Genomic DNA, 58,551 nt, shown 5'->3' with positions numbered 1-58,551 from the left:
TTCTGGTATCCCTCTTGTGACCACTTAACTACTGTTACTCACTTTAAAAATAAATACAGACACTAGGGGAAAGAATCTTAATAGAAGCACAATATGTTCATGTTAATATAAGTACATATTAACTCTAGTCTTCCCAGTGCAAGAGAAAACTATCTGAAAATCAGGCTGCAGAGACTGGATAAACCTACCCTATTCTCCCTGATATCCTGTAAGCAACTAAAATTCATGCCTACAATCTGAATTCATGATCTAGGGTGTCCTGCAGCATGGAGTTGTTCAGTGCCTGCAGGAACCACAGAAAAAGAACAGGGGGGCAAAGAAACCTGACTAAATAAATCCTTCATAGGCAAGCCCCTGTTAATTGTAAAGGAACATATTGTTTGCATGTGGAATTTGGGGCATTCAAGGATATTATGCTGTGTAAAAAACCATTCCACCACTGTGCTCCCAACGCTGAGATAATTCAGTATCTGTTGGTGGCATTGTACCTCGACAGACAAGAGCAGTAATTATCCTACCCAAAAGAGGGCAGCAGTTAAACTTCTATGGCATAGTTTGTATTATATTCAGAAATGCTTTTTAGCAGTGACAAATGTTGTTTCAAGTAGCTCAATGACTGGGAATTGTGCCAGACCCTAACAGTAGAAGATGTTATTTTATTGATATTTCTCAAAAGGAAGTCAAGCTTGATTATGCATGTTGACACTCAGAAAATGCAAAATAACATTTAAATTCATAATAAAGGGACGAGGACACTTTATGTAAGAGTGAGGATGTTAATCACGTAATTTAAGTCAGTCATTGAGCTGCAAAGTGAATTTCAATGTATTAGTAAAGAGCAGACAAACACCAAGATCTGCAATCTATTTTGGAAAGTTTCCTCCCTGCCCCTTGAGCTCCAGCTGCTGTCACTGGGTTTGGCCTGTCTGTGCTGCACCACAACTTGTCCTTATCAGGGAACCACAAAGTTACTCCTAAGCCCACTGATCCGCACTGTTTTCTTTTTCTTGCTGGTTACAGCCATGCTTCATTTTCCCTGCTGGTTCTCAGCTGTTAGAAAAGGGGATTTTGTCTTCCAGATAAACTGCTTTCCATCTTATTTATTGGTCCTTCTTTTTCTGCTGCTGAGACTTCCACCCTCTGGCCAGAGGAGCCTGCAGCATCTCCTTGCCATCCTTGGCCCAGAGCCCCAGATTCCCCCAGGATGGAAGGAGCCCTGCAGGTCTCTAGTCCAACCTCCTGTGCTGAACTCAGACCAGGCAGTGTAAGGTCGCTTCAAGGTGTCTTACAGCTAAGGTAGATCAGGAACCAGAGCCGGAATGTGCTGGAAGCAATTTACTCTGCTTTGGCAAAACCACTTATTAAATCAGCTGATTCCCAAACCAGCTGTTAAAAACCCCTCCAAGCTATCACCACACAGAGCAATTAGAATTTTGCAGCTTGCCAACAAGTTTCTCACCTTGTGCAGGAGATCTTGAAGTAGGCTCAATTTAATAGAGGCCAAACACAAGAGTAAAGCAGTGCAGAGAGACACTGCCATCATGGTTGTTCAGCAGACTACCTCTGGTAGGTTGCCTCCAACCTCCAACCTGCCTGAATTTCTTCATTTCACTGTGACTTTGAGCAATAGGCTTCAAGGTCATGACTGTATTAATTACCAAGGCCAAGTGCAAGGCTGCTGGGAATATGGAGTTGGCTTTGGCTAGGGAGCTACAGAAGGAAGGGATTGGTCTCGATTGTCACACCTGTGTGGAATTTGATTTCAGTCAAATAACACCATTTGATTTGTGTCAAAGAAGGCCCTTCCATCAAACAGCACCAGTTTGGGGGAATATGAAATATGGAGGCATCTCAGAATATTTTCTCCTGTGGGCATCATGTGCTGTGCTCAGCCTCACACCTGCCAGGCACCTGATGTGCTGTGCTTAGCTGTGACAGTAGAGACACAGGCTTGGCTATCACCCATGGGTGGCTGCACGTCCCATATTGTGTCCTCCTGTAGTGGTGAGATGACAAATCTCCTGGGCCATGACTGTCCCCACTGCTGAGCTACCCACTGCCCTGCATTAGGCTGTCCCAACTAGCGGGGACACAAAAACTTCCCTGGGGAATGGGACACTAGTCCCAACCAGTATGGGCACAAACCCATGGGTACACTTGCCTTCAGGAGTAGTAATTGCTCCCTAGTCCTCTTCTGTCAGAAAAGGTATAGCCCTTTTTCTGAAGTCATGCCCTTGCAACATGCTTGCTCCTGCTGCTCTGCTTGTGGCCTCAGGTTAAATGACCCAACACTGTCAACCCTGAAATGGTTTCACATTACTATGTCTTGTCATCTACACAACCTCTCACTGGGAAAGATGCAAAGCACATCTGGGCTATGGTTCATTTTGAGAACAACAATAGCAAAACAATCTGCATTGCTGCAAACATGCAGCCACTTGGGACACCAGTTCCAGCAACCACTGTTGCCCTGACTTCATCACAAAAGAAACTAATACTTACAAATCAGCAAACCACAGCATTTCAGTGAAGTAAAGAAAACTGTTGTGTGCAGTGGTGTCAATCCCTCAGCTACGGGTCTGGGTAAATAAGCCTTTGCTTGTCTCATGGTCTGTCTCTCAGCATGTGACACCCACCACCACCACCAAAGATGGTACAGGCACCAGCACAGTGCATCACAACCTCAGTACCGCTCCTGCCGTGGATCCTGCTCCTAGCCCTGGCTGAGATATGGATTAAATGTAAAAAGAGGACAAGAATATTGATGACATCAGAGTTACATGAGAGATGAGGTTGTCAATTAAGTTAATTTTAGTTACAGATATTAGTTGGATTTGTTTGACCTCTTTTGTTATATTTAGAGCTAGTTTAAGTTGGCAGGTCCTGCTATGTGGGAAATTGAATGTTAAAAAAAATCCTTCGGGCCTAAATTAGAATGCACAGTTGGAAATTTCCAAGAAATTATATTTCCAAAATCTTTCTGGAAACTTCAAAATGACATAGTAACAGCAGTTTATTTTAATGTTTATAATTTTGAATAGAGTGTGTTATACACAATATAAGCCCTTGGCCTTTTTATTACATTTTTTGCTTAGATTTCTTTGGAAACAAAATATTTTTATCATTTTTTGGATACATGATTGTGAATGCACTGGTAAGTTCCCTCCAAATATTTCCATTTTGTCAAACCAATAGTTTCCTATGAGAAGTGTTTTCTTTGGAAAAAAACCCCCACTAAGGATTTGCAGTTGCCTCTTTCTTCCCAGTGACTTGGTCTTCGGCAACACATACAGAGTTCCCTGAGGGAAACAGCCTGTCCCCACCCGATCCCTGGGAACAGAAAGACAACTTTCTTCTGGGAGATACTTTTATTTAGATAGTTCCTCCAGAATTGAGCATTTGGGGGGCAGAGCAGTGACATGTGTCAGTGTTACAGTCAGTGTTACAGTCTTACTGCACCGTGGGGACAGGGAACACATTGAGAAGATGGATATTGAAAAGGCATTATTACACTCCCTGGTGACGTGCCATGGGTGCCCCACAAGGCTCACAGCAGACCATCGTCATCCCTACCAGTGCTCTGCCTTTTATCTGGCACTTCCATCTGTGAAAAGGCATCTGGTCTCTGGTAGTCACCTCTTTTACCTATGGCTATGTGGGGGCACATTTTCTGAAAAGGGCTCCTTTAGGTGAAACTTTTGTTCTGGCTGTGCACGGCTCCGTTCAGTGGTGGGCAAAGGCTGGGGCACAGCCAAGGTTGTTATGTGCCCCAACATCTCAACAGCTTCAGAATCCTTCATACAGCCCTTTAGCTCCACTTTCTTTCAAGATCTTTTGGCTGGGCACTGTCTCTCCATGCATTCCTGCAGCTACGGTACAGTGCTCAAGGGTGGTATGAGGCTTCTGATGCCAAGAACAACAACAACAGAATCCCCACTACCAGGCTCTGAAGGGCTTGGAGAGCAGCAGATCTGGCTGGTGACAGTCATCTCCTGTTCTGGTCTGCCTCAGGCCCTTGTGCTTGGGGAGGATGTGTCATCCCCGGAGGCTTTTCCTGGACAAAGTGCTGGCTGACCATACCCGGCGCTGGCTGAGAGCCTACAGCGAGTGGGAGGTCGGCCTGCAGATCTCCAGAGGTCCCTGCCAACCGGCATTTCTATGGTCCTATTGTTTTTTCACCCCTGGCCCCATCCAAAGCAGATCCAGCTGTAAAGCCAGCCTTGATACCCACTGCTGTTCCTGTCACTCCCTGTTCTGCTTGGTTATCTGCAGTCTTCCCAGTTTCCACCCAATTGAACTCCTTCTTTAAAAAAACCCTCCTTTTCTTGGAATTTCATCATAACATCAAGTTAAAACATGCTCTACACAGGTGCTTTTGAAGCTGTTATCTTGTAAATCAGTTCTGAATTGTGACCTTTCTTATCTGTTGAATTTCATGCCTGGAAAATCAAACCAAAAAACCTCTTACCAGTCCTTCAGTGTTGAGGTAAACCCAAATATGTACATAGCTGGAGAACATACCTGTGTCAGTATGGACAGCTGAGCCTTTCATAATGCTTATGTGCCAATGAACATTTTTGCCCCGTGCCGAGGTCCCAGTAGTAAAGTTAGACACATAAAATGTAAATGTCTGTTCCCTTCTTTCCTTTCTGATGGTTGTATTATTCAGCATGATCAGGTCTTTTTTTAGTGAAATTAACTACTCTGAAATTGGCATCAGACCAATGAACGCCACAGGCAGTTACTGAGCTGAGCTTACTGCTGCTATTAAGGTCAAGAATGACCAATGCTATGGAAAGCAGTTGCCAGGAAGACACAGTAACTCATCAGACCACGAGGCCACCACAGTGAGAGGCTGAAGAGAGGCCACCCTCAGGAGTAGTGATTTCATTTTCAGACTTTGCATTACTAAAGATAAGCCATCAGACTTACCACGTTACTGGCAAGTGACCTGCAGATCCTTCTCCTTTCGAGCTCAAGTTTCCCATTTTGGCCATAAAAAGCTATCAGTGCCCCTTTTGGAAAGGAGCAGAGTTGTTGTGCAGCTCTGAAGAAAGGAAGAAAAAACCCCTCACCTAGAGCTGCCCAACAGCATAAAAGTAGGAGAAAAAAGGCACTATTAATTATGACAAGCATATTTATGGGACAGCTGATGTGGCCTTCAGAAGCACAGCCAGTTTAGGGGAAAAACTTTCCATCTGTGGCAAGTACTTCATGGCACATGGTGAGCTCCTTTGTGGCATTTGGCTGGCCAAACCAGCAGCATTGTGGTGAGCTATTGCTCAGTTTCTTTTAAAGCAGCCTGGGGATGGAGGTGGTGTGGGAGCTGGGTGGCAATACAGCCTCTTTCCTCCCTGTACAGCGTGACCCAAAGCTGTGGGTCTGGCTCACTGCATGAGCACATGTGCAGGCTCCCTGCTGAGAAGGGTGATGTGTGCTCCCAACAAGTGCAAGACAAACAGGACGTGCCCGACACGAATGCTCTCGCCCCCGCGTGCACCTCCAAGGAGCAACCACTGCGCACTGCAGCAAGGCTGGACCATCTCTAAACTCTTTTTCCTGGCTGCCGCTCATGATCTAACAGAATCAACTATTTCCCCTTGCTCATGTGTACCCCTTCTGCATCCAATTCCCTGTTTTCTTATACATCCATCAAAGGGGCCAAGTAGCTGGGGCTTTCCTGGGTCATGGGATCCCAGGACCAAGACCAGGAGATAAGGTGTGCCTAAACTCTTATTTATTGAGCCTCACTGAAATTTAACAAATACCCAAGATCACAGAAGGCTGCTTCATGAAGACCCATTTTCTTCACATATCTAAAAATTAATAGATGCTGGCTCAGGTATTTTTCATCTCACAGAACTGAAGTAAAGGCACCTTCCAAACCACAAGAGCTGCAAGTCAGCGCATCCATCAGTTTGTTCAAATTTCTGTTGTTCATGTCACCAGGCTCCAGTTTCTTCTGCAGGGCCTGGAGCTACTGTTGCATTTGCAGGTGACCCCAGCTTTACAGATCAGATCCTCCATTTGTTTAGGTAAGATGGAGCCCAGGACTCGGTTTTAACAAATGCTGCTCACTGCTCATTCACTGCTCAGAACAGAAACCCAAGGAAGGCACAACTTCCATGCTCTTGCTGCAGCAGATTTCTCTGCCAGGAAAAACAGTTTTACACTTTTTTTTGTGTGTGTGTTTTAATGGTAGCTATTTCTACATTATCTATTCTTAAGATTATTTCCTGTGGGAAAGATGTAATATTTTTAATTCCAATAATAATTTTAGCAACAGTTGCCATTTTCTGCCAATGTTTCTGCATTTTGGGATAGGACCAAATTATACGTTCTAAATTCTGCTTCTTGTTACAGTTTCTCTAGGAAAGCTTTTAAGGCAGTTATTTCATACCTCAAAAATTACAGGGAAAAGAATTTTCTTATGCTCATGAGACCAGTTTTCCATCCAGTTCCAGGCTATCGCCTGTTTCCTGCATAGTTAACCTCATTCTTCCATTTCCATTTAAAAGTCAAATGCTTCTCTCTCTCATTTAGCTTTCATGTTGTTCACACTAGGCACTTGGTTATAACTTCCACTGCCAGTTCTTTTGCATCCAATTAGGAATAATTTGCTTACCAAGAATTGTGGCTGCTGCTCGGCAAATCTGGCCACACTGAAGAGTACAGATATTAAAGGCCTTCAGTGGCCCCTTTCTGTTCCTGTGCCCCTGGCACCCCTGCTTTATAAAGTTTTCATTCTGGAAGCAGCAATTTCTTGTAAGTTCTGAGGCAATTATTCACACTTTTGTACACACAATAAGTAGTGTTACTGTGCGTACATGTCTTTGCTGAAACCCAAGAATGAAATTCCGGTCTTCCCAAGATCAGCAGCGGGTTCAACCTTAGTAAAGTCAAGATTATGTCTCAAATGTCACCCGTGACCTTAATCAAGAACACTACTTCAAAATTAATAAACCCCTTGCTTGCAGTCAAGAAGAAATACATCTGGGCTTTTTTGTTTGTTTTGGGGTTTTTTTTGAGGAAGAGGGCTTTTTAAGACAAACACTGAATTTATATAACCTCTGAAAAGAAGATACCTGATGTTTTTGCAGGAAGTTCAGCAGAACCAAGAATGCTTGGCACCAATCTCAATATATGGCATGTTGTTTACTTGTCCAAATTTCCTAATATTTATTCCCAAGTTTCTGTTTGCATCTGAAATGTCTGCAAAGGATGTGAGCCTTCTAGAGACAGTGCCTAATAAACTCAAAAGATTTTTTTTTCAAATCAGTTCTTCGGTAGGTGAAATGGAAGTTGGCTTTTGTTCCTTGCAGCATAGATTCTAAATGACTAACACATGCATTGTGGAAGCACCCATTTCCTTCTGGGCTAGTTTCTCTTGTTTTGCTTAGTTGCAAAAATTCTGTATTTGCAGGTGAATTATTTACAGTTTAGAAATAAATCAGAGGCAACAGCCAGAGGGGGCAAGCAAGGGTTGCAGCTGCCCTGGAAGCACCACCACTACACAGAAAGTGACTGTGTTGAATATTATGCCACCTGTTGACCTGGTCACACCACAGCAAGTTTTTCTGGAATCCTGCTCCTTATTCTTAAGGGCCACGAGGACAGAAGAAATTGTCTGAAGGTACTCAGAGATTCCATATCAAATGCTACACGAGAGATGAGATTTGGATCTCATGTTTGTAGCTCAAACCCATCACTAACATTACAAAAACAAACCCATTAAAACTTCTGCCTTAAAAGAGGCAGAAAAAGTTATCTGTTTCAAGAACACATAACACATTTTAGATTTTGATCCAGATTTTTAATAAATTGTGCCAGTAGAAGCTTTCAAAGGCAATGATATATCAATAAATAACAGTTAAATTGAGTTCCTGAGAAAGAACCTACCACATGAAAGAATGTCAGATAGATGTAAATAACAAAAAATGGCATTACTATATAAAAAAGCAGTAATACTGAATCTTACATGAACTGTCACAACACAAGCACTGCATACCTCAGAACATTCCTTTCATACAAATGTAAACAAATACACAATCATTTTTGTTTAGTTCAGGCTGATGAATTCATATGTTGTTGCTTAGACATCTAAACAATGGATAGGATAGGATATGCTAAAACATTAAGGAATAATATGTGGAATAATATACGGAAAAAATAATGAAGCTCCAGATTTAAAAATAAAATAAAGCAAAAACACATTAAAGGAGTGTTTTCCTCAAATGTTATTAGGTCAATCGCTTTAAACAGGACTGTTACACTAATCTGAATGAATTAAGGATTTTTGTGTGTGTTTACTTATTTAGTTATATATAATATATATGCAAATATGTATGGCTTAATTATCTTTAGTATTCTGATATCACTTTGAATAATTCTCACTTATACATACAAGAAAAATGCGTATTTTAACATAGTTAAAAACTGATATTTCAAAATATGCCTATAATTTGACAGAAATGAAGGCCTATTGTGCTCCATCACAGCAACATTTTAACCTCTAGACAACAGGACAGAATGACCTATCAACAATGCCAACATTTTCAGATGTCAGTGGCTAAAATACTAGGGTCCTTAATGGACACGCAGCCAGTTATGTGTAGGGATGTGATGTCTGGAAAAGCCACATACTTCCAGGTTCCGCAGAGGTCCGTGGAGCTGCACATGCCCAACGTGGCACTTGGGATCTGGACGCACTGTGGGAGCACAGCGTCAGACATCCTGGTTTGCATCTGTGAGCGCTGGTGCTCTTCACTGCTGCTGGAACTGAACCACAACCACCTGCCTGGACCAGCCCCATCCAGGCAGCTGCCACAAACTAGCTTTGCTGTCATGGTCTTGCTGCTGAACCTTGGTGGGCAAACGTGTGCCGATGACGTGAGCTTACTAAAACGATCTATCACATCAGACCACAAAATCACTATTCAGGTACAACCTTTGCAATCCGTTTTACAAAATTAATATTGGATACAATCACAAGAGGAAACCACCCACACAATACATAATCAACACACGGTTTAAAATGGTCTAATTTTAGACCCTTAGAAAAATGAATCCACAGGACCTGCCTGTGAATGGCAAGAAAAGGCCATTTCAAATAGAAAAACACTGCTCATGCAACATTCTTCACACACTAGACAATGAAATCACACCCAAATTGTCACTTGCTCACACTTTCTATTACACTCCAATAAGCAGAAGGAAATAAAGCAGCTTTAAGGTTATGTCACAATTTTGAAATGTGGAAAATACATATAATAAACAAAATCACCGTGTGAATACAATGGCATCAGTAAATTTAGAAAATTAGAGAGCAGTTTTCTTTTTTCACTTTTCTTCTTTTTTTTTTCTTTCTTTCTTACATTATTGCACAGAGACCTTTCATCACATGTTCTTCAGCTTTATGCATCTTCCTAAATGTGAAATAAGTGCTATGGATAAAATAAAAATGTAGAAAAGAAAAACAGCAGCATGATTTGTCAAAGTTAATCCCTATAATTTAGTAGGAAAAAAACCCTGCTATAAACAAAATATAAGTGCTCTTTATTCATTTAAAAAATAACGCTGACAGTTGCAGAAGTCTGTAAATGTTAATCTGAGTAGGGGGATGCTGACCTCGAATAAAAATAGGCCTAGAAATTATAGACTGCTGGCCTTGCAGATTTTGGTGAAGACCAGGATTTCAAGTGTAATTATCAACAAAGTTATTTACAGTAGAACTGACCTGAACTTTCAAGATTGCCATTTTTAGGACCTGGCCCTGCAAGCATCTGAGTCCCCAAGATGTCTCCAGCCTCAGCTGAAGGTACACCTGAATAACTGCTGCAGGATCAGATCCTAAAGGATCAGCTAAAGGCCCTATTGGATTTGAGATTAGTCTCATCTGCAGTAATCTATACAATAATTTACACATATACAGGCTGACAAGCTCCAGTCTGATCCACCACACCTTTGTCTTCTACGTCAGATTTCTCAGACTGGCCAACTTCCATTCCAGAAGGTTTGGGATACCTGAACGGATACCCGTTGTCATCAAAGAATCTTCGGAAAGTAAACTCGTAAAAAGCATGTTCTGTGTGTTTGCTATTGGAAGAGGCCAGTGGATCCCACGTCCTGGTGCTGTCACCGCTAGCATCATTCCAAGGACTTTCTTCTTCAACCGGATCAAAATTTGAAGTGTCCATTGGATGGCTGATTTTTGGAACATAGGGAGCTGGCTGCCTACGGATATCGGTAGAGAAGTCCATAGAGTGAAAGAAAGAATGGGCTTTAATATCATCTGCTCCATTTCTTCCAAGCCTGTCTTCAGCAGCACAGCAGAGCTTTGTGATGAGATCAGTTGCCTCAGGGCTTAGCTTGATCTGTGAGGGAATGTGCAGTGTGCTTTCCCAATTTATCACCTACAGGTAAGAAAGGTATTAAGCAACTTGTAATCCTCTAAACAGAACCCTTGCAATGGCCAACACTAACTGTGCAGAAGTATACACATAATGAGTCCACTCATAGCCTGCACATTTCAGAGGTCCAAGAACCCAGTTATTAGATTGCATTGCTTTTTAATAATTATTTTAATGGATCAAAAAACACTGTTGGCCAGCAGACAAAAGAAGTAATTGCATTTTTTAGAAAGGCAGATTCCTTCTTGAATGCTCCCATGGTCAGATTTGAGAACATACTCAGTTTACACATGATTTTGTGGAATTACTTTAAGGAATTACTCCACTTTTTCTCCAAAATGTAAACTAGGAAAAGTGGTCACAAGACAGATCCTTTCTAATAAAGAACTACCCACTGCTCGACTTTGAAACACACTGCCAGCTGCAATTAACACTGGCATATCAGCTTACTGATAGGCACTCTAAGGAATTTAAATGGACGAACTCGTGCTTAAGAAATCAGAACTCTGCTGAGAAGACTCATAAAACCAATACCTACCTATGCAGTTGGAAGAGTAAGTTCTGGTCTGATATTCAATGTCTTTGTTGACTGGGAAAGGATATGTGCTTGCACGGAACTATTTAAAGTCAGGCTTTTTAAATTACTCCTTTCTCTAGTGAAACAAAGGGGAATTGGTCTGTGCATGGAGCAGGGAAGGGAAAAGGTTAAAATTTTGCTACCAGAGATTAGGACTTTGCTTCAACTTACCTTCAGTTGGGTTTCTGTGGGTGTAGGAGCCAGAAAAGGAGGCTGTCCCACTAACATCTCGAAGAGGATCACACCAACGCTCCACCAGTCACAGAGCTGAGTGTATCCTGAAAGGCAAGCCAAAAGGCTGACCTCCACAAGCCAAGGAGAATGTGTATAAAGCTACTTTCAATTAAGTATTAAAACATACAGCACAGATTTCTGCCTTTTCTCAGACTTCATATTTGTGACTTCTGCTTGCTGACCCAAATCTTCTGCTGCCAGTAAAGATCTAATCCTGTTGTCTGTGAACCTTTCTGAATAAATTTCATTCTGAACACAAACTGAGTTGTGAAACTATATAATTAGAAAGAATGAAGGAGGTTTTTTTGGTGCCCTGTCCCACACCTACACAGCACAAACTGGATCTCAAAGAATAACAAAAAATGTTTAGCGACCCCCCGTAGGGTTCAGTGGAGGTGATACCACAAGTTTGAAAAGCTGCTGAAAGACACAGCCTGGCTCTAGAGATAGAAGAGATCCACAGATGACTTTCTGAGCAAGTTCCAAGCAGAGGAACAACTTCAATCACTTAACTGCTGTAACAAGACAAATAAGGTATATGTTTGAGATCTCCAAAAGGGAATGGAGGATTTCAACACTGATTTCAATGGAAACTTGTGTCATCAGGTGATGTAGGGTCCAGCATGAAATCTCTCAATTAGAGAAAGATCAGGCTTAGGATTTAGCTTGCAGACAACTTTGAACACCTAAATCTCCTTACTACAGTGACCATGTCAGTTCTGCACAGATAGTCACAAAGTACTGCCTAAATTCCTTGACCGAAGCTTTTAAATGCAGGGTCTCCAGCGTAAATTGTGGAAAACTTTTTGCTGGGTTCCCCAGTTCTGGCTGGGAATCTGGAGGACATGTTTCCACAGTGATCCAGAACCATCAGCTGGCTGGCTACTCACTGGGCCACGTAAACTTGACAGCAGTCAGTTGTACTCCATGAATACAGATAATCTGCTATACACTTGAAAAATACCACTGCTAACATTATCCAACACATTTATTAGCAGTCTCGCTTAAAGGCCTCAGAGTGGGGATATACAAACACACACAAAGTATGACCACCACCACTGTCAGTAAGGTCATGCTAAACACTGGAGCATGGAGAGTTCTCCTTAATCTGAGCTAAGTGTTTGTGGCCTTCAGAATGACAACCTTACAAAGCAGCAAGCTTATTTAAGGGAAAAAAAAAAGTATTTCAAAGCATCAGCATTCACTTAAACAGGAAAAAAATAAAGGTTTATCTACCTTTACGAAGCAGGACTTCAGGAGCGATGTAATTAGGGGTTCCAACTAATGAGTGGGCTAGACATCTCTGATGCTGCTTCTTAGCTCTTTGTTCCAATGTCTTCAGCCTATCTCCACATCTACAATTGGACACATCATCCCAAAGATCACTGGGCTCCATGCTGTCTTGTCTGATATGGCTCCCTTTCAAATGCGAGAGAAAGTTTACATTCGTGATCATAAAACATGCACACGAAGAGAAAAATATTTACCTACATCTAGTGCCATCTTCTACTTTCGCTAAAGAACAGCACTGAAATGTTAAACCCAAGGTATTTCCTTCTGCCTTCCTCTTCACAATGGGTTTTCCATACAAAATGTCCAACAAAATGTCTCTGCACAAGGAAGTATGCCTCCATATGGGAGATACAGAACAATGGAGTATATTTAGGTTAGCTATATGAATGGTTAGCTATATGAATTTTTTGTGACCTTTTTACCAACAGACACCAATACTCCTCAACAGCACACACAGGACATGTGTGGACTACTTCAAATCTGTAATTAAACCATTTCACCACCAAAAGAATAAACTGAAAAATTGCTGCTGCTACAGTGAACAGCCACTTTACTGACAGGGTTTTGAACAACATTAGAAACAAAAGGACTGGAAACAAACTAATTGCATAGATCAGAGAGAGATAGACATGTAATACTGCCATTAACTGTTTGTCCATGTTCACACCACCTCAGTTTCCTTAGCTGGTGTTTCTGCCAAAAGGTAGGTGCTTGTTTCAAAATAAACAGTGTAATACCATTCCCAATAAAGTCTAAAAATATTACCTTTCTGATAGTATTTTGAATTGTGAGTCCACCTGAATCCAGTGCACAGTCCAAAGTCAGTCAGTTTGATATGTCCATCAAGGTCTATCAGAATGTTGTCTGGCTTTATGTCTCGATGAATAAATCCCATTTTGTGCACACTCTCTATAGCCAAAGTGAGCTCTGCAATATAAAATCTAGCCAAACGCTCTGGGAAGACCTCCATCCGAATCAGTAGACTCATCATATCCCCACCAGGGATGTAGTCCATCACAAAGTACAAGTTGTCTTTATCTTGGAAGGAATAATAGAGTTTAACCACCCACTCATTGTCTGCCTCAGCAAGTATGTCCCTCTCTGCTTTGACATGAGCCACCTGATTCCGGTTTAGCACGTCTTTCTTTCGCAGAGTCTTCATGGCATACAGGGCATGGGTGTCCACTTTGCAGGCCAGGCATACTTCTCCAAATGCACCAATACCCAGAGTCTTGATTTTCACAAACATAGATTTGTCCATTTTGGCCCTTTTAAGTCTGTTGTAGTTGGACTCCTTCTGGTAGAGAATTTTCCTCATTTGTTCCTGTTCTGCTTCACAAAGGCCAGCCTTTACAAAGAAAAGGAAACCACAAGAGCAAGTACTGTTATATCCATAGCAAGAGAACAATAAATGAGCGTTCCCAAAACACATTTCTCAGAAAAATTAACCAAGAACCAGAAAAGATGCATTCATGAGAGACATACTCTCTCATGAGTATTTCTGAGAAACCAGCAAATTCATTGTACCTTAACTTGTTACCTGAATTTGCTATATCTGAGATTGGTCTGCCTGTCTCATTTGGCTGCACAAAAAGGCATGGGGCAATGTTGTCAGAGAAGGGAATATAACATAACAAACCTGACCATGCAATTTGGTTTACACCTTTCAGTGTGCATTTTCTCACTGCACTCCAGGGTATGTATGCACACTGCAGTACAGCTTAATTTAAACTGAAACTTAAACCTAGGTGCAGCAGTTCACTTTGTTCATGAATGGTTGGTTCTCCAGGGCAACTCACATTAACAGTTCCTACTGTGGGTGCCATTTGCCTGTTGGTTTTTGTGTTGAAATTAATAAGCTGGTTTTGACCTACACATTCCCAATTACCTTGGAGCCTTCTTTATAAACTGTTTTTCTTCCCCTGCCATATACAGCCTCCACTCTCAAGGTTTGTAGATCTCTTGAGCATCTGTTCTCTAAACTTCTCTTCCCCTCCAGAATATGTGCATATAATCCTCAGGTCTGGCATCTGCTTAGCCACTGCAGCCCAGACCCTAGTGCTATTTCCCCCCAAATGTATTATTTTCCCTCTGTATCTAAGTTGTAAAAGTGCTTACTTGTCCACCTCCTGTCCCCAGGGAGCCTTTCCCCAGCCTTCAAGACAGAGCCTGTACATTGAAACTTTGGTTGTCCCACACTGTCCCTCTCCTGAGAGCCACTGGTGGCCTCCACCAGCAGAAGCCCCTGGGCTGATCCCCAGGATCCTCTGACAACTCATCCACTGCCACATGCCCCTTTCTTCATGCATACCCCAGTTCCAAAATCCTGAAGTAACTGGCATCAACTGAATCACTTCTGAGAAAAAGATTCATGCCTGGTGAGAAGGGGCACTGGGGAGGGGAGATGAAGGTGAAGCTGACTGATTAGCAGGCTAGAAACCCAAGCATACGCCCACAGGGCTGCTGCTTAGGTTGATTTAATTTCACATCTGTAGTCTAGGTATCTAAACATGAATGTGGGCAGCCAGACTGTGCAATGAGATCCCCACAGTATAAAAATTAAATCTGTATGAATAAAGGATGGAGGAGGTCTGCAGAAACTTGCAGAACAGGTAGGATGAATTTTCAAACTGAAGGGAACAGCCAAATCAAAACCAGGAATACTGTTTTTAGAAAGAAAGGTAAGACCATCAATCCATAATAAAGGAAGTGTTTATTTTTTAAGGTCAAATAATTAGTGTGTTGTGTTCTTGGTTAAGTCTAGAATAATGCAACATTCAGACAGCCAAAATGTCCTCTGTGTATATTTTTAGTCAGTGAAGAGGTTGCTAGGGGAAGGAGTTGTTTTTGTTTATAGCTGAATTATCTCTGAATGAGGGAAAGCTGAAGAGTCATAGGAACTAACGCAATTAGCTGCTGTTTTGCTTCTCTAGAGATCATTCCCTATCTCAGTCTCAGGAAAATACTCACTAAATCCGTGCAACACAACACAATCTGTACTTGCAGTGAGGACAAACTATTAATTGTCACTAAACTCCTGACCTTTCAAGAGATTTTAGAAACATCTTCTTTTAATTTTAACCTCAACAAACAAACCATTGAGTTTTCTGGAGCAATGTGAGCATCAAATGAATTGACTCTGGAAACTGACTGTGCTAGGGAAGATTGGATAGTTAATTATTATCTTATACATTAATAATAGATTTCCTTAGAGCTTATCCTTAAATGCAAAAGTAGACTAGTCATATTCTAGTCATGCCTGGGAAAAAAAACCCCTCTTCCTCTGCCATATTTAAAAATTAAAACCAAAACTGCCCGAGCAACCATCAAAACTTGGCAGCTTTGTTTTAAGCAGCATTATCAGAGAATAAGCTTAGATTTGAGAGCTACAATTAGGCATGAAAGAAGCTCTATCACACAAAGTGCACCTCCCTGAAATCTGCCTCTGCAACAAGTTCCAGTGACGGTCCCAAAATCAGTTCAAGCTGGTCAAGATAAGATTACTTGTATGATATTATTACTTGCATGTGTTCAACAGACAACTTCCAGTCAAGTATTACACACTCATCTGAAAATATGGCACAATTAATATATTGCCAAGTTGAACAATGGCTTTGGTGAATGAGCAGCTATCATGGAAGAGGGAGGAAAGAGTTTTGCAAGAGCTGCCAAAGTATTGCCAGAGTTATCTCAGCCTCAAGCCTGCCTTCTGAGTTCTTACCTATGCAATCCTAATACTTTCCTGCTATGGGAATTTTTCTTTATATCATTTCACATCTCAGGTTTTTCAAACAGCCTTCCATACCTGCATCCACACTTCTAAGTGAGTACAGTCTGGTACAGGGAGGTGTCTGATACCTACTGCTTCCACTGGAGACTGCCTCTTAACTTTTTTGATGGATTAAAAATAGTAATAATCAATTCAACCCACTAGTTTTTATTATAACAAAACAAGGAGAATTACTTTTGCCATTTCTTGCTCCAATTGCAATCTTCTGTTAATTTTCTGCTGGTAGGTCTTTATGACATTTTCTACATGTTGCTCCATGTAGAACTTGAAGGCAAAAGGTGAGTAGCTCTTTATTCGGGATTCTCGCTTTTCCTCATCTTTGCCATTTTTTCGCACAGGCACCGGAGACGTCTGAATCTGCTTTTTATCCTTGCTTGGTTTTTCAGCTTTAGTGTTCTTGCTACTTTTATCATTTCGCTCACTGTTCTCTTCAGCCTTATTGCACGTTGAACTGGGGACTACACGGAGTGTCTGCTCCACACCCATGCATAAGCAGTTGATATCAAACTGCTCAGAGGTACCAGGAAGTAACAAATGCTTGGGATACGGTGGTGGTGGACACCGCAGTTCCTGGTTACCATAATCCACATCTAGTTGATAGGTATTAGCTGCCCCAACAGGTGGCACGTGCTGCTCAATGATCTCCAAGCCATCCACAGCCGGTGCCTGTGCAGGTAACCAGCCAGGATGGGAAGGTCCCACTGCAGTCTGAGGCTCAGGTCTCAACACTCGCATGCTCTTCACTGGCTGGAGAATATGAGCAGATGTGACTGCTGTGATTGTATTAGGAGACGTAATTGAAGGATCAGGTTTTCCTGGAGGAACCTGTCTTATAGACACTGTCACTTGTGGCTGTTGCTGGTGGTTGTTAAAGGAGTTTGTTCTGCTTGGCACTGTGGCATCAGGTCTGAAGGATACGTGTTGCCGTGGAGATGTTTCTATTCCTGGATTTTGTAAAGAATCTCGGCGTGACGGCGTTGCTGCCTGCCACTGCTGAACTTGAGGATTATTCATGTCATATAGGTCCATGTTTAGGCTATTTCTAGATGGAGTTAATAGATTTTGTGGTGGACTGTCTGAAAAATCATTAGCAAAGGCTGGACCTCTGGGTATCACATGCATTTGATGAGAAGAAGGACTTGTCTGTTTGTGATGAGAATGTGATATATACAGGCTTGCTGGTGCCTGCTGAAATGCATGACCAGTATTATTCTGAACAACTGCCCCTTTATTTGGGAGATTGGCATATCCTCCCTCCTGCTGCATCTTGTTTTGGAAGGATGGACTCCGCTGAACACCATACCCCATAGGCTCCCCCTGCACCATCATGTGCTGCCTACTGTAATGTTGGCTGTTGGAGCCATGGGATGCCTGCAGCTGCAAGGCCTGACTGCTGTGATTAGCCACTGGATAATTAATCACAGAAGACTCAATATTTGTAGGGTATGCTTTCTGCTGATGGCTACTTGGTGTGCTGTGAGTGCCTACTCCAGAGGGTCGCTGTACAGGAGTATTCATAGCTGAAGACTGCGAAGCAGAGATTAAATAGTCCATGTATGGCCTTGGAACTTCAGTAAGCATATTTGCACCTTCTGCTCCAAAGCCTGTCCCTTCATAGGCTGCATTACTGATCTGATGGTAGGATGGAAAAGATTCATTGGATCCTTCAAAGCTTGGCCTGCGGGTTACATTATTTGGCACAATACCCTTTCCTTTATAAAAAGAACACAGAAGAATGTTAGGAAACAATTCAGGTGAATGAAACTGTATTTTATTACTCATCCATCTATACATACAGACATACACACATACTGCATAGGGACTATGTGTTATAGAAACAACTTTCAAAATCTGAATTAAGTACTCTGAACATTTAAAGTTATAGGTGCCAAGTACTCCTACTAATAACAAGCTACTGGCCCACAACAATGCTCATGCCAGGAATCATCAGGGAGTCCTATCAAATCATGAAAATAGAAGCACAAATTCCCTAACTATGAACTCATCAGATTACACTACAGCCTGGTTTTTAAAGGTGGACCAGTATTATCACTTATTACTCACAGACAGGAGGAAGCTACAGAGCAGGGGGTTAAGTACAGCACCAACAGGAGGGCAAAAGCTCCCAGAAGGACTGTCAATACAACTTAAAGTCAACATTGCTGTAAGCTACTAGGTCATCACATAGTCCACATCTTCTGTATAGTGAGCCCACTGCTCACACGAGGGATCTGTTTACATCTCTCTGTTCCATCTTTCTCCTCAAAAATCCTTCTTTCCCTCTCCTTCACATAAACAAAGGCATCATACAGTTTGTCCTGTATCATTTCCAATGTGTTGGACACAGAATATCCCCTTATATTACTCATGTTCCATCTGTTTGGAAGGAAAATCTTTCAGGGTGTCAACATATTAATTTTAGCTCGAAGAATGTGCAGAGACAAGATAGCAGCATGCCTACAATGGAAATGTTAATGGCACTTTTCATCAGTTCTTTGATCTGAGGACAAATTGCAGGTATACAAAGCACTGGCTGTGCTAAAAAGACAAGGGAAGACACTGTACTGTTGTGATTTTTTTGTTTCCCTTCTGGTACTTTAGCTTTCAAAAATCACAGGATTTGGCCCATTTATGCCCAAACAATTTCCTTTTAAAATCTTGACTTCACAAGGCCCATAAGAATAGTCATGCTGAACTAACAGGCTTTAGCATTGGATTGCAAGTTTTTTGCAATACAGTGTGTCCCAGCTAGGCCAGATGTAGCACCCCTGAGCACAGCTGCTGACTCTTCACCTTGACACACATGCCCTGCTGCATACAGACACACAAGAACGTGCACATAATTAAGACAGGTTTACGCTCCCTCTCTGCACACTGGAGAGGCTGCCCCCATACTAAATGACACCTTCATAAACAGTGCAATGTTTTGAAATGGAGTCAGGTTGGACAAATTATCAGAGTTCTTTAAAGTGAAATCTATAATCGGCAGCTCTTTCTCCTGTGATAACAAAAGGCCAAGCTTACTGAGGCTGTATTTAAAACAACAGCCCCTGACAGCTCATCTGTTGGGACACAGTGAGAGGTACTGATGAGGCTGTGGCATCCTAAGAAGTGTGTACTCTGGCCTGGAAGTGGGAGGCAGCCATAAGACCCATTTGTCATCTCTGTCAGTAGGATTCATGCTGAGCCTCAGAGGCAAACTGACTTTGCTTTCCCCTATCAGAGGCCATGAGGGAAAGCAGCAACAATAATTGTCCTTCTTTGGGACACATAATTCAGCTGTGCAAAGAATCTTGATGTCAAGAGAGATAAGATGTCCACCTCCTAGATTTGTATACCAGTAAGTCTGTTCTGGTCTGACAGAGGAGTATTTGGATTTGTAAAGATACCAAACGTGGTAGCTGCAGATGATTTTTTTTTTCCACATACTTCTATCCAACATGGATAGGAATGGTCTATTTCCATACACCAGTATATGGAATTCAAAATTAGAAGATTTAAATTCTCAAACTGCAAATGAAAAATTGTTCAGTAGCATCACATGCTTCCTAAGAACCAGAGGAGACATATGCTATCCTAGCACAAACAACACCATATCAAACACATCAGTATGATTTTGTGGCACTTTAGGCAGGCAAACATCAATTGCATGATATTTAAGTTTTGTATTCTGTGTATCCTAAAAGGAAAGGTGTATCTTCATTTGGGAAGCTTAAATATTCAAAACAGCTGCACGCATTGCAACGATAAGAAAGCAAAACTAGATGTAAATGAAAGACAACTGAGCAATTAAAATGTTAGCCTAGAAAGGTTTTTCAACCTTTTCATGGGAAATGTATGCTCTTTAGGACTGAGTGTGTTCTTTCAGTTTAAGGAAAAAAGCCTTTATAATATAAAGCAAAATACAGTTTAGTAATTCCATCAAGGTTATTTGGAATTTTGTTTAAGGCCCAGCTGAGGTCAGATTTGAGCATGTATTAGGACAGAGCTCTCCAAATAACAAATTGGCCAGTACTACTTAGTCTGCCATGTAGGCATTCTGTAGGCTAACACTCTCAGAAATGTTTTCTTAGAGGTTTCCAGAATTTCCCCAAACAATAAAACAGGAAGTCTAAGACTGATAGAAAGGGCAGCTGATCTGCTCCTTATACAGCCAGAACTGTCACCCTTTTCCACCACATCTGAAGCTTCATTTCTGAGAGTGACCACCTGAAAAACTAGATTCTTCCCTGTATGTGGCTACCCTCAGGGTCCCCCAAGGAAAGAAGTGGCTTTAATGAAGATCCCCCTTCTGTCTGGGACTTCTCTTCGTAAACTGAATGGGATTTCTCTTCCTCAGCTTTTCTCATCTGTGGACATGCCTCTCAATCAGCTACACCAAACTGAACACTTTTCCCAACAAAGATCTTCAATTGACCAAGAGGCAGAGGATGGGTGTCTGTCTGCTTGGCCAATTTTTGAAACTGAAAGAAGTCACAAAGTCTATCCAAACCAGATCAAAGACATTCTGCAGGGCTGTTAAGTGTTAATATCTGAATGAAATTAACTCTTGCAAGGCCTTTTGTCAGCTATGGTCTGATGTTGGCTGATGAGGCAGATGCAGGGCCCAAACGCTCCAATTTGCTAATTTACATAAAGCAGCATAAGCCAGCAGGGATGAGTGGAAAAGCTTCTGCCATCTCGGCCCTCACTGTTTTTGCAGTGTACTTAAAAGGATGTTAACATGAACGGAATTCCTGGGAAGCGAGCTATTTCACAACTCCATAGCAATTACCTACAAACACAAGCTTTTACCTCGCAGTAAACTTGAGATGACTGAGCTGACTAGCACCAAAGGATAAACAGATTTCGGTTTAAGAAGGACTATGAATGTGTATGTAGACAACTCTTTCGAAGCAGGTGAGTTGTATTCATGTTACAGACCAGCTCACCTTGCAGGGCCATATTCAGTTTACTGTCTCCTACAAGACTATATGCCACACTGTCAATCCACTACTTCTCCCCAGCGACAACCCTACTTTGAAAACTAGCTTATTGCAGGAAAGAAGAATACAAATTTTAAAAAAAAAAGTTCATGCTTACCTGGTGAGGTTTGCTTAATTACACGTACTATCTGTTCATTTCTAGGATCCAAGTAGCTCATCTTACTGATATACTCCAGAGCTGCTTCAATACTTCTGCTGCCCGTCTGCTTCAGTGCTCGGACAGCCATCTCCTGTATAAAGCAAACAAGAATTGAATCACACTGAGACAAAACCCAAGCATTGTACTGCAGGCTAGTAAGCAGTGTTTTTACATTTATAGAAACATTTTAAACATCACATCACAGCTGTCTGAAACTAAATGGACTCGTATTTTGAAAACATCTGCATGCCTTACACAACTCAAAAAGTAAAAGAAGAAAATAACAAAACACACAACCTTCCCAGAGTCTGGCAGTTAAAGAAGCATTAAATTGAAATGCGTGCTTTAAGATTCCTTAAAATAATTTTTGAATCAGGTCTAGTAAAGGCAGCATAGTTTGACACTGGATGAAATGAAATGAAATATTTAGCTTTTGGTATTTGACAGCATGTCTCTTAGTCACACCTGAACACAGTAAAAGCTTTATCCTTTCACAGATGCCACAAGAAGCTAATTGATTAGGTGGGGGCTGATTTCTGCTCACTAGAGTCAATGGGGAAGAAAAACTGCTGTTTTCAGTACAGCTGGGACATCATTCACTATTTGTTTGGAAAATGACTAGGCATACCAAACTGAACATCCCATTGTTAGTCTTCTCAGCTGTACTTTATTGGGCACATGTCCATCACTGAGCAGTTAATGTGAGTGCCAGACACACAACATGAAAACTAAAAGTGGGGCCAATATGAATGGTCTAGTTAAACTACTCTAACACAACTACTCCAGTAACCCCTGTTCTACAGCCAGCAAGTCACAGCCCCCTGCAGTCTGTTTGTACTTTTACTTATAGCACAGGTATAAAGAACACCTTTCAACAATGACTAGCACTGCATGACTGCAAAACAAAATTCACAAATCCTCATGAGGCTGCATGGTCTTTTCTAAAATGATGGAGAAACTGAAATCCAGAGCTTTAATGCTGAATTGAATTGAATTCAGTGAATTGAACTCACTGAACTTAAACCATCAGAAACTTAGATACCTTGTTGCAGTTGCTGAGAACCTTTCTATAATCACCTTCAAAAGGCAATTCATAAATAGATATAACAGGAGATAAATTGACCTTTAATGATAGGTGATTAGAGGACTAACTTGAACTAGACTCCCAGCTCTTAGATGGCTGAAGCTGTATGAAATGAATTCCGCCCCAAGGAGTTGCCTGCAAACATCAGTATCCTATTATCTTGCCACTTTACTGCTATTTTTAGGGGAATTCTGTCATTGCAACCTGCGCACTGAGCACTAAATCAGATGGAGTTTGTGCCTCCTTGGCCTGGCTGATTGATTGCAGATGTGAAGGCTGGGCTGGTACAGGCACACGGCCCTCCCACGGGTCAGCTCTGTGCACTGGCTGGCAGTCAGGTAAGTCCCAGCTGGAGCAAAGAGCAGCTCCACTTGACTGAACTGCAAGTACATGTAACATACTCGCTAATTGTTTACTTAGCAAGGGAAGATCATCTCAGATGACACTAATTCACACTTAGCACAGAGCCACACGCTGGCACTTGGCATTTTGCTTCACTTAGCTCGGTCCCCTCCTACTCCCCCCAAAATGGCAGCATTTTCTCCATTACTCAGAGGTTCTGCTTGGGGAACAGCTATAGCAAGATGAATATTTTTCATACAATTTATGATTCATAATTCATAGAAAGGCAGTAGTTGGTTTCACATTTCCTATAGCTGAAATACTTCACTGCCATCAGCACATTACTAAGGACAATTTTAAATCAACAGAAAACTATTATGTATAAAGGAAAGAATCTCCCACAATGTTTTTTTCCTCTCTGTCTTTCTTTTTCTTCTTGTGGATACATTTCTAAAGTTTTAGCAAATTTGCATCCTAGTGCTCAGCATTCTCATCACCCAGGGACTCCGGGCTTTACAGCCCTGTTCCACAGGGCTGCTAACACACTCTGATCCTGTGATTCTGTGATTTACAGCAGTTGGATCTAGCTTTAGTTCACAAGCCTTGGTTTTAGTTTCCTAAACCAAATGTGCTCCATACACACATTTGTGCTGGCTTGGATATTGGGTTTTTTTGGTGTTGTCTGCAATGGAGTACCAAGAAAATAAATGCTTGGTAAGCAGTTATATTAATGATTAATAAAACAGCCCATATAATCCATTTCTCCCTCTCTTAGCTGTGTTGTCTTTATACAATTCAAAGGATCTAAAATAGAATAATTTTTTATCACCAGCAAGGTGATATCACCTCTGAAAGCAATGCTCTTCCTACCCATACTGTGGCAGGACTTTCTCCTCTATTGCCATTGCCTAGATCTGAAAAGCAGAGTAAAAATGACACTGGTATTCTTGAAGCCATTGCGCGTTCTACCTTCAGCACATATATTAGGGGATTCATATTCAAGCTTCAGTGGGAATAATGTGAGGGGACAAGCACAATAGATTTCTCTGTGCACTGCTGGATTACCTAAGAGGCCAGCAAGGTGTGTCCCTGGCAATCCTGCCCTGGCACTGCAGCCCCATGCTCCAGATCACTGCTTCTCATCTTTCATGAGGTCAGCTCCCATCCTCCCAAGGGTTTCCTCATTACATATTCTGTTTGCTTAGAACTTACATTACTGCTGGAAAAATGAAGTAAGCTTTTTAGTGGCTGAAAAGAACACCTGTGATTCTCCTGTACACCATCCTGTAGCTTTGGCCCTTTCCTCTGTAGCTCTCATGAGACACAAAATAGCCCCAGTTTCTGATACTGGTTCACAAAAACCTCACATCATTTCCAAGCAAATGGAGAGCGACCAACAAAAAATGCCCCAAACATTCCACATGCAAAAGGAAAAGGTTTTTCCTCAGAGGCAGATCACATATAATCATAATTCTCCACCCAGGGGACAAATCCTTCTGGGGGCACATGATACTCCAGAAGAGTGGAGAGCAACAGGAAGCTCGAGCTGACCTTTGTCCTCCTCAGCATTGTTTATCCCATAGCCACCGTCCATGCCTACAGCTTTCTTCTCTCTGGTAGCCACCTGAGAAGGGCTCCCTTACTTCCAGTACCTTTTTATTAGGGACGGAGGACACACTGATGTGTGGCTGGGGCTCACAGAGGATGTGCTCTGCCCGAGGTGGCTGCTGGCTCTCAGGGCATGGTGGCCCTCTCCTTCCAATATTCAATGCAGCAATGACCTCTGCTGAGTAAGGCAGCAGGGCTGGGATGAGACAGTGAAAGGCTGGCCTCTAGGAGCATGCTGAAGGGGAAGCTGGCTCCCCACTGGCAGCAGAGGTCAGAGCCTGAGCTGGATCTGTCAGAAATCAATATAAGGATTGTTTTGAAAAAGAGCAGAAGATGGATTAAGCAGTGTCAGTAATTACACTGGTTTGAGAGCAGAGGCTTAAGTGAGATGGAGGGTGTCTGTGAGAAGCACCAGAATGGTCAAGAAGGAGAGAAATCAATGACAAAATATTGCAAACTGATACGGTAGACAGTAGAAGGGCTGAGGAAATAAGAAGGCAGACACCGAGGGAGGATAAGAGTGCACAGCTACACTGACACAGATAGAGCTGTCTTGATTTTATGCCACTCTAAGGTAAGTATATCTTAGAAAGAGAAGGGGGAAAAAAAAAGACCAGAAATGAGACAGGAAAAAAAAAACCACTTGGAACTGTAGCCAAAACGCTCAAGTAGGCACAGGATCAAATCCAGCTCCTACTGAGGTCAACAAAGATTTCCATTAACTGCAGGGTACACTGCATCAGGCCCTTTGCTTTAGATCGTTTCCTTTTCACCAGGCCAAGTGCAGGGGTTGAGAAACCCGGCTGCTGACTGTGTTCTGCTGCCCCACAGCCAGCCGTCAGGCTCCAAGGAGAAACACAAGCCACTGGCAGTGTGCACATAAACTCAAGGGAACAGAGCGGTCCCGGCCCCAACTCATTCTTTGTATTGTGTGTATTCCCTTTGGAGGATTCAAACATCTCTCCGTGCGAGGCTTCTGTGCATCTTTTGCTTCCAGACATCACTAATTATTGGTGAAAAAATAAACCAGAAAAAGTAAAGGTGAAAAGCTACAAGGGAAAAATGTGAATTTACAATTAATTTTATTAACTCTGTAATTAATGTTACATCTGCAATATTAAAATGAGGTTTCAGTGGTCAGCTATGTTCTGCAGAGATATAATGGAAAACCTAAACCACAAAGGAGATTGAGGAAACTCTGCAGGATCCCAAATTTGTGGATTCGTGGAGAAAAATGAGGAGGGTGGAGTTTCCCAACTCATTCCTACAGTGGTCTACCTAAACCAGACAGCTGCATGGTCCACATGCTCTGTTACTTCCCCAGTCTCACGATGGTAGATGGCAGCTTTCCAACAGATTGCAAGATTTTGCTAAAAGGAGTTCAGATGCTCAAGAGGGAAAATCCTTGTTTGATGGTAAACAGATATCTGGATGTGTGCATATAAAGACTTCATCTCACTCTGTGCTCCGTAGGCAATGCAAAAGGCTTTCCCCATTTTACCCTCCCGCCTGGCTGCACTCCACCAGCATTGGCAGAGATTTGCGTTCTTGCTGTACTACAGAGTTGTCCAGCAACATTTTTCATTCAGAAAGGTCCTTGTTGCCAAGATGTATTTATCATCCAAGCGAAGATTGCACAAGAGGTTACAATAAGTAAGACTTTTTCCCAAGAACATTGTGTCTGAAGGAGACAATAGGTCCTCCAAGATTTGGCAAGGGCGATTAATTGCTAACAACAACAAAAATTAATTACTTGCTTTCCATTCACAAAGAAGGATGGGCGACAGATGCAGGAAACAGATACAGGTTCCCTACAGAAGGGAAAAAACTAAAGCTCATGCCAAAAGAGATGATCCAGCATTGATTACGAGCCTTTCTGCAATAGCCCACCATTGTAGGATTTTTCATTCATGATTTTAAACATTCAAACCCCAAGAAGTTCAGGAAACAATATACAATATACTCCAACAGAGCTGCTGCAGCCCCACAGAACAGATAAACTGTTGGGGCACTTCACCCGATTTTGTACTCTACTTTTGTTTTGCCTGTTTTCAGGCTGCTAACACAGGGGCTAAATTTTGCACACACAGTCCCATCCCTACTATAACCTTGATTACAATATTCTAGCCACATAATTAAGAAATTATCCCGAGTATCATTAGTGCTTTTCAGTTTTAGTGTACCAAAAAAAGCAGGAGGAAATTAGTGCTGGCAGGAATCTACTGAGTGACCATTTGTTTGCTGCAGTATCACTTGAAACATTCTAATGGAGAACAGAACAGAAACCAATGGAGATCTACCCCACGGCTAGTTAGAGGTTTTCTGCCCCCCAGTGCTCCTGTTACAAACTCCTCCAAAGCTATACTGCTTTGGCAGTGACAAACTTTGTCTTATTTTCAGCCTAAATTATGCAGGGTCAGTTTATTCCCTCTGCCTTTAGTTTTGATTGTCTTTTAACTTCATCCTAAGGAATGATTACAGCTTGGCCTCCTGGGTGAACAAACCACATTCTTTTAGTTTTCGTTTGTAAAACAGGATCTTCATTCTCTTTAGAGCTGTAGTAGCCCATCTCTTTATCAAGAAAGATCAGACTGGGACATGATTTTGATAAGAGCTGCACACCATTTTTGATGACGTGCAAAGAGTGGTAGAAAAGTTATCCTTGTGGTAAAGTCACTCCTTTTTCTTGGTTGATTTCAGCAGAGGAAGTTTGAGTTTGGAGCTTTAATCCTGCCTTTTGGTTCTTGCTTACAGCATTTCTAACTTTTTCTGCTTCAATTCTGGTAGCACTCCAGCTCTGAAGGTCATCCACTGTTTTGGTCAGGTGCTCTAGCTCTGCTTTCCACTGACTGTGCATTCCCCCCTCACACTGTCAGAGTAGTTATTTTGGTTTTTTTTCTTTTTTTTTTGTTAAATACCAGACTTACTAAGGGTTAAAGTATGCAAAAGAGACACACTGTAGTACATAAAATCAGGGCAGAAGAAAAAGAATATAGATAGGTGACAAAATGTAAGACTCACAAGTTAAATCACATCAACATATGAAACAAAACACATGACTGTAAATTAGGAATGGGGAATTACACGTAAGGAACAACTCTAAGCAGGAGGTTCCTATATAACACTTTCAAGGGATATTTAAAGAACTAACAAAGGGAGCATGACCAAAGGATCGAGAGGGGATTTTGGAAATGATACAGTGCTCTGGTAAATTTCCTATCACAAGAAGAAAAAATAAAAATAAATCTAATGTGACAGTCACTGCTATGCCACTGCTCATTCTGCTTGCCTTCCAACTCTTGTAGTCTTTATTTAGCTGGTCACCTACAGAAGGTAGGCATATTTACTATTCTCTGTTTGTATGGCATCCAGTACAATGGGGTCCTGCTATTGTGTTTATGGCAGCATGATAACCTATTATTAAAGTGAGGTAATTAAGTCCAGCCCAAAATATGCAACTTGGAGTAGCAGGCAAAAAAATGTTGGAGGGGTGAAATGTCAATTCTGCTGGGTCCCAGCATAGAAAACCTTGTATTGCTACCGCCACAGAACAACTCTGAAATAAGATTACCTTAATCCTCTAAGCCACAGGACATGGCACATTTCACAGAGTCACAGAATCATTAAGGTTGGAAAAGACCTCCAAGACCACTGAGTCCAACCTTTGACAGAATATCACCTTGTCAACTAGACCACAGCACTAAATACCACATCCAGTTGTTACTTGAACACCTCCAGGGACGGTGATTTCACCACCTCCCTGGGCAGTCCATTCCAGTACTTGACAACCCTTTCTGTGAATAAATTGCTCCTGATGTCCAACTGTATTCCTTCCATAGCTATAGGAACTATAGCTATGGAAGGAATAAGACAAAATAAAACAAAAGTAATAATATAGTAAGATAAAGTAATAATAAAGTAAGATAATCTACTTGCTTTTTTTTCTCCCAGAGAGCATCTTCTGATGATCAAGACTAGAGCTGTTCAAACTGTTTCCAGTATCTTTTCAGATTTAAAACTGCTCTTGATGATTAAAAAGCAAACAAATGAACCAGACAAGTGACACCCATATCTGAAATTTATCACTTCAGTTTTTGTATTTTACTAGCCTTACAGTGAATACAAAGTTCTTTCACAAGTATCATAATAAAGACTTTTGACTTTTTTTCCCAGCTGCTTTCCCTTAAGTTGATGACTAATCAAAACTATTTAAGTTCTTCCAAGAGAAGAAAAAAAAAATACTCTATAGATTTAGCAGCAGGGCAAAGAACAACCACCATAACACTTTCACCAGCTTGGAAAGGGTAAGAGAGAAAAAAAGAGTTGAGAACAGTAACTTGAAATACAATAGAGCTCCTTGTCAGGTGCCTCAAAAGGCACCAGTTACATCAAAATACTTTTTAGCACTATGCAACTTGTATTAAGTAGCAGTAAAGAACTTTTTGGGGGGGTTGTCCTTGTTTGTTTGTTCTTTTAACTGAACCTCTATGGTATATGCCCACACCATAGACACACTGTGTTTGGTCGTGGGTCACAGAGGATCCCTGCCATTTTACACCACAGTCCTTGTGCTCCACGAGCTGTTCAAATATGGCTCTTTGCCTGAAAAGGAGAGATACGAACTTCAGGCTGTGAGCCAATCCACTGTCCCAAAGTTAAGACATTTGGAAATAAACCAAGCATGGCTGCTCAACATATTTCCAAACGAATGCCTGTAAAATGAAGGGAGTATTTATAACAAGGCATCTCCAGACAAAGACAGTGTATGTAAACACTTCAAGAAGCTCTGATGAACTATTCAAGAGATGCAATCTGTTTAAAGGAAAAACACACATGCCCTGCAATGTTAATTTTCAAATCCAATCAGAACATTTAATCAGACAACTCCTGTTGATGTCCCAGTAAGTATGTGTATGTACTGACACATATAGGGATTATATAGCATTCATGCATCTGTGCATATGATTTTGTTTAAAGTAATCTAATTTCAAGTAAGCCTGTGAGCCCTCTGAAAGCAATATATAAAAAATAGACAGAACACCTTCTTTCATGAAGAAATAAGGCTCTCATTTGTATCACCAGTCAATGAAGAAGAGTAATTTCATTATATATAAATATATATAGATTTATTGTAGCATTTCTGGAAGCATGTCAGGCACTCTGGAAAGGATCCAGGAGAAGGCCACAGGAAGCTGGAAGAGGTCATGCCCCAGGCAACAAACCTGCACTCTGCATGAAGCTCAAGTGCCATGAAAGAACACGCAAGGAAAGAGACACCACAGTATTAACACCACCACCACAAAGGGAGTGAAAATAACTGAGAGCCACCATGAATACCACTTTTTTTTTCTTTTCTTCCAAATAGGCTGGGAAGGAAGAATAGAGCTGAGCTGCTCTCTCCCAACCAGAACACAGGTATGAGAGGAAAAGGGAGCAGAGTGTGGAGAGCTTCATCATGGAGACAACTTAATAGACAGACCTGAGGAAGAGCGACACAGAGCCTGTTCTCCCTGGTCACACTGGCTTTGGAAAAAGCACATCTGTGGCTGAAAAGCTGAAGGCAGAAGACTAGTTTCCTAGATATTTAGTGGAGAGAATAATACACCCAAGATATGCGGTGACTTGCAGCCTACCTCAGAGGCTTTCTTACCTAGCAGGCCTTTTTTGAAGGCACCCACTCTCTCCCCCAACTTTTCAATGAGCACACACTCCTCATTTAGCAATCAAACTTGGCCAATAGTAATAGGCAATAGCAATAGCTCCCTGAGTAAGAAAATTGCCATAATGGAAAATACACATGTTCAGATCCCACATTAGAACTGAGGGGTAAGGAGTAAGCACATAGAATTCCATTTTGAACACATGTAGTACTCCAGGACTATCTATATTCCAAAATTTACAGGCCAGGTTTACATTAACGGCAAAATAAAGGAGGGCAGAAAGTGTGTATTTGTACCTCTGCAGTGCTCAAAATACCTCCTAACTCCACAAAATCCTTTCTACTGAGATGGCATCCCAAAGCCTTCTGCATGCGCTGTGCTGAGCCCTACACAGACACAAGGGAACAATCCTCCTCTGCAAAGGATTTTTAATTTAAAACAGAACAAACAACTGTATATACAGCCATAACTGTTACTCATTACTCTTTAAGTATGCTCACTGGAGAGCTATTTAAACTATTTAGAGTTCAAGTCTAACAAATGACCCATGGCGGGTGCATCAACAGACAAGAAGTTGGACAAATCTCTCCTATTCTTTCCTCAGCACTAGAGCGGGAGCAACCAATTAAGTGCTAATTCAAAAATCTTACACTGAGGCAAATCATGTTATAAACAGCATTTACAAATTACTGCACTGGCAGGTTTATATTACTGAGCAGCACGGAAGAGCTTTGCTTACTTCATGCATGAATGAATGCACATGCACACACATGCAAGCGTGCACATAGCTCCTTCCCAAAGGTGCTATTTTACTTCCCTGAAATTCCCTTGCTTTGGTTACAGGAACAGGGAACTTCCCAGCCTCTGCACACAGTCTGTAGCAGGTTCAGCCTTGGCTCCAGTTCACTCCTCCTGGCAGCCACTCTAGAGACCTGTATTCTGTCACACAGTGCCTCAGCCACTTGCCTTGCATTATCTAGCGCAGCTTAGGAGTTTCTCCTGTTCCCACAAGGCAAGTCACAGCACTATTCATCAATACTTTTAATATTACAAAGGTAAGATAAAATCCTACAATAGCTTTTGAACTCTGAAGAAAATTAAACAGAGAGCAATTAGAAAACAAATTCAAGTAGAAGCAAATGAGTTGTCCCAAACCAAGAAGCACCATCATCTTCCTGTAATGTTCACTGAAAACCCCTTCCGAGTTCCTGTTCACAATTTTTAATAACTAGAGGTGTTACCTAACACTCCATTCCCTTTTCATACCAAGCCCAACACTGGGTGAACTCTAAGGCTTACAGCTGTTACTCAAAGAATGAGAGTCACCCATCTGGTACTCCAAAGCAAATCCTTTCTACACAGCAGAGAAGTTCAAGCTAGTGGAGAGCCTTTTACTAAGCCTCTGGATTTCGATTTAAGTAACTTGACTTGAACAAGACTAACTGGTACGTAACTTGAATGAATCTTGAATGCAACACCATCTATCTCCGTCTTCTATTTTCTTTATCTTAACAGTAAGGCAGTTGACTGGACACAAGGAGCAGAGAACCCTTTCAGCAGCAGCAATGGGTAGCAGGGTTTGCCAAAAGCTATTAGCAGACAGTACCAGCTGTTATAGCCTTTATAACTAGGAGGAAGACACATGGAGCAAGAATCTCCAAATATCCAGTCAGTGCTAGGTTTGAAACTTTCCTCTGGATTGGTATGATTTACACTCAGAAAGCAATGATGAATCAAGAAACTCGATTCAAAGACAGAATTCAGTTTGAAAAGACACGAACAGGAAGCATTTTACTATTGCTTCTTCATAAAGTGTATCGAAGTAATTAGGAGAGCAAGAGAGATGCTGTGCATGTCATCAATGCAATCAGAAAGATTTTTCCACCCAAGAGAATGGACAGACTTCAGCCACGCTGATTCCTCCACTTCTGCCCTCGTGTGACTCAGCCAGCCTAATGAAACTTGCAAATTTGGCCAACAGTGCCGACATTAATATCAATGTGAGTATTAAAGGCCAATTTGAGAATATTAATAACACTGCAGCACCCATCAAATAGGCAATACAAGCTCCTGGAGAAAAATATCATATCAAGTTGCCTTCAGGAATTTATCAATTCCACTGAAATCTGCCAAACTCTCAACACACATGGAACATAATAAAGAGCCTTGCTCAGAAGGCATCTTCAAAGTTGACATAGAATTGAATCCAACCTCAAGGGACAGGTGCACCACACTGCAGAACAGCACTGTTGCTTAAAGAAAGGTGCTCAGGATCGCTTCATTGCCAGTTGTGTACCAGGATCCTCCTACATGAAATCCACCCATGAATAAGAAATGGCACCTGCTACTCTGCACTCTGGGGGTCCAAGTGAGTGTCCCTACACTCAAGGAGTCCAGTCCTAAAAAATAAACGCAAAATCCAACCTACTCCTGATACAATGCATCTTAAATTACTAAATACATTAAGAAGGCAACTCCCACCAAAGCATCACCTTGCTGTGCAAAGGCCAGCTGTCATTTAAAAAGCACTATACAAACTCCTTCAGGTCTACCCTTGGAATTGGGTTCTTTCATGTTCTTTCTCTCAGGTGGGATATTTTATGGCATTAGTATTTTACACCTATTAGTAATCAGAGTGTATTTGCTGCAAGAGCAGCAGGCCATCCACACTCTCCTCCAGACTCGCTTTTCCCATACTGAGCTGTCAGTTACTCTGACTGAGACAGCAGTTACTCTATGAGGGCACCTAAATCAAGCTGGATAGAATAGCAGTTCAGTGAAGGTTTCATGATGAGCTTATTCCCCTTCATTAGCAGCAAGTGATGTGTTTTCTAATTTTATTGCTCACGCATTAGCCAAAAATGCATTTGGCTGGCATTACATTTACAATAATGCTATTCGCGTATCGAAGCATTTCTTTTCAGTGGCCACAGATAGCAAGATGAATGTTTCTTGTTGCTCTTCCTTCTACTATAAGGATACATACATATTGAGTTATGTATAAAAGAGGATTTCTACAAATATTCACAGAGCTTACAAATTATTTCTTAGCTAAATTGGATACAAGGGACCTGTAAACTGAGTATTCAGATTCAGCAAGGTGAGTTATGAGGTTTGTTTTCCAGGAATAATGCCCCAAGGTACAGAAAAGAATTGTTTCAAAGATTGGAAGAGTGGTTTTGTGCTGCCAAAGACAGCTGTTCCCCAGAAAGTCACATGGTGCTGAAATGTGCAATGCTTTAGACCTGTTTATTGCATTTCTCCATATCCAACTCTACAAATCGAATTTTGCATGTATTCCTGTTAACAGTGCCTCTGTAATTTTTACTGAGTGCTCCCTACTTAAGGCATTACCATTTTTCTTATATTTTGTAAGATTTTATGTAACATTATATGGTGGCTTTTTTTCAGTTGTAAACCACTAGAACTTTCAAGTGTTGTTTTAAAACCTCCAAGGCAAGAAAAAAATCAAGTAAAGACAGTAAAATTAAGCTGCCCATCCATATTCAAAGTCAAGTACTAACATAATGTTTCAAACAAGGTTCAAGCATATTCCCGATATGGCCTTTAGAAGTTTACAAGAGTTTTGTTCCCCTAATTATTCTTTGGGGAGCACTTTTATAGAATTTATAAGAGCTCCAGGATGTCTGGTTGGAATGCATTACCACTGAACTGTTCTCTCCTTTGAGGATTTGTACCACAATGGGACCCCAAGTGATATCAACCAGTAATGCACAGTCTAAAAGAAAAATGTATCTGAGAAATATAGCTCCACTGTGAGACAAACGAAGGCTACTTCTCTCTCAGCCTCCCAGTGCAACACAGCATATCTCATGTGATTGAAGAAACATCTGGGTTTTATCTTAAGATTCCAAATATTTTTCTGTAGAGACACATACACACATACACAGAATGCAAGTGCTGCACAAGGCAATTTGCCATATTTATTGTTCATAGTAGGAAAATCCAAGACTTTTACATACAATACTATTTTTAAAAAATTTGTTGGCATTTTTGAATTTTATGTGTTAATTGTAGTGCTATCTTCTTTTTTTTTTCCAAATTCTCTTTAAAAAATATAAAAAGGCATTCAGCTTTTAACATTTTAAAATCAATATGCTCAACCTTGTAATGCAATATACTCATACACGGTAGCACTAGGGATCTCATTAGGCATTTTCCAGAAGTCTCCATGCAGCACTTAGTTTCACTGACTCTATCAAATAACATGTATAACTACAGGTCCAAAAGTAAGAACTGCTAAACACCACTAACTGGCATTTAATGATTTTTAAGACTACAGAAATATCTCTTTGTACTAAATGTTTTATACGACTACAAGTCAGTGTAGCTTTCTGCAGTTGCAAGATAAAACTCTCAAATCTACCAGAGCTAGAGGCAAAAAAAAAAAAAAAAAAAAAGAGAAAGAAAAAAAGACCCAGCTGCATAAAATATCTTAAGGTCAAGCTTTTTACATGTAAAGCAGCCGCAGCAAAATTATTCACATTCTTAGTACATAACTGACCAGCACAAAATTCCATGGAGAGGTAAACAATTCCCCCAAGAGAGCAGCTGCATCTTCTTCAGACTGGGAGCTACTGTGGGGAGGGAGAAGTGCCCACTGAGGTCCCCAAAACTGACAAGAAGCGTGAAGAAAAGACTGCTTCTGCTTCACGATAGTGCTTCACTTGAACTGGTCCTTCACTGTGCTCCATGAGAATAGAGAAGTGTAAAAATAAGTAAGTAAATAAATAAATAAATAAAAAATTGAAGCCAGTTGGTAACACACACTTTAATTGATGTCCTAGAAGAATGCTGTAAGCAGGAACCCAAGTCCAATTCAACACAGAAGAGTAGGGGGATAAATATTAGACAATATTGAACAAAACTGAAAGGAATACAGCTTTGCTTTATTGTGTAATTATTTTCAAAAGTGTACTTTGAAAGTGTAAAACTATTTCTTTCTAGGTTACCACATTATTTCTCAAATTGTCCTTTTTTAATCTGGTTTTTTCCTTAGCAGTATCTTTACTCAGTTCATCTTGATGTTACTTCTGTTGGCTACTGGCCAAGTGGCACACTTTATAGTCAAGACACACAGTACTAAAGAGGCATCTTTCTCACTCTGCTCCATTTACATGCAAAAGCTGTGAGATGTATTTTAGTTTGTTGTAAGAAAATAAATCTTCTGGGAAGATTTTCCTCAATGCCATCCCCTTAACATTAGAATCTTCTCACAAACCTGCCACTAGCCATCAATGAAATCAGCACAGCAATATGAAAAACGACCACATCAGCATTCATAACTTAGTATTCATTATATATCTTCCAGCTGCAAGTGTGTTGGCAGAAATGTCTGTCTTGTCCCTGGCTGCCTGTCACTGCTCCTCGTGCTGGAGGTATCATTTGCCTCCCTCTTGCCTGACCACCCTGTCGCCCACTTGCCACCAGAGACAGCTGGGTTAGCACAGATTTAGCTGTTGAAGCATTTTGCCCAAGTGAGTTAGGGTTAACTCCAGCAGCAGCTCCACTGGGGCAGTAAGACCTGGGTGAGAGGAGGAGTAAGATGAGACAGCAGTGAGCAGATGGCCCTCTCTGGAGCACAGCTGGAAGGAGGAGAGCACGTGAGCACAAGGCTGATCTTTCAGCATTTCCTCCGATGGTGGATGACAGCCAAGGCAGCTGCCACCACTCTCAACTTCTCTGCTCCTTTCTGTGCCTCCCTGCCGTACCCCTCAATTGTGCTCATGTCCCTCCCCTCATCCCCAAAAAGTTATTTTTAAGCGGGCTCACTTCCCCGATCAGTCACCGCTCAGCTCTGCAAACACCGTGCTGGCACAGCTTGCGAGAGTGAACTGGGGAGGAACAAGAGGGAAGACCAGTAACTCTGGCAGCAACAGCAAAAGCTGCTCTCCAGGAGCCCCAGCCCAGGAGTCTCCTCTGTTTCCTTCACACCAACCTACAAACTTCCCAGGTGAATGGAATATGCTTGTGATATCTCAGACCATAAGGTTTTTCTTATTTTGTTTCCTCTGTGCTGCCTTAAGAAAGTTTTTAATTGCCGTATTTTGTGTGTTGGTATCATATTAAGTTTAACAAGCTATTACCTCTTATTTTTGCAGTTATCACCTAATATTTCAAGGCAACAACAGGACATTTTGCAGAAATACATTTGAACATTTAAAAATATATAGCCAAGGGGAAATAGTCTTACATGACAGGCTATAAATCAACATGTTAGACAAGTAATTTTAAACCACAGGAGGAAGAAAAAAAATCTCACTGTATCAAGCCAATAAAAACCCTCTAACACTCTAGAATATATTGGACCTATTCCACAACAACTATATTTCTTACAAAAATACCGCGTTTTGAACTTTAAAGAAGTCTGAACTTGATTAAACTGAAACAAAGGAGAGGGAGGAAAGCAGAGCAAAGTACATGATTCCACTCATCCTTCACAGCTGAAGTCTGAGGAGGAAGTTTGAGAAGGTTCAAACAGATGTACTCTCTTGAAAAAGTCAGTGTTGACACATTTGCTTAGTAGTTCCCAGTAATGTTAGCAGTATATCAGTATTCCTCACCTCTCTCCTTCAAGCCTTTACTCTGACTTTTAGAAGACTTGTTTTCCAATGCTCTCAATCCATATCACTTGACAGGAGAACAACTGTTTTTCAGGCTTCATTATTATTAAGCTCAATACTGGGCCCAGGATTGTTTGGGTAAAAAAGCCTCCTCAGCAAGTTCACTGATGACACAAAGCTGGGAGAAGGGGCTGATACCCCAGAGGGCTGTGCTGCCCTTCAGAAGGACCATGATAGGTTGAAGAGATGGGTAGAGAGGAAGTATCTGAAATTCAACACAGGCAAATGCAGGATCCTGCACTTGGGGAGGAATATCCCCATGTACAAGTAACAGGCTGGGGGGCTGACCTGCTAGAAGGCGGCTCTGTGGAGAATGACCTGGGGGTCCTGGTGGACAACAAGCTGTCCAGCCAGCGCTGTGCCCTCATGGCCAAGAAGTCCAACAGAATCCTGGGGTGCATTAGGAAAGGCACTGCCAGCAGTTTGAGGGAGGTGATCCTGCCCCTCTACTTAGTCTTGCTGAGGCCAATCTGGAGTCCTGTGTCTAGTTCTGGGCTCCTCAGTACAGGAGAAACACGGAGCTCCTGGAGCAGGTCAAGCGGAGGGTGGCAAAGGTGATTGAGGGACTGGAGCATCCCTCTTACAAGGGAAGACTGAGGGAGTTGGGCCTGTTCAGCCTTAAGAAGAGACAGCTGAGAGAGACCTCATCAATGTATACAAGTATCTAAAGGGTGGGTGTCGAGAGGATGGGGCCAGGGTCTCCTCTGTATTACTGAGCAATAGGACAAGAGGCAAGAGGTACAAATTCATACACAGGAAGTTTCAACCGAACATGAGGAAGAAGTTCTTTACTGTAAGGGAGGTTGGACCAGATGACCCACTGTGGTCCCTTCCAACCTTACCCATCCTGACCAGATGACCCACTGTGGTCCCTTCCAACCTTACCCATCCTGTGATTCTTATCATCACCATTATTATTACAGCACATGCTCAGCTCCATGAATGCTATTCAAAGACAGCAATGTTTCTTCTAAGAGCTTTAAGGGTGCAAAATACTAAGAAATCAGTAAGAGACAAGTGATCACTTCTTCCTTGAGAAAACATATTCTTAAAATTGAGGCCTACAGCAAAATCCCACTAAGCAAAATTTTTCTTTAATATTTCAGAAGCAGAATGAAAACTGGCCATATGTGCTTTAATGGGGTAACATTACCAGTAACAAGCACAGCGCTACATGGCATGGGAGGCAGGATTCATAATTCAGAGTTCCAGAAACTAAGAGACTACTGCACATTGTTGAGCCTCAATTTCTGCATGAAGTAAAAAAATACAGTTTCTCTGCACCTGTTCAACAAAGCTGCCAAAGGTAAGGATATATGCCTGGTTAGGCAATCAAGTTCCAACTTCCTAAATTTCCCCTAGGAGAATTGGGTGGAGACAGTACTCCTACTGGTTTCTAACCTGTGTGCACATTGCCAAGTACTGTTAAATATGTCATTGCATCATACCACACTGCAGGTTCATGGGAAGATCTGTGTTTGTGTACTTTAAGCATGCCAAACCCGAAACACAGCTAAGGCTCCATGGCAATGACACATGGAGACGGTTCCCTATATTTTGATAATCACATTCACTCTACACTGAGAGATGGTCTTGGAACAGTTTCTTCAGCTCCAGGGAAATGATCTTTCCTCACTTCCACTGTGTGTGCATCTTACTTGGGCCTCCAGCTGTGTGCACACTGCTTTGGATAGTGCTGTGAGATGCAGAATCACAGATGCAGTGACTCCTGAACAGCAGTTTTCAAGAAGTGGTTCCAAGGTCAACATTCACTTCCTGTAATAGGCATTGTAACTGTCTATTCCTTTTCTCCAAGGCATCCATCAGCATTTAAAACTGTTGAGATTACGATTAATTATTTTTAATCAAGCTTTCCAGTGTCTGCCACCACCTTCAGAGACTGATTAATCAGAGAGGCCAATGATATTGAAGCTTAGAATTATGTGTATTCACAGACATACATACATATAAAATTATGCATGAAAATCTGCATTCAAGCTTTTTTTTTTTCCACAAATGAAATGTGCAGGATTTACGTTTCAGAACATGCAATAGCTGAGATGTTGGAACTATCCAAAGTACTGCCATGCAAAGCAAACAGTAATATAGTCATAGCAGTTCCATATGCAGCCCATTACTTGAATGACTATAATGATTCTTATATATCAATTTTAATAGTCAGTTTTCAACTTACAGCTTTTCTCTGCAAAAGGGAAGAACTAAAAATCTAGACTAGAAGTACTCTAACCTGTAATAATCTGACAGCCTACATTTTAAATAGGATCTATATCCTAAAAGCCAAATGAGCTTTCAGTGAGTATTACAATGCTCCCAGCAACTGTGTTCTCAGCAACATGGCCTCAATACTTGTGACTGCTGCTTGTTCTAGAACAGATGTATTAGTCACATAATCTGACCAGTGGATGTTTAGGATTGTATGGAGACAGCATTGATGGAAGCGTTCTAGGAGATGCAGGTAGTGGCAGTAGATGACCCATGATTCGAAACCATATAAAAGAGTAGACAGCACTATGGCTCTGTAAACATTGATCCTGGTACTTTTCTTCAAGTGTTTATTACACCATACTCTTTTATGGAGTTTTCCATGTTGCTGAGAACACAGCTGCGCTGGGCAGGGCACATCTCAAGGATGAAGATCTTGCTTTATGGTGAACTTGCCACCGGCTTCCGCAAGAGAGGAGCCCTGAAGAAAAGATACAAGGACTCCCTGAAACAACATCTCAGCCTTGGCCATACTGATCAACATAGCTGGTCTACTCTGGCCTCAAATTGGGAGGCCTGGAGACACACCATCTATGACGCTGCCGTTTCCTTTGAGAACGCACGCAGGATCACTCTTGAGGAGAAAAGGCAACGCAGAAAGAATCGTGTCTTGCAGAATATACCACCTAAAGAGTCTTTCTGCTGTGCCTTCTGCAATCAGACATGTCTATCTCATATTGGCCTCATTAGCCACCAGCGTGCTTTTAGCAAATGTGGATAGAGCCTTCCTAAATCTTCGCTCACGAAGCCCAGCCATGAGCTGATGACAATGCTCCCATCTAAGTGATCTCTCTGGCAAGCAACTTTGCATTCTCTCTAACCTGAAGTGTATGGGCTGTGACCAGCAGCTGACTACTCATTTACTTCTGCTCTGAACCCATGTTTTCAATACAACCTCAAGCTCTCCTCTTGAAGAATGTTAAGCAAGCAGACAGTAAGAATGACAGAGATATTTACACAAACAATAAAACCACTAAATATCATTTCCTTTTATCTTCTCTGTACTCCAGCCTTCTTGCATTCCTATGCTAGAAAAATCAGTTCAGGTTGCAATGCCTTCTGGGTAGAGACCTCATCTTTTTTGCAACGATGTTGCACCACACAGCTTCACTTCAATGTGAATGTATCAGTGGCTTTGTATTTGATTATCACTGCAATGCAAATGTGAAACCCGAAGTGAACAGTAAAACTCCTGTTAGTAGATTTACACTGGTAACACTATCCACATCACAACCAAGGTTTTCCCAATTTCTAACATGCAAGTCCTAGACCAAAGATCTTGTTCTGTCAGGACAGGTACCATCATGGTTTTTTATAATGCTGTTAGAAATTAATGGAAAATTCTGTGGACACTAACATCGTAATTTAGCAAAGAAAGAGGGAAAATACCAGGTATGCTACAAGTTACAGGAATATCTCAACTGGTTATTAATTATCACATAAAGCTGAGTTCAACTCTCTGTGTAATCTGAAATCCATGCTACAAATATTAAATTGCCACAGATATGAACATATTTCCATTTAAGACCAAAATCTGTGCCAAACCATAAGTCTAAGTAAATGGACTTAGCATGTGTGCATACTGGTGGAACAGGAGGACCATTTTACTGCTCAAAATAAGCAGCAAAGCACTGGCTTGATGAAATCACTAGGAATTTTACTCCTGATTCCAGTGAGGGCAGAATTTCAGCTCAAGACTCTTCATAATTTAGCACAGTGGGGCTGGGGATACGATCCCAGTCTAGATATATGCCCAGTTGATCTGAAATCCCAAACCACTCTTCCCAGCTGTCTCATCTCACTGCATTCTGCACAGCAGTGCTCAGGGAACAGAGACGGGTTCTACCAGAAACTCAGACAGCGCAGGCTCTTCACATTTTGTCTTTTAACACAAGCAACCAAGGGACCCCCTGTTGCTGCAGGTGGGGTCTGAGGAAGGAGGACACTGTTACTCAGTAGCTGATGAAATGAAATGCCTCCCCACCCCCTGCAGCACTTCCTGCAATGCTCCATACACTAAAGTCATACACCACTACAAGCTGGATCGCAGCTCAGTGCATTCCACTGCACTTTGTCACGCTTCCCTGACCAAGACTATGCCAAAAATTACTAGCTTTAACAGTTCTCTGGTGAGTAAAAGAGCTTTTGCAACTCTGAAACAGAGCTGAGTTTTTAATTCATGTTAGATCTGCTTTTCTGTTCTGAAGGAACATTTTTAATGCTGCCTTGTAATTCCCCTTCTGTGCTTTTTTCTTACTTCTGTAGTGACTTTTGTGAAGATAAAGAGAAAATTCAAGCTGACTAGTTTTAAAAGGCTTAAAGAGACCTCTAAAATATGACTGAAGTAAAAATACGAACTTGCAAAATACAAAAATGAAAAAGATCCACATATTCATATAAATCTAGAAATACATGGTAATAAGATTCACAAGGTTACCACAGAGAACAAAATCCAAAGTAAGACAGACTATCTAAATCAAGCATGGAGCAACATTATCCAGAATTTTCACCTTTACTGTTTATGCAGTACCCAGCTGAGCACAAGCTTGGAATACAGACTGCTCCTGCAAACATCCCTTCGGTCAGATACTCTAAGCACTTCCAGCTGTAGACTATGCCCTAAGAAACTTTCCTTTGTAATCTTTTATTCAAAACCCATGCCTACAATTACTGAAAGGACACGATTATTAGAAAATTGTAAAACTAACCTAAGTATTTAACAGAGTAAAGTGCTCATTATGCCAGTGCTTGATTCCCCTCTCTAGCGGAAGAATACTGGCATGATGCACACGTACCCAAAAAAGGGATCCCACTTCTCTCCAAGCCAGTCAGCTTTGCTCAGCACATCAAGAACTGTTGCTGGCTCCAGCCCATTTTTGGAACAGAGCATTTCACTATCAAATCCCATCTCCATGCTGACCTGGAAACATGCCTGCCCCGATTTCTCCTTGCGTATGGAAATAATAAAGCTATTTTTACACGAAAAGCAAATCCTTTATTTTCTCAAAGGCAAGAACAGCCATCGCAACAAGCATAGAAGCCAGGTATTCAGAAGAGAGGAGGGTGTTACCTGGAAGTACAAAAAGCAATTAAGCCTTGTGAACAGAGCATGTGGGCAGAATAAGGGCTTAAGCATGGCTTTAGACAGAAAGCACACAAAAACACTGAAAAGAGACTGGGGAGGAGGAATGCAAGGTAACCAGCAGCTTTTAAGTTCAGTAGGCTGGGAAGGTGGGGAAGACTCCTCTGCAGTGACCATCAGCTACTGCAAGCAGCAGGTACACACTGTGGGGGTCACTGGTGGGAACCCTGGTGTGCAGAGAGCAGCTTGGGCTCAGGCTTCTGCTTCTTCAGCAGAGCTGAAGAAAAAGGACTTTCCCAACACCCAGCATGATCCCTTCAAGGCAGATACTCCAGGTAAAACAACCAGTTTGCTACTAATGGCTGAGCTCAGCACTAGCACTTCTGTGAGCCCCCCAAGTAAATTTCAAAAATCATACTCTCTCCTCACACACCCAGTTACTGGTTTTTAGCAGGGGCCTCATCCTTGTTACGCTTCCCATTTGCCCTCATCATTGTTAGTTCCATTAAGCCTCTTCCCAGACTGGGAAACCACAAAACTACTATGTGAATGTGGCAAAACTAACTAGATCTGTGGTCTAGTGGCAGAGTTTTCCCCAAATTCATGGCCTCAACAGCTTGTGTGCAAGGAGGGCTGATGGTGCCCTGCTAGTCTGACTCAGGGTTTTGTCTAATGCTGGACAATAGTCCTACTTCACAGTAATGAGAGAGAGGAAGAGAAGGAAGTTTTATGCACAGCAGAAAGCAGGATAACTGGCTTCCCCTAGTGAGATGTAGATGCTGTACTAATGCTACAGCTGCTGTTCTTTGGCCTGTGTAGGGCAGGGTGATGACTGAGTTCATACTTCGCTACACAGCAATGAGCTTGGGACCACAAATGCTTCTGCACAAGGCAAGAGAAGAAAATGGTTCTTTGCAAAAAACTAAGGAATCCTGTTAAGCATGTAGCATTGCTATTTGCCCAAAATAGCGTTCCTGGAGGTGCTGAACACACAGCAGGACGTTCTGACCTTCCTAGGAATCTGGAATAAAGCAGGTCTGCCTCCAAACCAGAGCTGTGCCTCAGACTCTCCCTCCTGAGCAGCGATGTTCCAGGCTCAGGGGGCAAGAGATTCTCCCTGGCAGCAAATCTGAGCACCCATTTCTTCTTAAGCGAGGAGCAGGGCCTGCAACAGCAAGTTCTCAACCTCCACCTTACAAATCACAGGGAAGTTCCTGGAAAAATTTGTTGCAAAAGGTTTTACAGCACCAAAGTACTACTGAAAAATACATTTTTTCTAGGTTACTTTGATGCGGTTAAGAGCCCTGAAGGTTCACTTCTCAGTAAACAGAGAGGTGAGGGGTGGGGGGAGGCACACCAACGCAAATGAAAATTCTTGTGGTTTGCTTTTGAATTTTCTGGCACTTCCCAGCGAGGTCCTGCTTTTGTAGTATGGGGAACTGGCTCATCATGTGCCCTGGCAGAGACTGATGACTTTTGCCCACTTGCCCCAAAGACCTAGGATCTAGGTCTTTGATTTGCACTGTTGAACACTGCACTAACATCTTCTCTCCACTATTTGCATGACTGCAAGACCACACATTTCACAGGTTCTTCATAAAAAACCTTCAAGAAAGAACTCAATGAACCTAGTGCTTGCACTAGAGAATATAACAAAAACATTTTCTGAAAGGGAGAGATGGCCAAGGTGCAAGAAATGATCATAGAAAGGAAATAGAAGTGAGTTTCTAGCATAACAACTGCTGGAGCACCTGAAAGAAAAAGAAAAATTCCATCCTGCCCCAGCATACAGCCAGCTGGTTGCTACCAGCACATCGCACAGGCAATCAGGGGATCACTTAAAATACAATCAAGAAACTGTGCTGGACAATCAGAAAAAAAGAGGCAAGATGGAATGCACATCTCTGGAGAAAACTACTGAGAACTTGTTTGGAGCCAGGACAAAAAATATCCCAACACAGAGTGAATTTGTCTTGATTCAAAGATCTCTGTCATATGGCCACAACTTTTTACAGTTTTAATTGGGAAAACCAGATAGGGGTTTTTTGTAAACAAAGATACCCCACACACATTAGTATTTCCAAGGTTCCAAATACATTGTTTAAATTACATTTTATACATCTTTATCAGGCTGACATCTGGCAGGATAGTGGAATGAACCCATTGACTGTGGCAAAGCTGGAAGAAAAGTATGAATGGGGCACATGACTAGTTCAAGCACAGACTACAGAGTCCTGATAATGAAGGGAAGAAAAGATGCAGAAACGAAAACATATGGGGTGTGCTGGCAAAGTCCCATTACAGTTGCATCTATAATTCTTTAAGATGCCACATCAAATCTAAAAACATAATGCTGAATTCTATAAAAGACTTATTTCTTAATAGTTTGCCATTATTAAAAAAATCAATTCATTTAGGGTATTCAGAGGCACATAGAGAAAGGCCTGTAGGAGGTGTTGAATATTAGTCATTCAAACCTTTGGAGCAGAAAAAACAATGCCATATCATAACAGGTAAAGAAAGGAAGGTATAGACTTAAACAGCCTTGAAGATATGTAAGAGCTGATAGAATGAAGAACAAAACAAACAGGGAGGGAATTAAACTGCAGATCAGCAACAGTGATCTCTGAGTCTCTGCTGACATTTTCTTCTGTTTTGAAATAACCCCCATCCAACGGATTCATAAATGGTGTATAAAATCCAAATGTATGTAAGGAGTAAGAAACTGCATCTTTGCATGCTTCAGATTAAATGAGTAATTAACAAATCTTGCACTGGAGTAATGAAGGATATAGAAAACAGTTGCAAAATGCTTGATCATGCAAGCAACATATATTTAAATCTCAACATTTTTCCATTTACACTGCATTTATATTTCTCTATGTACATAGAAGACAGTGTGTGTCACAGTAACAGTTTCACATATGCACACATACACTGATAACAATTAAACACAAAGCAGCACAGAATATAGTTATTTTCACAGACTGTCCTTGCCATAGCCATTACCTGATTCACAAAGTTAGGGGTACACAGCGTTCTTTGGCTTCAGCCTTCTGAAAATTAACTGACCTAGAAATAAATTTTTTTAAAGTATTTTCATATCCTCTCCCATTCTCTTCATCCTTTGCCTCCCTGGGGAAATATTTTTAATTACTTGGATTCACTCAAAAGGAAGAGCACAAGTTTCTCATCAGGAAAAATTCATCCTTCACTCTGCAGGGAAGCAGAACACAGCCTCAATCATTAGAATCTTGTTTACTTAGACTAAAAAAGAAATCTTCAGTGCAGTACCAAATCCTATGGATTAAGTTCTTCACAAACAGCTGGTACCATGCAGACACTGCAGGCATCATAACACATTTATGCATATATGCATCTCTTGGGTGAAACCTAATTTCTCTGTGTCCATTTGTATCCGAGAAGTTTCTTGTGGACCACCAGTGACAGTCCAGGTGGCAGGACAAGACCATTAGAATCAAACCAGTTTTGCTGTGCCGCAGTCGTAACTGGGAGACTCCATCAAGCTGAAAGAACAACCTCAAGAGAAGCTGCCAAGTAATATAAAGTCAAAAATATTCCAGCAACAACAGTATTTTGGGTGACCTGCAGCAGATGTGTAGAGCAGGCAAACAGCAAGAGTTTGACTGGTTGACTTTCACTAGGCTTTTATTAAAGCATCTTCTGAAGACTGGAAATTGGGATCACTCTCAAGCCTGGACAATACAAGACGCTACTGCTAGTGCAACTCCACAGACCACAATATCACAGCAACTTCAGCCTCTTATTTGGTAATCAGAGATGTTGTTAAATTTAATTTATTTTTTTCCCAAAAAGATAGCAAATGATGAAAACTTAGAATTAAGGACCAGCTTTTCCTACCCTAAGCCTCAGACCCAAGCAACATAAAAATGTCAGATCTAAGCTACACTCACAATTAGGTTATGAACATAAGCAAAGTTGAATGTATTTCACATACTACACACATGACCTATATAAAGATAAGGCCCAAATTGATACAAACATCTGTAGCTTTAAGCAAACATTGTGTATCTGTGCCTTCTTGATTTTACTAGGGCAAACTGCATTTGTTCCAGCAGAACGTGATTGCAGAATATCTACTCTAGAGTAGCTGTGTCCATAGTGAGGCAGCTTGCAATCCAGCCAGAATTCTTTCCTAAGTCAAAGAAAGGAAAACCTGGGTCTACCCAGCTGTTTCTTAAGAGAGATTCAAGGCAACGGTGGGGAATTAATGGACATATGGACATATCCACTACATGAGAAAAACAGCAGCTTCTACCACCAAGAAAAAAGACATGAAGGTCTCATATCTCTCCTCATCTGCTTTAGACAGCACTGCACACATGCATTTGCAAGTCACAGAAACAGGCAGTACCCCAAGGAGCAAAGACTGTAAGCACTGGAACCTGATTTTTGGAAGTTTAGGGGGGCAAATGGACAACACTCATGGGACATGGACATTCCACAGGAGTCACCACACAAGCCGCTGCTGAGCAGGATTTGAACTCTGGGCCCTTGGGAGCGCCAACAGGTTGTGGTCTGCTTGAGATGGGGGCACAGCAAGAAAAAAATGGGGAAAAAGGAATGGTCTTGTAAGTTACTTAATGGATATTCGCCCATGCTTTAGGAAAAAGAAAATTAATAATAATAAAAATCACACCACAGAAATATGGCACATACCTCTATATCACATGAGAAGTAGCCATGGACTTTTATTTGCATTCTATTGATATTCAGTTGGAAATTTTAATATATTTTTTTATTTAGTTTAGCAACTACCAGAAAAGCATTCCTAGGTTGAACAAAATAAGTTCTAAATGCACATCTTGGATTGCCCCTAAAGCATGCAAAAGTTTTGCATCCAGTGCTACTGAAATCTCTCTAAGTTTAAAAACATCATTCAATTTTTTTGAGAAAGAAAAAAAAACCCCACAGACAACCAAAAACCACTCAGACCCCAACAGAAGAAATGTTATTTTTAAGTCTCGTTTTAAAATCCCACTGGTTCCTCTCAGATACAAGCTGAAAAGAACAGCAGAGATTTAGGCTGAGAAAAACAAAAAAAAACTGCAAAAGGAACAGTTACACCCTACTACTATTGTGATATCAACTTCCTGTTAAAATAATAACGGCAATCTTCACTTTTGGTCACAAGGGCTTTTTTATTCACAGACTGAAGTAAATGCTTATGCAGAATTTTTAGTGACTGTGAAGAAGCCATTTCCTTTTTTATTAAAAAAAATCCACAGCTCAACATTCTCCTGGCAATTAAATTTTAATAAATACTATTTAAGTATCCAATGCAAGTTAATCCTGTACCCTGTTACAGCAAGACATAATTTTAGACTTTTATATTAACTCCCAAGCTTCTACAATGTTTATCTGATATGAGAAGTAGGGAAGCACTGGTTTAACATAACTAAGATTCACATTTATCTACAGTTGAAGTCTGGCATCTGATTCCTGTTCTGTCATTTCAAACATAACCCTACTACCAAGAGGTAATTTATTCTACAGTTAGATAAAGAAGAAAGGAGTCCAACAGGAATAATGGGCAGAGTTTAAAACATACTGTAGTCTTGTTCAGTGCCATATTACTGACCATCTGCCACAAAGCCACATCTTGTCAAGGGAAGGAGAACATTCAATCATTTATTATACTGTTAAGGAATACTTCCACCACTATGAAAACTCTGAGGGAAAATACTTTTCTTCCTTCTGCAGGACCAGCATACTCCAAGCCATGCTCATACAGAACAATATCAAGAACCCCTTCCCAAATACATTGTGGGAGTTGTGACATGATACAGAGAATCTAAGTATATTCACTAAGTATCATCAAGAAGTGACAGCAACACAGGTAGTCTGGAGACAAGGAAAAGGGCTTAGGAGAGAGAGGTGTCAACAGGTATCAGCTCAAAAGCAATCCTCGCCTCTTGCTTTCAGCCCCTGGAAAGCTATGACTCACTTTTTTTCTGAAGCCACTAAGAACTGAAATGACTTAAGGCACTCACTTCAGGCATATTAGTGGGAAAACACATTCCGTTACAATGCTCTGATGGAAGAACACTGGATTATACTGGAAACTTCTCAGAAATGAGAAAAAGGTTGAAACCGAAAAGAGAGGTGAGAAAGAAAAAAGTATAGGAAAAGGTTATGAAACAAGCTCTCAAAACACCTAGTAAAAAGAAGGCAGTGAACAACTTACCTTCAAATGAGGGATGCAAATGGAACACACAGGAGACTGCTGGCCTGAATTACCAGATCTATTTCAGTTGCTAAAATAAAACCTTTCTCCTGCATTCAGCAGTAAGTGCCCTCATTTGAACATCCCTTTTTTCTTCCCTGTAACCCAAGAATACTTATATCCTCCTGACCTACAACATAGCTTGTAATGACTCTTACCACCTTTAATGTATGTCCCACAGAATAACCCAGGCAATCTTACAACAGCTCATTCTTCAGTCATTTTTCATTAACAAAATAATCGGAACAGAAACACCCAGAGAATGAGTAAGACATTCATCCCGGAGGTTTTGGTAAATAGCTGGGCAGGCAGAACTCCTAATGCAGGTAAAGTTTACCCAAGCAGAACACAAAATTTTGTTACATGACAGGCCAATGTTATGAAATTAATTCCCCTGTTTGCTCAGAGCTGTTACAAAATTTGTTGCCCTTCACCTTGAATGCAAGCTGTCTTTTTGGACTTGTTCTCTTAACAAATACATCACAACAGATATACTACGCCAAACCTTTAGTAAACTTGTTACTAAAACAAAACTCTGCATTGTATTTGCTTCCTCTCATCACTCCAACAATATGATGAAAAGTCATACTGCTCAGTAACACACTGCTAGATGGCACAAGGATCATAGGTGCCAGCATGACCTAAAAATCCTATATAAAACAGCAAAAACAGAATAGAATTTCAACCCACCCCCCCTCTACAAACTGAATTCCATTAATTCAGTGTAATACAGATGACAATTTGGTTAACTTGATATTCTTAAGACACACTACAGTATTCACAGACACAATTCCACTTCCTTGAAAGACAATATGATTAGTGATCAATGGACAGCTCCTCCCCTTCAGAATGTCCTGATATTAGCACAGGTGGGGTGTACATGTTTTACTACAGATATATTTTAAAAAGCCTCTGAGAAAAAAGAAGTGTAAGAACTTTCTCACCTCACATATTCATAGTTGTACAGTGGATAGCATGTTACTGGGGGTACATAGCCTATAAAAAATCTTAAAACATGATTTTTTTTCTTAAAAACAGCTGCCCAAACAAACCACATATAGAAATCTTCACCCAGAAAAGGCACTATTGCTCAAAGGAAAGTTTGCTTGAGGGAAAGAAAAAAAAAAAACACAAAAGTGACAAGTGTGTAACGTTCCACAGTTCATCTAGAACTGCTGCAGCCCACTCTAAGTTACAATGTCAGTGGCTGTTTATGCTCTAAGGAAGTACAGTAAGTACAGTACAGCCCATTCAGGTTGCTGGAATGTCACTGATCATATGCTCAATTGCATCTATTCATTAGAAAAATTCAATCCACAACAGCAGCTGCATTTACCACCACACCCCATACGCCAAACGCCATCCAGTTGCCCCAGGTGATTCCAGCGGTTTACCATCCCACAGGACAGATGCTCCATGCTCTTGTCCCTCTACAGTGACTGCAAGTTACACTTCCAAGACCGAGTTTTATTTACTAAAGAATGGTGTATTATGAGTGCTTTTGGCTTCAAGCTTTTGCAACAAAAAAGATCTGGTCTTTAGTAGTCATGTTCTACGAGTTTCAAAACTATTTACGCTGCACTAATTATTTTTGATTCAAACGTGCTAAACAATTACTGTTGAGAAGATGACTTAAGCAAACAACAGCCAAGTTACTCCATTTGTTTCAGAAAAACGATGACTAATTATGCATGTAATTTTGTTCTTTATCTCTTTTAAAAAAAAAGTGGGTAATTCTGGCTTCTTTCAGGTCAACTGCAAAGTCCCCATTAAGTTCAGGGGACCAGATCTCACTATAAAATCATAAACTGCACAATGGCTGAAAAATAAATCTTTCTGAAAGAATATGGGTCATTTAAAAGGACACTGGCAGCTTTCTAACCAATTAAAAAAAAAATCTGTTTTCACATGTAACACCTACAACAACTGTAACTGAAAGACACAAGAATTTGGTATTTAATTCATGAATTACACCGCATTTCATATACTTGTTAAGTTTACCAAGCGGTTTATAGCTGATTTCCTGGCTATGTGAGTCTTTCACAGAGCAACAGTAAAGTATTAAAATGTTATGTTTCCTTTTTATTTAATTAAACCAATTTCAATTTCATCTTAAAACTTAGAGTCATTTAGGCAGAACAGGTTGCTACAAACCCTAATAAGCAACATCTCTTGTAAGATGTAAAATGGTTGTTGTTAAAAGCTAACTATACCATATGAGTGGAGCTAGTAAGAGTAATAAGTAGAAGTATCCTTTCCCTAGCCTCTAAAATTTGTCTTCCTTCTCAATTGCCACTGCTTCCCTTCGCTCTTCCCAAAGTCCTTATTGTGGCCTAATAGACAGACTGAAAAAAAATCCTGATCCTTGCATGGTGTCCACCACAACAGATTACCCACAAGGTTAGGATTACTTTTCAGTGTTCCATCTAGAACATCAAAAACCATCAGCCCAAATTCAACTTGAAAATGGAGTTCCCGTAAGATCATATTGAATGTTATAGCTATCCATTCATTCTTCACAGCTTCCTAGAACACCCACAATTAGAGTTTCTTACGACAAATTGCCAACTTCAGGAGGCTCACAGCTGCTGAACAGTTGACTTGTGTACCATGAAGCAGGATGGGGAGGTGTAAGATCTTGTACTCTGCAGACTTGCAGTAGAGTAAGGCTCGAGTAGACCATTAGCTATCCATGAACTGAAATCTTTAACCTCAAAACCTCTGCTCCTGGGATTTGAGGGCGAAGATGGGCTTCAATGCCCATTTATCAACCTCACACTAGCATTGGGTTCAGAGTTATATAAAACCATCCCCAAAGAAAGTGAAGCTGCCTTCAGTTCTCCATCAAATCAGAGATCTGTTAGCTACAGGGCTACAGAAGATGTCCATGTGGTAGGCATTTAAAGACTTTGATTCACAAGCAGGGACAGGGTAGCTTGGGATTAATAATTTACTAGACATCATGATCTGAAACAGTTCGGCATCTGATTCAAAACAGCTCAGGAAGGGAAAAAAACTAGAGAGAGTAATCAAGTCTGTCACCCTACACCATGCCATCCCCAGGGCCAGATACCATTCAAACCATCTCAAGAGAATCCATTCATTCACAGCCCTTCAGGACAGCCAACCTTCATACGGCCTGGACTCACATTAGAAAACCCAGCATTTCTAGCCACAGGATTCTGGTCTTGAAATCTCTACCTGGACTCCAGCCAAATGTGATCTGCTTATGCCTAGAGCTGAACGCCAAACACGGCTAAGGGATAGGCCCAATAATGCCACCTCAAGGCAACAAGTCAACCTTGAGAGAAATGCTAAATATGAGGATGGAAGGATCACAGCCAATGAGTAGGGGGAAAAAAGAAAACAACCAAAAATGTGCAGACAAATTTAAGGAAGTATCAAAAATCTCCACAGCAGAGTCAGAACTGGGCTCAGTGCTCTATAAGAAGCAATATCATTGTATGAACACTGAAGTCAAAATAGCTAAATATATAAAAAACTTTATAGTCCATTACACCTCCTTAAATACCAAGAGATTTAACAGGTGGTCAGATATTTCTGTTTTATACATTGGCTTAACACTACTGGGCTGTAGTGTGCTCAAAGTACTTTCCAAGATTTCAGTCCAACAAGCCTGTTCTATGTGTGAACAATTTGTCCGTGTAACCTACCAAACGTGCACTTCCAATCCAGAATCCAGCTGTGCTCATTTAACCTTGGCTCATACACACAGGGAATGTTCTCATCCTAAACAGCTAGGGAACTCTAGAGGGTAGAGTTCTAAAACACACTGTTTTCATGGCGTACTTAAGACCAGAGAAAATCCTTGGTTCCTCCACTTAAATAATTCAGTACAGCATCTTGGTTCGCTGGACTAGGAAGTGTTTACTTGTACTGCAGCCCTTCTCATTGCATCTGCAATCTACTCTAGCTCTGATTACCTGGCATAGCATAAACGCCTTGGAATAGAAACAGCACCAATTAGTATTTATGTAGCTCCAGGGAAATGCACCCTGTTTACGATAATGCTTGATGTTAGTTTTGTTATACAGATTCAGAACATGATGTAGGAGAGTCAAGAGACTCACACTGTCATGACTACATGGAGGCTAAGTTTTGAAATCCAGGAAATGCCACTGAAAGCACTCTGGTTTTAAATCTCTCCAATTTAAATCAAGGAGTATAAATGGAAATGTTTCAGCTTGTCAACAACTGCCATTTAATCACATGGAAAAAAAGTTGTTCCTACAACAATCAGAATCTGAGCACTTTGTCTCTAAAAAAGCAAAATTTTGAACTGTTGTTGGACAGAGGTGAAAGTCGATACCAACACTGGATGCACAAGCAAGATGAAGGTAGATCAACACAAAAAGACTGTGTTCTGCACCAAGTGAATGGTCTTTGAATTAAGAAAACATTCTAGTATCAATCCTAGAATGACCAAAAAAAAAAGAATTACCTCTACAACCTGAGCAGGGCTACCACCTCTTAATAGTAGGAGAGAGGTGAGGAAGAACAGGTGTGTACTGAACCACTGCTGTTTGCTGAACATCCGGCCAATTCCACCTGCTTCTGGCCAACAGAAAGGGAGTTTCTTCAAATACCATACACTGTCAATTCTTACAGTTGCTTCTGACAGTGAACAGGGCTTAGATCTGCTAGACAAAATTCCACCCTATTACTCACAGCTGTTGCAGAGAAAAATGAAGAACAAAAAAGAAGAAATAAGAAAAAATAAGGCAAGTTACCCTGTCTTATATATCAACTGAAGAAATCATAGAAGAATCCTAGAGGTCACCATGACTGTCTTTAACATGAATTAATCCCAAACTAGGCACTTCTCTCAAAAGGAAGTCCATCTACTCTGCTAGTCATACACGACTGCCAGAGGAATTGGTGCATTTCTACGATTCTATTATTTTGACAGCCACCATCAAAATCCTTTCTTCAATCCTGAGTGTAAACTTGTTTTGACAGCAGTGACATTCCCCCCCTCCCTCCAAACTGGTACGTACCTGATCACAACCTGCATTCACCAGCTCTTGGAGCATCTGCCTGTTCACTTCAACAGCTGCTGTGGCGCTCGACTCATTAGCAAAGGGGAGCAAAGAATATCTAATTTCCCGCAGAGCTTTCTGATATGGTCCAAACTTGGGCGTTTGTCTCATCTGCTGCTGCCTTGCAGCATCCTTCCCTATTAAAATCTTAGGGTCCAGAGAAGTTTCACTGCCTGGTCCAATAGCCAGTCCCTGACCTGAAGATTTGGATGGCTGCTTTAAACCTTCTCGAATCTCTTGTAACCTTTGTCTGCTGTTTCCAGAATATGTCGTAGCAGGAAAAGTCTTTGGCCTCATTGTTAATCCAGTTTTCTCTGAGCATAAATACAGCTTTATGCTTTGTTTTTTTTAAATTATTTCAAAAAAGCGTCACTTGATATTTTCAATTTCTTGTAAACATAATCCTTTGAAGAGAAAAAGGCAAAATTCTCAAGAGATTTCTGCCAATGTTTTACTTCAGCTCAAAATCTTCACATTTCCTACAGAAAACGAAAATCCGTGGAATCATCATTTTGCAGACCGACAGTGTCTGAAACAAAAGAAAACAAAAAGTACATGGAATTAAGTTGATAGTGTGAATGCCTCTGAAGGGACAGCATGACAATTAATCAAGTGAAAGTGAATCAGTTTAACCTCTTAAGCCGTCACAGCTGGATACCCTTTAATGATTTTCACTTTATCTGTTTTCAATAACAGGATTCCAAAAGGCCTTCTCAACATAATCAATAGATAATTCATTTTTCTTTTAAGTTTAATTTTCAAAATAAATTAAAATAAAACCTCCAAAAACTACAACATTTAAGAATTTTACAGTACCTAACTGTGGCAAGTTTCCCACCCAATTGCATAACCAAATCCTGGAGAAGCCTATGCTATTTCATAATTAGGGAAGAGTATGCTCATGAAATGTTTTTTTCCTCACTTAATATTTTGTTTGTTTTACACTAGCTGAGCCTAGATTCAGAAGTTTATGAAGAAGATTTATAATGGAAATATTGATGACTCTAACCATAGCAACTTCTAGTATTTCAATAACAAAGCAAATAACAGAAAGACAAGATATTTTGCCTTTCCACATGAATATCTTGGCAAAGCCTGAAGGTAAGAATTCTCCCCAGAGCCGGAAGGACGAAGGGGGAAAAAAAAAGGAGGGGAGGGGGTATATGATATTTCATTAGCTGTGCCTTATAGGGAAGAAAGGGAAAAGAGGGGTAAACAGAGCTACACAGTAACAGCAGAAGACAAAGAACCAGAGCAGATAGCATCCCAACACAGGAAAAAAAAGACTCTGAAACAGCTTTATGCACCTCTTCTGACATGCAGCAGAGAACAACTATGCAGCTGAGCTACTGTGCAGCTTGTGATCCCTGTGTAGCACAAAGTTACACGAATTCTACCTTAACTAAGTTTTCATACATCACCGTCAGAAACATTAAATAATGGTGCATTTGGAACAGGATTAAAGACAGCTTAATCAGAAATGTCATCTAGCTATGGGCGCTGCCTATGCAAGTTTGCTTCTGCTGCTGCCATTAGCACTTGTAAAGTGACTTTGAATGGTGTTCCAGCCACTGCGCTGGTAAAGTAAGAATTCTGCTCAGTTGTTTTCAAATGGCAAATACTGTCAAGGGTAACACACTGCATGTTTCTCTCCGTCACTCAGAAGTTGACTGCATTTTTTTTTAAAGGTTCTTTGCTTCTGATCATACACATTTGTATTGAAAAAGAGTTTCTCCACAAAGTATTGTTCTTTATTTTCACATGCTCACATTAAAAAACTTCACTGTGACAGCCCTTCCTGTGACAGCTATAGCATTTCCCAACAAAATAACTATTTCCATACATTTACCATTAGTTCTCGCTGCCTAGCAAGCAGCTTACTACTGTGAAGGCCAAGAGAAACACATTCACCTCTGAAGCCCATCACCACTTCCCTATCAGCACAGAGTCCACTTCAAGCTTTCCTCTACAACCAAGGACTGAAATGCAGCAGTGAAGTCAGACCCAAGACTCTTCTGGGATGGTTCACCAGTTTGAAATGCAGGAGCATAGACTAATCACTCAAGATTAATCCATGTCAACCTTCTTTGCTACGATTTAAATGCTCTGTTAGCTAAAAAACACCTATAATGCATTTGAGGTGTTGAGCTCCTCCACTTGGTACTCCCTACAGATATCCACCAACACTAACTCATCGAGGAATGAGAGTGACATAAATGCCCACATGCATACTGGAAAGGGTTTGCCACTTGTTTTAAGGGGAGTGCTAAAGCTGTTCATCTAGATTTTGATGTTTCCACAAATCAGCTATTAGTCAATAACAAATCAAGCTTTCATTGTCCTAAGTGAAAACAAAAGCAACTGCAGGATCCTAAGAACAGAATTTTTTCTACTTGGGTAGAATACAGCCCTGTTAAAAAAAATAAAACACAATAGTATTGCAGTCTTCTTCAGATTACATCATAACTAGCTAGTGCTTAGAAGATACAGAGCAATTAATTAGTCTATAATTGTCTTTCTTTTCCTGACAGCAGCAGGCACCATATGGCTGCGTTTAGGCATCTGGGTTGTTCTTCCTTTTCAGTCCCTGTGCCAATCCTCAGGCCTTGGACACGCTGGGAGAGCTTGCAAGACCCCCACCTTTTCGCAGCAAAAGACTGCATTCCCACTTACACACATACTTCACATAAAGAACTTCTGCGACCTTTAGCCTAAGGCCAAGTCTAATAATGCTGGGTCAAACCAGCTGGCAACTTCCTAGGCTTACATCTACAATACTGCTAAACCAGAAAGAAACACTGGTCGTTCAGACAGTATGAATGAGAGCAACAACAACAGTAAGTAGTGGAGCTAAGTGCAAACCTGTTTCATATTTTGCAGGGCTTTTTTTTTTTAAACTAAATATGTAAGATAAGCCAAGAAACTGGAACACTAAATATTACAGATGATTTACAAAGAAAGACAAGCTGCCTGCTTTTTAAAATCTTCCTGTGATTTGCACTTTTAGTAAAAAAATAAGATGACTGTATGTTTTAAAATATATGTGGAGTGTCTCATTCTGTCTAAGCATTTCTGACTGTACGTCTGGATTTGGATAACTCCAAATCCTTCTAATCTGCACCTTGCCTACAGCATGAATGTATCAATAGCCTTCCTACCATCAGGAGAAATTATTTTTCAGAATTATTTTTGAGTTGTAAGCCATTCTGACTAAACAGTGTTCAAATCTTTTCCAAAATATTATATGTTCTGTACTAATTAGAAGCTTGCCATCACCCCGAAGATACGACACTTCACATAAGTACAGCATTACTTCAGTTGCATCAAGTTAAACAATTTCTGAGCAATAGATTATTTTGCTTCATTTGAGAAATACCTATAGCTGCTCTGGCAGCAACCAACCAACCACACTGACATTATATGCTGATGCCTGTTGTTCCAGCAGCACTATCTATTCACTCTCCTGTTTCTTAATTCACCAACAGGCTGCGTGTGCTAGTGGCTCTGTGGAGCTGGGACACAGACAACAAACTAAAGCTCGCCTGAGCCAGTGAGCTGTTTCCCTGTGCGGGTACCGGCGTCAGCTGAACTAGCACTCACTGCAGAAGGAAAGAGTTTTAAGAAACTGCTACAACAGCCTTCCCTCTCTCAATTTACGGGTATTGCTTTGGGGGATTTTTTGATCAGAAATTCATGGAAGCAGGGACCGTCCACTTTGTATTGGAGGTCTATGATGGGGGGAAGCGTTTCAGAGATTTCATTATCATACAAACCGTGCTTCTCTTTGTAAACGGGCACACGGTAAAAGTGAAAACAACTGAAAAGAGGATTCTCCCCCAAACGATTCCTCCTCTCCTTCCTCCTGCTAACACAACTGTCCAGAAGTAACCCTGTGCCCGTGTCCCACCGCCAGCCACAAGCGCTGGCCCGACGCAGGGTTGTGGGAAAGAGCTCACCTTCCCCACGCACAGCAGCCCGGCAGGGACTGATCGCAGGACCCGGACACTCCAAATGAGCCTTTTCTGCGTCATTTGCGCGAGTGCCTTTCCCAGGGAAAAGGGGTATTTCAACACGCACACCGCTCACGAGGCAGCAGCGAGGGTGGCGAAGTGCTGGATTTTGGCAGTGACCTTCAGCTGACTGGGAACAGCGCGGCCCCCGCCGCGGCCAGACGGGACCCCGCGGGCTCTGGATGCCCCCGCCCGGCTCCCCCCGGCCCTCGCCCCCCGCGACACCCGCCCGGCGGGCTCTGCTCAGGCGGGGCGCCCCCCACGCCCGCGGGCCACCGGGAGCACCAGCCCCTTCTCCGCCAGCCCCAAACCCACTCCTTGCGCGGGCGGAAAGCTCCCAAAACAAACTCCGGCCATTTATGAGCAGCTCCGGCCTGCTGGGGCAGAGGCCTCGGACAGGCGGACCCTCACCCCCCTCCGCCAGGGCCGGGCTGGGCTGTCACACGGGTGTGCGGAAAATGTCGGAGGGTGCGGGCAGGACGCCCAGGCTGCCCCCGGGAGGGGACGCACACACGGGACGCTCACTCCCGCTTCGAGGACCGACCCACCTCCGCTCCCCCCAGCTCCTACACGGGACTTTCCCCTCCGCGCACACAGTTCTGGGGGATGGGGGGCGCTCACACCCGGGGCTGAGGGGGAACTCGCGCCCCCCGCGCCCCCTTCGCTCACCTCCCCGGGGCGCCCGGCGCCGCCGCTGCCCCTCTGGGGTGGGCACGGCGCGGCTCAGCGGCGGCGGCGGCCGCGGCGGCGCGGGCCGTTCTCCATCCTCCCCCTTGGCCGTCCCGGGCGCCGAGTGCGGGGCGCAGTCGGGACATTCGCTACATTGTTGGCATTCCATTCGCGCCACGTGACTCCGCGGCGCCCGCGTCATTCCACTCCCCTCCCGGCGCATTCCAGCGGGGGGAGGGGCTTCCCGGGCGGGAAGGGCTGTCGCACCCTAGGGGGACCGAGGCGGCGCGGGCCGCCTGCCCTCCGCCCGCGGGTCCTTTCGGGGCGCCCTCCCCTGGGTTTACAAGCAGTACAAAGCGACACTTTTTCCCCCTCACAAAACCCACTCCACTCACAGCAGCTCCCGGCTGGGTT

The 58,551-nt window shown here is 41.7% G+C and overlaps 1 protein-coding gene across 3 annotated transcripts; it reads right to left on the bottom strand.

The window, feature by feature from the left end:
* Window positions 1-7,798: 7,798 nt before the first annotated feature.
* LATS2 (large tumor suppressor kinase 2) lies at window positions 7,799-58,280 on the bottom strand. Of its 3 annotated transcripts, none has more exons than XM_027652587.1 (8): window positions 58,138-58,269; window positions 53,417-53,987; window positions 21,386-21,518; window positions 16,478-18,015; window positions 13,279-13,861; window positions 12,457-12,639; window positions 11,158-11,264; window positions 7,799-10,412 (listed from the first exon to the last, which is right to left on the bottom strand). In XM_027652587.1, exons 2-8 carry the CDS (start codon window positions 53,753-53,755, stop codon window positions 9,918-9,920), a joined length of 3,378 nt encoding a protein of 1,125 aa, XP_027508388.1. In that variant the 5' UTR covers window positions 53,756-53,987; window positions 58,138-58,269; the 3' UTR covers window positions 7,799-9,917. The 3 variants fall into 3 exon arrangements, with proteins under 3 accessions (XP_027508388.1, XP_027508396.1, XP_027508406.1); XM_027652605.1 differs by having other exon boundaries at window positions 10,054-10,233; window positions 58,138-58,280; XM_027652595.1 differs by lacking the exons at window positions 53,417-53,987; window positions 58,138-58,269 and adding an exon at window positions 49,343-49,465.
* Between the last annotated feature and the right edge of the window lie 271 nt (window positions 58,281-58,551).

The sequence above is a fragment of the Corapipo altera genome, unplaced genomic scaffold (genome assembly GCF_003945725.1).
Source record: "Corapipo altera isolate COAL_440 unplaced genomic scaffold, ASM394572v1 0, whole genome shotgun sequence".
NCBI classification, from domain to species: Eukaryota; Metazoa; Chordata; class Aves; order Passeriformes; family Pipridae; genus Corapipo; species Corapipo altera.
This window is presented reverse-complemented; position numbering and strand designations above follow the sequence as displayed.

Coding starts and splice junctions, on each gene's coding strand:
- LATS2 (XM_027652587.1), bottom strand. CDS start 53,755: ATGAGGCCAAAGACTTTTCCTGCTACGACATATTCTGGAAACAGCAGA. Junction 18,016..21,385: donor AATTAAGCAAACCTCACCAG/GTAAGCATGAAC, acceptor CTTTTTATAAAG/GAAAGGGTATTGTGCCAAAT. Junction 11,265..12,456: donor TGAAGTCCTGCTTCGTAAAG/GTAGATAAACCT, acceptor CTTGCCTTTCAG/GATACACTCAGCTCTGTGAC.